Below are 72,089 nucleotides of genomic sequence, written 5' to 3'. Positions count from 1 at the left end.
CTCTTAGGCTACTCTGTTCTGGATTATAAGCCAGTGCATTAGCAGATTAGCTGTGAGACATCCAAAGAAAATATGAAAGCAAATAGTGAGTCTCTGAAACCCAGAAAAACATGGAACCTGGTCATGCCTACTCAGCACTGGAAGTCAGTCAGCAGCACTGGCCCCATGGCAACTTAAAGCACCTGTCACCTGTAATGGAAATTTGGGACAATCTCCCCCTTGCCCTAAGAACAGATCTCAACCTTAAAAAAAAGAGCAAAAAAACAAAAAGGAACTCTGACAATAGATAGCTTTTATGGAGAAAGAAAAGAACAGACCTCAAATCCTGAGCATCCTAAAGGCAAATCATCTCCAGATAAAGCCCAAAGGGTGGTATGAATTGGTCCCCATCTCACAAGGCTCTTTTGGAAGAATTCAAAAAGGATCTTAAAGAGAGTGATAAGAAAAATCAGGAAAGGAAATGAGAATTTTGCAAGAGACTTTGGAAAAGAAAAAGCAGAAATTATCTGAAGAAAACTCCTTAAAAATAGATTTGATGAAATGGGGAAAGCACATAACTCCTTACAAAATTGATATGAAAAAGAAACCAATTTGTTAAAAAACAGAATTTGTGAAATAGAAAACTGCATTGTGGATACAAATCTAAGAAGAATTGTTAGAAGATATAAATAAAAAGCTCAAAAAGAGCCTTAAGTGATTTTAAAAACTAAATAAGAAAGTTGGGGAATGGTAGAAGAGTAATATAAGAAATTTATGAAAAAAAAAGAATCAATAACTTTGTAAAAGAAAGACACTTGCTGAATAAAATAAGTCCTTAAAAACTATAATCGCCCATGGAAACTTAATGACTTTGTGATACATTATGAAATAATAAAGTCAAACATCTGAAAAAATAAAAGAAAATGTGAAACCTCTCATAGGAAAAATAACTTATCTAGATAATAGATAAGAAATGATTTAAGAATAATTGAACTAGACAGGGTGAAGTTGAGATGCAGGAGTAGAGAACAAACTCAGCTGTGTCCTACCAACATCCTTTTCCAAAAAGTTTTAAAACAATGCCTCAAATCAAATTATAGAGTGACAGAGGCAAAAAAAAAAAAAAAATCAGGATCAAGTATTCTTTCTGCCCAAGACAACTTAGGAGTTCAAAAAGATAGATGTGTGATATGGGGGTGGAGGCTGGCCTGGAAATCATGTTGAAAAAATAGCAGTGGTAAGTGTTGGTGGTGTTGATAAAAGCAGCAGCAGCCTTGGAAACTCCCAAGCCAGAGATGGTAAAGGAACCTGGAAATTGGTCTGAAAAAAATTACAGGATAACACTGTGTTAGCACTGGATACAACACCAAATGCTGTTTGGTAACTCCATTGCCTCTATCCCCTTCTGAGGGCAAAAAGGATCACTTTTGATTAAAAGGAAGTGGAAGCTGTGGGGACAAAATAACTTCTGGTACCAAGGAATTAGAGATTCTAAGAAGCAATGTCTATTGCAATCCCAAGGAATCAGCAGCCCTTCTTGTGGTAAAGTTATTGTTATTGTTCAGTCACTTCCCTCATATCTGATTTTTCATGACCCCATTTGGGCTCCATATAAGGACTAGAGTGCAAACTTTTTTTTTTTTTAATTTTTTATTTAATAATTACATTATATTGACACTCGTTTCTGTTCCGATTTTTTTCCCCCTCCCTCCCTCCACCCCCTCCCCTAGATGGCAAGCAGTCCTTTATATATTGGATATGTTGCAGTATATCCTAGATACAATATATGTTTGCAGAACCGAACAGTTCTCTTGTTGCGTAGGGAGAATTGGATTCAGAAGGTATAAATAATCCGGGAAGAAAAACAAAAATGCAGATAGTTTACAGTCGTTTCCCAGTGTTCTTTCTTTGGGTGTAGCTGCTTTTGTCCATCATTTATCAATTGAAACTCAGGTCTCTTTGTCAAAGAAATCCACTTCCATCAAAATATGTCCTCATACAATATCGTTGTCAAAGTGTATAATGATCTCCTGGTTCTGCTCATTTCACTTAGCATCAGTTCATGTAAGTCTCGCCAGTCCTCTCTGTATTCATCCTGCTGGTCATTTCTTACAGAACAATAATATTCCATAACATTCATATACCACAATTTACCCAGCCATTCTCCAATTGATGGGCATCCATTCATTTTCCAGTTTCTAGCCACTACAAACAGGGCTGCTACAAACATTTTGGCACATACAGGTCCCTTTCCCTTCTTTAGTATTTCTTTGGGATATAAGCCCAATAGAAACACTGCTGGATCAAAGGGTATGCACAATTTGATAATTTTTTGGGCATAATTCCAGATTGCTCTCCAGAATGGTTGGATTCGTTCACAACTCCACCAACAATGCATCAGTGTCCCAGTTTTCCCGCATCCCCTCCTACATTCATCATTATTTTTTCCTGTCATCTTAGCCAATCTGACAGGTGTGTAGTGGTATCTCAGAGTTGTCTTAATTTGCATTTCTCTGATCAATAATGATTTGGAACACTCTTTCATATGAGTGGTAATAGTTTCAATCTCATCCTCTGAAAATTGTCTGTTCATATCCTTTGACCATTTATCAATTGGAGAATGGCTTGATGTCTTATAAATTTGAGTCAGTTCTCTATATATTTTGGAAATGAGGCCTTTATCAGAACCTTTAACTGTGAAAATGTTTTCCCAGTTTGTTGCTTCCCTTCTAATCTTGTTTGCATTAGTTTTATTTGTACAAAAGCTTTTTAATTTGATGTAATCGAAATTTTCTATTCTGTGATCAGTAATGGTCTCTAGTTCATCTTTGGTCACAAATTTCTTTCTCCTCCACAAGTCTGAGAGATAAACTATTCTATGTTCCTCTAATTTATTTATAGTCTCGTTCTTTATGCCTAGGTCATAGACCCATTTTGATCTTATCTTGGTATATGGTGGTATGTGTGGGTCCATGCCTAATTTCTGCCATACTAATTTCCAATTATCCCAGCAGTTTTTATCAAATAATGAATTCTTTTCCCAGAAGTTAGGGGCTTTGGGTTTGTCAAACACTAGATTGCTATAATTGACTATTCTGTCTTGTGAGCCTAGCCTTTTCCACTGATCCACTAATCTATTTCTTAGCCAATACCAAATGGTTTTGGTGACTGCTGCTTTATAATATAATTTTAGATCAGGTACAGCTAGGCCACCTTCATTTGATTTTTTTTTCATTAATTCCCTTGAGATTCTCGACTTTTTATTGTTCCATATGAATTTTGTTGTTATTTTTTCTAGATCAATAAAATATTTTCTTGGAAGTCTGATTGGTATAGCACTAAATAAATAGATTAGTTTAGGGAGTATTGTCATCTTTATTATGTTCGCTCGGCCGATCCAAGAGCACTTAATATTTTTCCAATTATTTAAGTCTGACTTTATTTGTGTGGAGACTTTTTTATAATTTTGCTCATATAATTCCTGACTTTCCTTTGGTAGATAGATTCCCAAATATTTTATGGTATCAACAGTTATTCTGAATGGAATTTCTCTTTGTATCTCTTGCTGTTGGGTTTTGTTGGTGATGTATAAAAATGCTGAGGATTTATGGGGATTTATTTTGTAGCCAGCTACTTTGCTAAAATTATGAATTATTTCCAATAGCTTTTTGGTAGAATCTCTGGGGTTCTCTAGGTATACCATCATATCATCTGCAAAGAGTGATAGTTTGGTTTCCTCATTGCCTACTCTAATTCCTTTTATATCTTTCTCGACTCTTATTGCCGAGGCTAGTGTTTCTAATACGATATTAAATAATAATGGTGATAGTGGGCAACCTTGCTTCACTCCAGATCTTACTGGGAAAGGTTCCAGTTTTTCCCCATTGCATATGATGCTTACTGATGGTTTTAAATATATGCTCCTGACTATTTTAAGGAAAAGTCCATTTATTCCTATGCTCTCAAGTGTTTTTATTAGGAATGGATGTTGGATTTTATCAAATGCTTTTTCTGCATCTATTGAGATGATCATGTGGTTTTTGTTTGTTTGGTTATTGATATAGTCAATTATGCTAATAGTTTTCCTAATATTGAACCAGCCCTGCATTCCTGGTATAAATCCTACTTGGTCATAGTGTATTATCCTGGTGACAATTTTCTGTAATCTTTTTGCTAATATTTTATTTAAGATTTTAGCATCAATATTCATTAGGGAGATTGGTCTATAATTTTCTTTCTCTGTTTTCAGCCTACCTGGTTTAGGTATCAGTACCATATCTGTGTCATAAAAGGAGTTTGGTAGGACTCCTTCAATCCCTATTTTTTCAAATAGTTTATATAACATTGGAGTTAATTGTTCTTTAAATGTTTGGTAGAATTCACATGTAAATCCATCTGGTCCTGGGGATTTTTTCTTAGGGAGTTGATTGATAGTTTGTTCTATTTCTTTTTCTGAGATGGGACTGTTTAGGATATTTACTTCTTCCTCTGTTAGTTTGGGCAAGCTGTATTTTTGGAGGTATTTTTCTATTTCATTTAAGTTGTCGAATTTATTGGCATAAAGTTGGGCAAAGTAACTCCTAATTATTGCTCTAATTTCCTCTTCGTTAGTGGTGAGTTCTCCCTTTTCATTTTTAAGACTAACAATTTGATTTTCCTCTTTCCTTTTTTTAATCAGATTTACTAAGGGTTTGTCTATTTTGTTGGTTTTTTCATAGAACCAACTCTTAGTTTTATTAATCAATTCAATAGTTTTTTTACTTTCAATTTTATTGATCTCACCTTTTACTTTTAGAATTTCAAGTTTAGTGTTTGACTGGGGGTTTTTAATTTGTTCCTTTTCTAGCATTTTTAATTGCAAACCCAATTCATTGACCTTCTCTTTCTCTATTTTATACAAATAGGCCTCTAGAGATATGAAATTTCCCCTTATTACCGCTTTGGCTGCATCCCATACATTTTGGTATGATGTCTCATTATTATCGTTTTCTTGGGTGAAGTTATTAATTATGTCTATGATTTGCTGTTTTACCCAATCATTCTTTAGTATGAGATTATTTAGTTTCCAATTATTTTTTGGTCTACTTCCCCCTGCTTTTTTGTTGAATGTAATTTTCATTGCATCGTGGTCTGAAAAGGATGCATTTACTATTTCTGCCTTACTACATTTGAGTTTGAGGTTTTTATGTCCTAATATATGGTCAATTTTTGTATAGGTTCCATGAACTGCTGAAAAGAAAGTGTATTCCTTTCTGTCTCCATTACATTTTCTCCAGAGATCTATCATATCTAACTTTTCTAGTATTCTATTTACCTCTTTGACTTCTTTCTTATTTATTTTGTGGTTTGATTTATCTAACTCTGAGAGTGCAAGGTTAAGATCTCCCACTATTATAGTTTTACTGTCTATTTCTTCTTGCAGCTCTCTTAGTTTCTCTTTTAAGAATTTAGATGCTACCCCACTTGGTGCATATATGTTTAATATAGATAGTGCTTCATTATCCATGCTACCCTTAAGCAAGATATAGTGTCCTTCCTTATCTCTTTTAATTAGGTCAATTTTTGCTTTAGCTTGATCTGAGATCAGGATGGCTACCCCTGCTTTTTTGACTTCACCTGAAGCATAGTAGATTTTGCTCCAACCTTTTACCTTTAACCTGCATGTATCTCCCCGCTTCAGGTGTGTTTCCCGTAAACAACATATTGTAGGATTCTGGCTTTTAATCCATTCTGCTAACCGCTTCCTCTTTATGGGGGAGTTTACCCCGTTCACATTTATGGTTAGAATGACCAATTCTGTATTACTTGCCATCTTGTTAACCCGGTTTATGCTTTCCTCCCTTCTTTCCCCTTTCCCCCCCTTCCAAGTATTAAGCTTGTGAGCACCCTTGCTTCTCACAGCCCTCCCTTTTTAGTGTCCCTCCCCCCGCCTTAGAGTTCCTCCCCCTATCTTACCCCTTTCCCTCCCAGTTCCCGTATTCCCTTCCGCTTAGCTTATTCCTTCCCTTTCCACTTTTCCCTTCTCACTTTTCAATGAGATGGGAGAAGTTTCACCATAGATTGAATATGTCTTAAGATTTTTCACTTAAAGCCAATTCTGAAGGCAGTAAGATACCCACTATATTCATCCCCCTCCATTCTTTCTCTCAGATATAATAGGTTTCCTATGCCTCTTCATGAGATGTACTACCCCCACTTTACCCTTTTTCTGGTACAATGTCCTTTCCACATCAATTTCTAGAACAAGGTATACATGTATTCTTTATACATCTATATAGTCAAAATATAGTTCCCAAGATTAATCTTTACCTTTTTAGATTTCTCTTGAGTTCTATATTTGTAGATCAAACTTTTTGTTAAGTTCTGGCTTTTTCATCAGAAATAGATGAAATTCGCTTACTTCGTTGAATGTCCATCTTCTTCCCTGGAAAAAGATGCTCATTCTCGCTGGGTAAGTTATTTTTGGTTGCATACCAAGTTCCTTAGCCTTTCGGAATATCATATTCCAGGCCCTTCGATCTTTTAATGTGGATGCTGCCAGATCCTGGGTGATCCTTATTGTGGCTCCTTGATACTTGAATTGGGTTTTTCTAGCCGCTTGCAATATTTTTTCCTTCATCTGAGGGTTCTGGCATTTGGCCACTATATTCCTTGGTGTTTTGATTTTAGGATCCCTTTCAGTGGGTGATCGATGAATCCTTTCAATGTTTATTTTTTCCTCTGTTCCTATGACTTCTGGGCAGTTCTCTTTGATAATTTCCTGGAAGACAGTGTCCAGGCTCTTTTTTTCATCATGTTTTTCTGGGAGTCCAATGATTCTCAGATTGTCTCTCCTGGATCTGTTTTCCAGGTCTGTTGTCTTCCCCAGAAGGTATTTCACATTTTTCTCCATTGTTTGATTTTTTTGGATTTGCTTGACTGATTCTTCTTGTCTCCTCGAGTCATTCAATTCCACTTGTTCAATTCTGATTTTCAGTGAAGTATTCTCTTCACTCACTTTTTTAAAATCTTTCTCTAATTGTCCAATTGAGTTCTTTTGTTCTGTGGAATTTTTTTCCATTTCGCCAATTTTGTTTTTTAGAGAGCTGTTTTCTGTTTCCAGTTCACTAATCCTATTTTTCAAGGATTTTACTTCTTTATCCACTCTCTCTTTAACTTTCTCCAGGCTCTTTTGCCAAGCCTCCCTCTCCTTTTCCCAAGCCTCACTCTGCTTTCCCCATTTTTCTTCTAGCTCCCTTGTGAGAGCCTTTTTAATCACTTCTATGAGGTTCATCTGTGCTGAGGAACAGGCAATCTCCTCCTTTGGGGATTCACCTGGGGACTGCCTGTTTTTAGTCTCCTCAGGATTTAGAGTCTGCTCTCTATCTGTGTAGAAGCTGTCAAGGGTTAAAGTCCTCTTCAGCTTCTTGCTCATTCTGTCTATTAATCAGAGACAAACTACCAAAGAAAAACAGAAAAAACTGGAGTCTTTCTTTGGGGGGGGGGGCTGGGTGTGTTATCGAGCTTCCTCTACAGACTGCAGGGGGCAGCAGTGAGGCACTAGCAGGACTGTGCTGCGCCTGCGCTCTGAGATCCCAAAGCGTGCTGAGTCACTGAGGGGGGGAAAGGGGGAGGCGGCCAGGTCCTGAGAGACTCCAGCTGTTTGGGGTTGTATTCTTCAGCCCCGGTGTTTTTAGCTTCTCTGCTGGGCTGTTGACTTGCTGCCGGAGGAAAGTATCCAAACCTGTAGCGAAGCTCTCCCCGCAGAAACGGCTACGATCACTCTCCACCCCCTCTCCAGTCTGCTCCTGTGCCCTCACTGCCGCTGCCCGCCGCCTGCGCCCGATCTAAAACCACCCCAGCCCTCCAGTAAAGACAGACCTTTCTTGGCGGATCTCAAGGATGGCTTCTCTTGGTAACTATTTGTGGGTTTTTTTCAGTCAAGCATTGATTCAGAGGCTTGTAATGAAATGGATAGTGAGAGAAAGCATGGAGCTTATGCAGCTGTGAGCCTCCTCTCCGCCATCTTAACCGGAAGTCCGGAAAATCGAGTGCAAACTTTAAAATCAATAAATACACTAGTCTTCAGATGATACCACCTTGGAAGCACTGAAATAATCCAATTTCCATAAATATCTCTGAAATCAACAGTACACAAAAGTCCAAAACTTGAGATTGTGTCTTTACACTCCCACATTCCCACAATGCTGAGAACAGAGCCCATTATTAACATAAGGTTTCAAAAAAGAAATTGTCTGGAAATATGAGTAAACAATGAAACCATAAAAATCCATTATTGTGACACAAATTCAAAAAAAAGACATTGCAGTAAAAGCATGTACAACCAAAGCACACAAGGGGGAAAATGTAAATTACACACAAGCTCAACAGGAATTTATAGAAGAGATTAAAATGACTATCCAAATCAAATTAAGTGTTTAGCCAAAAAAAAAAAAAATAGGCAAAGAAATAAAATCAAAGGAAGGAAATTGTGAAAACACAACAACTTGGCAAAAGAGTCACAAAAATGAAAAAAAAAAAAACTTTAAAAACAAATGGAAATGGAAAAAGAGGTATAAAAGCTCACTGAACAAAATCATTCCTTAAAAAATAGAATTAGGCAAGTGGAAGATAGTGAGTGACATCATAAGACATCAAGAAATAATAAAAACAGTCGAAGGAATGAAAAGTAGAAGAAAATGTACTTAATGTGGGCAATTACATTTTTCTAAAATATTCTTATTCCTCCACAAAATTAAAAAAAAAACACATTTTATCTATTTATTTTTAAATACAATGGCTTCAAAATATCTATAAAATGCCAGCTTTAGGAATGGATTTGTCAAGAGATTAGTCTGGATGTCTGCTACTCATCAGAACATAAACTGTGATGAAACAACTACTGTCACTAAGAAAAACTAAAGAAATAGGAAGCCAATGGGAGTAGCAGAGTTAAGGGGAAAATAAAAAAAACAATGGCTGCTTTCCAAAAACATCTGGATCCCTGGTGAGGTGAAGGCCTATGGGAAACTCTATTTCTCTTTTTAATAAGGTCCCAGGTCTCTCTATTTTAGCCCCACCCTCAAACCCACTTATTTAATGTTGATGTGCATGTCTGAGGGCACTAGGAAATATTTCTTACCCTAGTGTTGGAGAAGATTCTGTGAACAATGGCATAATTAAAAACTACAAGTTATAGCTTAGAACATCTTCCATGGAATGTCAGAGACTGAGGTTTGTGCACCAGTTCCTTCAGTATTGAATAAAGGCAGATTCCATCCTCAGGATTGTAAGAGCCCAACACATCAAGATTATTTTCCCTCCACACTTCTGATAAGGAAGAACCTATATGACTCAAGACTGGAGAGTGAATGTCTTCCTGGTTTGGACCTCTTTAAAGTCATAGGTAGGAGTAGTTTGCCAAGAGCATAAAGGTATTACATACCAAAGTGGCTTTGATCTCAATTCTCTCCTCATTGAGGGACAGAAATTGTACTGGTATTATAGCTTTATAAATTCAGATGTCTCTCCTCTATGCTCCTTCCTTGTTTCTGAAATGAAGACATAGCAGTATGTCCCAAATGGAAAAGTTCTGCTTTTAGTGGTGGCTAGCATGAGGAACTACTAAAATGCATATAGTGTGCCAGATATATGATTAAAACCTAGAGAAAGAAAGATATGATGAGTATCTAAAGAGAATAGTTGGGAAAAATCATTCCTGTCCTAACTCTTTTTAAACCTTGCCATCTCAGTGCTATCAACACCCAAATCCTCTCTCTCAGCATCCTTATTCCTCAAAAATAAAGAGCCATATTGGCTCTTTCCAAGGGCTAAGGCTTGATGCATAATACTTTAAGGCTGATAGAGCCACTTGTGTGCCCAGGGGAGCTGTTGCAAACTTGTTTCACCATCTTGCTAACCAAGCTGCTTCGGACTGCTATTGTTTTCACCACAGCCACCAGTGCCCTAAGGGCATTGCCATCATTCTGTTCTCTAGTTATTTTAAGGATATATTATTCAACATGTCTTGGGATAATTGGACCAGCACTTATCAAAGTGCCGGCATATAGTAAAGGCTTAATAGAAATATTTATTGATTAATTGATTGGATGATGTGAGAAAAATAAGATTAATACAGCAGGATCATAGGTGCAGTTGCAATTCTCTGAGAATGTGGGAATGTGGAAATTCCACTTTACTCCCTAAATAATAATGGGAAATGTTGTTGGTCATATATATGTATCTACATGTTGTTATTTGTGGAAAGAGGAACTAATGATGCTGTAAATGCAGATTCAGATATGGCAAAGCACAACTTTAGAGTGTGGATATCTTCAAACAGAAACTCTTTTCAGGTATGTTATACAGGGAACTTAGATGAATCCAGAGGTTTTATGTCACCAATAAAAACAAAGGAAAATGTTTCCTAACCCATGACACTGGAACCCATATAAAGTCTTGTCTTCAGCCCTGTCCCCTCAAGAGACTGTATCACAGTTCATCTAGTGACATAAAGAAATTTATCTTGTGCAACTAGGTGGTACAGTGGATGGAGCCTGAAGGCAGGAGGACCTGATTTCAAATCTAGTCTTAGACACTTAACACTTCCCGGCTGTATGGCCCTGGGCAAGTTATTTAACCCCAATTGCCTCAGGAAAAAAAAAATTATCTTTATGTTGATTTTCAAGGATAAATTTTATTTTTTGGCAACTTGGTGGTCCTGTCTCTTGGCAATATTTTAAAATAGGCAATCTACCTTAAACATAAATAAGGTTTTGGCAACTTGGTGGTCCTATCTCTTGGCAATATTTTAAAATAGGCAATCTACCTTAAACATAAATAAGGTTTTATGGATTCTCCTGTGTTCCAAAATGATGGTGTGTTGACAAGAGACTAGTAAGACTAAAAGATTCTATAAAATCCATCTTATTAGGAAAGCAAAAGCATAAAGTTATGAAGAATGAGTTTGAGTAAGAAATATATCAGTTTCTTTATTATTTAATGCCTCTTTGACTATGAACAAGCTAATCTCTTTGAGCCCATTTCTTCAGCCTTAAAAAGGGAAAAAAATAATACTTAATTTACAAGGTAATTTAGTTCTTTGTTTACTTATCTGCTGTGTGATTTTACCAGTCTTAAGAACTCCCAGGGAGGAAATTCCTCCTACTAGGGCAGACATAACTATTCTTCAGTTGCCCAGAAGCACATAAAGGTAATACTTTAACTTGCATCTTGTTCATTGAGGTTGACTTTCTACCTGCTGTTCAATGCTGCTTCTAAAATGTAGCATATGTAAAATTTTATGTAAATGTCACAGATGTCGTTTGCTAAATCTATATAGACAAAGGTTTTTACAATGTTTATTTCTGTATAAAGTGTACTATATAAAGCCAATATATTCAATTATTTTACTTTGTTCCAAGGAATTTGCATACCATCATAGGATCCTGTCTAAGAAGTTAACATTCCAAAAGGTGTGAAAGTAGAATTGGAGTTGAATATGAAATCACTGGGAGATCTCGGACAAAAAAGATATTGTGGTATAATACTTGGCTGTCAAAGGAACAAGAATGACCCGGATAGCTATAAAGGGAATAGTCCACTGTCTACAATTAAGGTATAGTTACAATAAGAAAGATGTGTCATATATGCATAACTGTAAAAATAATAAAATGTGAGGTTTTTATTTTATAGTTTTCTTGAAAGTTGAGAAAATATGTTTATATTTTTCTTTATTTAGCCAGACTTGTAATTCCAATGGCTTAGCACCTTTCAATCATCAAACTTTCCATATTAATTCAGATCAGCACCAAAATTTCATATACTTGATTGTGCCACTTGTAGACTTCCAAGTTTGAGTGCTCTCTCTACCATTCTGGATATGCTCTTAACATTTTATTCTTTTTTATCTAAACAGAGATTTAACTGTTGGAGATAATGGATGCACATAATCATTCCACAGTGACTCACTTCTTCCTTGAGGGTCTAACAAATGAGCCAAGGTTTCAACTCCCCTTGTTCATTCTCTTCTTTCTTATCTATTCAGCCACTGTAGTGGGAAACTTGTGCATGATCCTATTAACTGAAGTGAACACTCACCTTCACACCCCAATGTACTATTTCATTAGAAACTTGTCCTTCATTGATCTCTGTCATTCCACTGTTATTACCCCTAAAATGCTGGTGAGTTTTGTGTCAGAAAAAAATATCATCTCCTACAATGAGTGCATGACTCAGCTCTACTCCTTCCTCATTTTTGCTATTGCTGAGTGTCACTTGTTGGCAGTGATGGCATATGATCGCTATGTTGCCATTTGCAGTCCCCTTCTTTATAATGTTCTGATGAACTATCAGGTTTGCTCCAAGCTCATGGCAGGAGTGTACTTTCTGGCAATTATTAGCTCCACAATTCACATTGGCTTTATGCAGAGAGTGTTGTTTTGCAAAGCTGATGTCATCAACTGTTACTTCTGTGATCTCTTACCACTTCTGAGCCTCTCTTGCTCCAACACATATGTAAATGAACTTTTGGTCTTGTACTTAAGTGCATTTAACATCTTCACGCCAACTCTGACTATCCTTACCTCCTACATCTTCATCATCACCAGCATTCTTCGGATCCGTTCCACTGAGGGTAGGTTCAAGGCCTTCACCACCTGTAGCTCTCACATTGCTGCAGTTGCTCTTGCTTTTGGCTCTGCCATGGTTGTGTACCTGCAGCCATCGTCGGCTCATGCCATGACTCAGGGCAAAGTGTCCTCTGTGTTTTATACTATAATCTTACCTATGTTGAACCCTTTGATCTATAGCCTAAGGAACAAAGATGTCAAATATGCTCTGAAGAAAACATATGAGAGAATAAGGTTCTCATGAAGAAGTAAGAGAGTCAAAAACTAATGCTAGGGGCCTAGTATTTGTCATTTTGCCTTTCTCTTTCTCAGGTCCATGGTCTGTGACATAGGGACAACTGCCTAAATTACCCTGGGGATTAATGTGAGAACCAAATAACATAATTATGTCATCAAAAGCACTGCAATGAACACAATTATGGAAATAAGAGATGGACAAATTGGAATGAAGGGAGATCTAGAATGTAAAATGAGTAAATACATGTGAACAATATACAAATCATTTGTATATCGTGCAATCGTTAATTTTAAGAGGGGGGAAGAATGTGAATAACTGTAGGATGAGAAAAGATTCATATATGAAATGGCACCTGAACCAAACAATGAAGTTAAGGATCTTGTGACATGGAAGTGGAGCTAGAGTATACATTAAACACAAAGGACCATTTATGCAAAATTAGAGAACTGAGAGAGAGAATGTTGTATATGGAGAACAAATAAACTATCAGTTTGAGGGAAACAGAAGTGGCAGTAAGAAGAGTATATTTAAATAGTGTTGGAATGGAAGATTAGGAGTGAAGTATTGAAGCTTTAAATGACAGGTTGGGGTATCTGTATTTTACCCTAGATACAATAAGGAAACTTTAAAGTTGTTGAGTAGGAGCAAAACATGATCGGATAATTTTTCACTTGTGTGCAGTGATGTAAGATAAGTGTGCCAGCACACTTGGTCCACTTTTTTAGCGAAGTTCATATATATATATATCACATTTCCACATTAGAGAGGTTGCAAAAGAAGAATCAGAACAAAAGGGAAAAAAAACACAAGAAACAAAGGACTCAAAAAAGTGAAAATGTACTTTGATCTGCATTTAAATTTCATAGTTCTTTCTCTGGATGTGGATGATATTTTCCATCAAGAGTTTTTTAGAATTCTCTTGATCATTGTATTACTGAGAAGAACTAAGTCTATCATAATTGATCATTACACAATGTTGCTATTACTAAGTACAGTTTTCTTGTTCTGTTCCTTTCACTAAGCATCAGTTCATATAAATTTTTCAGGTTCTTCTGAAAATCTATCCGTTCATCCTTTCTTAACAGTACAAAAGTATTTCATTACATTCATATATCACAACTGACTCAGCCATTTTTCAATTGATGGGCATCCCTTCAATTTCTAATTCTTTTCCACCACAAAAAAAGACAATTTTGGATCTCTTTGAGGAAGGTGTTTCCCATTTGAGGATTAAGAGGCAAGACAAGTACTGTGAAGTAAAAAAATGAGTCAAATGAACTATTTTACAAGCAGAAAGGAGTGTAAGACTGTGTTTGTGTTGTTGTTGAGTTTTTTTTAATTCTTGTCCTACTCTTTCTGTGTGGTGTTCTCTTCTTTAAAATATAATGGTTTTCTGGGGAGGTTTCTGGAGGCAGCCTTAGTTTCAGTTCTGTGTAATAATCACCTCAAATACAGCCAGCTGATAAAATCCAAAAGTTTATTTTCTCCTTCCAAGTCTTGTCTCTTTCCTTGGTTCCAAGAGCTCTTGCAGCTTGTCCTTTGTTGCCTCCAGCTCCCCCTGAATCTTCTCAACTGATGCCTCCACTCACTCCTGGCTCTCAATCTCCCAGAGTGCCATTTGGTCCTGAGAGCTTCTTGCTTATATGCTGTACACTGAGTACACACCAATCATTATATCACTGGGAAACCATTATTTGTTATAGGATTAAATCAATTCTAAACTAGATTTAAACATTGTCTCCTCCATTCCACTTAATACCTTGTTTCAAGTTCTGGCCCATAACATCTCCTTGTAGGATCAGATCAATCATACTGAACCATGCTAAATTAGATAACTATTGTCTCTATCAATTCTAATGACAACACTTTGTAAGGATTCCAACTTTTCTGAGGCTTTGAATAATAAAATTACCTATAAAAAGGCCAGAAAGAAAATGAATTTGCCCCAGAATACAGATTGACTCAAAGTCTTTTCACTCTTTTATATAAAATCCAACAAGAACCTGAGCAACATAATTGACAGGTTATTATAAATTAGGGTGGGGCCTCTCATTTAAGGAACAAAGCTCTGAATCAAGAATTGTTGAATCTGAGAATCTCTCTTTCCTGTCTCCTGCCTGACAGGTGACAAACCTCAGGGATGGGCCCCTAAGGAAGTCAAAAAGGAAAGGCTTCCACAAACCCTGGGCTAAGAGTCTCCTTAATGAAGGAGTTCTTTAATACCTGAGCTCAACAGTGCACTCTAACACCTCAGCAGAATCAACCCCTAGCTGAACTATCTTCTTGGCCCAGCCCAGGGGCAGCTGTATTTGATGACCAAGCAACCTACCTGGCCAATAGTAATGACCAGTCAGAAGACACCACAGCAAACAAGGAACATACTTGGCCTAACTAAGTAGCGGATCAACCAACCCACTAGATGTATCATTCCTTGGGAGGACCTAGTTTAGAGAAACCAATACAGCTGAGAAATGGACCATCACCAATGTCACATCCTTCAGTAAACTTAATAAGAATTTTTTTTGACAGAAAAAGGACATCAAGATCCCATAGTTCCAGATTTGCCTTACATGTGTTCTTTACATGTATGTCTTACTACCATTGCACCTTCAGTTCAACACCATTCATTCCAATGAGTATTCTGAGGTGTTCATGAAGAGGGCACTTTGGGGTTTTGAGGTGATTATTCTGCAATTACTGTTCCTGTTACGCTATTTGAGTAGATTATTTTGCTAAGAATTAATTCTTTTTTATTCCTTTTTATTGTAGTAAATTTATTTTAATATACATCGCTTTATGAATTATGTTGGGAGAGAAAAAACAGAACAAAACAGAAAAACCACGAGAGATTGGGAAAAAAAAAACAGGAAAAAGAAGTGAACAGAGCATGTGTTGATTTACATTCAGTCTCCTTAGTTCCTTTTTTAGATGAAGATAACATTTTCTGTCCAAAGTCTATTGGGATTGCTTTCACTGAACTACTGAGAAGAACCAAGCCTTTCACAGTTGATCATCACACATTCTTGCTGTTATTGTGTCTAATGTATTTCTGGTTCTGCTTGTTTAGCTCAGAATCAGTTCATGTAAATCTTTCCAGGCCTTTCTATAATCAGCTTGTAAGCTATAATCAGTTTGTTCATCATTTTTTATAGAACAGTAATATTCTATTACCTTTATGTACCACAACTTGTTCAGCCATTCCCCGACTGTTGGACATCTATTCCTTTTCCACTTCTTTGCTATCACAAAGAGTTGCTACAAACATTTTTTGCACATGTGAATCCACTAAGAATTAATTCTACTGGGAAACTATTAATTGTTAGAAGTTTATGATCTATAGTGTTAAGGAGATAGACAACCACAGGATCTATTGTTACTAGAAATTGGAGTAGTATCAAAATTGGGTTAGTAAATATTTAACAACATGCTCTCCCAAAAAGGCACACAAATTTAAGTTTAATCTCTGTAATCTTCATTTGCTTTTACATTTTATCCATCACTTTCTTAAGTCTAAATAATCAATAAATAAAGAAGCAGTAAATTGATTTGCTGTTTTCTGAGGTGTAAATATGCATACTAAAAAATTAACAATGGGCTCAGAGCTCTATAAATTGGCTTCTGCATATCAGTGGTTGGCAGTCAACTGCTGATGATTTTACCTTTAGTGCAAATTGGTCAATTTCTTGGAAATTCTGGAACTCAACCTTGTTCTGAATAGCAATTTTTAAACGTCCCCTCTTTCTAGAATAAATTCTTGAGAATCTCTGCTGAGACTAGCAATTTCTAATCACCCCCATTCTTGGACAGAAATAGTTCCAATGATACTTCTACAACTCCTTCCTTTCTGCCTTTCATTTATTCAACTGACCCTACAAGTAACCCCAGATTGGGGCCCAATCAGAAGCTAGAAGCAACCTAGCCAATCCTGTAGTTTTTCCAGTAAGCTATCAGTAAATAACTTATGACCCAATTCCTGTTCTATTTATCTACTTAGCTGCCCCTTCTAAATATACATAATCTCTATAATTCCCTTCTCTGAACTTCTCTGAGGAAGATAATATATTGTGCTGGATTGCAATTCCTTGACCCTGAATAAAATGCTTTACTTTATTGATTGACCACCTTGTTAATCTGAATTTTTATATAGGCTCGATAAATGCATGTTGAGAGAGAAACCAGAGGCATCACTACAGAAGTACAGAAACCCTAACATTTCTTACCTTCATCACTGGGTATAAAACAAGAGGCATGCTAAATATTCTAGAAATGTATCCCTCCAAAAGCATAATGGCCCCAATAGAGTGAATTTGGAGGACATTGTCATTCCCTAGTACCTGCTTCTCATTTGCATAACTATAGACATCACTGTGTCTGCCTTCCCACACATCTTCAAGGAAGAAAAACAGCAGCATCCAATACATTCTCCTTTCATCATAACTGGAAATTGAAAAGGGTGAGTGAAACAACAACAAAAATGTCAGAGAAGAGATTGTCAGAGATAGAACATTAATTGCTATTACTTTAGATTTTTTTGACATCTCTCCCAGACTTGTCCAAAGATTATTTGTTGTTGTTTATTCATTTTTCAGTCATGTCTGATGACCCTATTTGGGGAAAAGAGACTGGAGTGATTTGCCATTTCCTACTGCATATGAGGGGGATGAGGAAACTGAGGCCAAAAGAGTTAAGTGACTTGTCCAGTGTCATAGAACTAATAAGTGAATTAGGTTATTTTTAAACTAAGAAAGCTATCACTTCCTGACTCAGGGCCCTATGCTCTATCCGTTGAGACACTTAGCTGCTCTCCAATCATAAAAGATCAATTAACCCTAGTATTATGGATTTTTAAAAAATGTTCATGCTCTCTATTCAACAGAAGATGGATTAGTTTTTATCTTGAGAGACAGACCTAACATGATTACAATAACTGTTTTTAACATCAGGAGACCTTTGAGTATGTGAATTATTATAGTGATGCAAAACATTATTGTACCATTAGAGCTTTTGTTCCTTATCCATTTTTTCTGATAATTTTTGAGATTTCAGTTTTTCTTATTCCCTATAGTCCTTTCTTACAACCTCTTTTCCAGGAGAAAAACAGTGTTAAAAAATATTTACATTTTTACAGACAGGAAAACTAGGACTAAGAGAAATTAACTCACATAAAATCATATAGTTGTTAAATGATAGAAGTGGAAATTAATGCCCTTTAAATCGAATATATTCTCCATCCTATCATTCTGTATCAGTAAGCCTTGTAATTAATTCAGAAAAATGCTTACCCAGTTTTCATATGAGTTTATTACATAATACAAAAATGGTAAATATATTTTTAAATTTCTAAGAACAAAACTTTTTTTCATTGAGGTATGATAATGTTGATTGAAAATTTTGTCTCCACAAATATTTATGTATTTAAGTGTAGAAAAAAGATATTTTCAGATAATATGATAATTGAGAAGTCCCTGTGATTTTTAATTAATTCCATGACCATGGTTTTAGAAAAATCAGTCTTCAGTTTTAATAGAAAGATGAGAAAGTAAAATGTGGGGACATGTTGCTTTCATTATCCATTCCCAGAAAATTCAATTGTCTTTAGAAATCTGATGATGTTTATGTTTTAAGGTAATAAGCGATGAGATTGTAAAAGGAGAAATATCAAGAACTCCATTCTCTATCACAAATTATCCATATTATCCTTACCATATCATTTCCCTATTTCATACTTGTTTTTTATAGACTTAGATAGTATTATGTGAAGTAATCTAAGGCTAAATAGTATAGTAAACAAGCTTTCATAAACACAAAGAGATAATTTTCCCATAATTATTTTAAACTGAGAATATTCAAAACTGAATTTATGATCTTTCTCCCCAAACTCTCCCTAATCCCTAGTACCATCCACAATACCACCATCCTTCCAAACTATCTAATTTGTTTCCAAGGCCTGTCAAATTTATCTGGTAATATTTTAGACAGGAAAAGTGAAATTTCTGAAGTCTGACAGTGACCACCTTCATTTTCTGAGGGTTCCATGGAGCTGAATTAGTTTCCTGATCTATAATGTAGAATCTTGAAATACTATAATTATGTGGGGGCAATAGAAGAAGAAAGGAAAGGAAGGGCAGAATCTGATTTGTTCTATAATTGACTTTGTAACTGCTCTTACAAAAATAAGGAGTCTTTGCATGTCTTTGGCATAACTTCTAAAACTCTTCTTTATTCAGAGAGTCTTGAGCTAACCTAAGCAAATAAGACATCAAAATTTGTCATCTGAACTTATCTTTTATCCCAATTTTTCTTTAAAGCCTGGACTCTACCTCAGCCCATTTATTAATTTCCCAATCTTATATATTTCAACTCCATAACAGCTCTCAAATCTGTCCAGATTCCAGATTGTAAAGCAATCAAAAATAGGCATAATAAACAAGATAATTTTCAAGGTCTTGTGTTAAATATTACACTTCTTCAATCTATGAGATGGGACAGCAGGTTGTTGCTTAGGGTAAGAGTTCTTAACATTTTTCATGTCATGGACCCTTCTAGAGTCTGCTGAAGTCTATGGAACTCTTCTCAGAATAATGTTTTAAAATAATTGAATGAAACACTAAATTTCAATTAGAGTAGTGAAAAAAGTTTTCCATTCAAATTTACAAATTTTCCTCTAATCTATACACAAACTCCCTACAAAGATCAAGGGCTTCAGGTTAAAAATATTTTCCCCAGGGAAAAAATAGACATTAAAACAGGAGGAAAGAATTAAACTGAAAGTACAGAAGATATAAGTAGTATTTTTTTTGACACTTACCAACTATGTCACTTTAGGCAAGAAATAATTCAGGGCTTCAGTTACCATTTATCTATAAGATTTGGAAATGTCACTACATCATTTATTTATAAAATACCTTCCAGTTCCAATTCATAGAATGCAGTGCTATTTTTCCTCAAGAAAGATTTGCATGAAATTTTATACTATGGTTAGCTTAATCAGGAGCAAAAATGGTAGGAATTTAGAAACAGACAAAAAGAAAACTCAAAAAGAAGAAAGCAGAGAGAGATTTTCAGATGTCTCAGCCAAATTAATTATACTATTCTTTAGAATTATTCTTCAACATTTCTTCAAGTTTGTATATATTTTCTATTTCTCTAACTTGACACATGCACACACACATATATTGATGGTTACATCTTAATAGTTCTTTTTTTCTTTTTGAAGGATACAGACTATATTAATTATATTCAGAACATTGATTTTTAAATTAAAAAGTTGATCCCTGGGATTGTAGAATTTCTTTTAACAAGATGAGGAGGTTAAGAATTTTTTTGTCATAATTCTGCTTTGTAGATGAACTTATGCTTGAGAACTCAACCATCAATGCCTGACTACCAGTTCTCATTTTTCTTCTAAACACATCACTAGTCTCAAAATGTAGAGTAGCAAGTGGAAAGAAAAAAGAGATTATGTTTACTATTATGTACTGCTATAAATTCAGCAGATAATAATAGCCTGAAATTCTGGAAATTATATTCACACTTGTGAGCATTAAGTCATGAAATGTCCTTTCCAGTGGGCAATTAAATAAGTCGTCTTCTATTGGAGGAAAAAAGGCAGGAATAGAAAAACAGTTTCCATAGGATAGAATGAAGCTTTTACTTCCTTTAGAGAGCAGGCATATTCCATGGTAGACCGAAATAGGAAGGAAAAAGTAAAGAAAGAAGACAACAGTAAAATACAAAATATACAAAAACAAACAAAAAGACATTCAGAAGTGGACATAAACATACAAGGTAAGTTTGTTACTTCTTCATTTAATAAGAATTTTTTTAGAAAATGGTTCATAAAGAATAGTTTGTAATTTCACATACAATCAATCCTCTTTTTTACTTTTCTCTGTATTCTGGAATAGTTACATTTGTTGGCAATTAAGTAAATAAGAAAAAGAATATTTTTTTAAAGGAAAAGAATAAATTATCCCAACAATTAAAAGATTGGATATGGCAGAAAAAAATTAGCAACCTTGAAATCATTAATAGGCATATATAACTGTAAAAAAGCACTTAATGAAGTAGATTTATAGGTAATCACATGGAATTAGATAAAGTGCTAAATCTTTCACTCACTAATACCCAAATATGTGTGCCCTCATGTCCAATTAACCTTTAAATCTCTCTGACATTGAAGAAGGAAAAGACATCAGTCATCCGCAGCTGGCCCGGTAAACTCCCATGGTGCTAAGACCCACTGTATTGTTTACCTGTATTCCAACCTGTCTCTCTCTCTCTCTCTCTCTCTCTCTCTCTCTCTCTCTCTCTCTCTCTCTCTCTCTTTCTCTCTTTCTCTCTCTCTCTTTCTCTTTCTCTCTCTCTTTCTCTCTCTCTCTCTTTCTTTCTCTCTCTCTCTCTTTCTCACACACACTCTCTCTCTCTCTTTGCTAAGGCAATTGGGATTAAGTGACTTACCCAGGGCCACACAGCCAGGAAGTATTAAGTGTCTGAGAGTAGGTTTGAACTCAGGTCCTCCTGACTCCAGGGCTGGTGCTCTATCCACTATACCAACTAGCTGCCCCAACATCCTTAGTTCTTAGCTGTAAATAGGAGGAGGGGGTGTTCAACATTGGCAATATATTAGTATAAAACACAGAGGATATTTTTCTTCGATTCATGGAGTTGACTGCAGATGGCTACAGATATACAAACATGGCAGATCCATAACCGAGAATAACAGCAACAATGTGTAGTATGCAAATGGTGAAAGCTTTGTACCTATCCTCAGTGGAATGGATGCAGAGGATGCTCTTGATGATAAAGATATAAGAATTTAGGCTGCTTGGGGTTGGGACAAGTATGTTAAATGCACTGAAACATAAAATCAGCATTTCGTTGCTATAAATACTGGAGCAAGAGAGGCTTAGGAGTGGAAAAAGATCACCAAAGTAATGATTGACCACATTAGCCTTATAAAACAATAATCTCTGCATGAAGCTGTGTGGATAGTGGAACTAATAATCCCAAGAAAATATGCTCCCATTACAAGAAAAGAGCAACCTTGATAAGACTGCAATTGGCAATACATTTATCATATGCCATTGCTGCTAACATGTGACATTCAGCAATAGCAAAAATGTGAAAAAAACAAAGCTGAATCATGCACTCAGGATAAGAGAAGCTGTTTGTCTCTGACAAGAAGCCCATCAGTATTCTGGGTATAATGACAGAAGAATGACAAAGATCAGTAAAGGACAAGTTGCCAATTAAATAGTACATGGGAGTATGAAGGTGTGAATTCAGTACAATTAATAGGATCAAACCTAAATTCCCCACTATCCTGGCCATATAAATCACTGAGAATGAAGAGGGGGAGTTTGAGATCCTGCTGGTGAGTTAACCAAGCAAGGATAAATTCAGTCACTGTGGAATGATTTTTTTGCAATTATGATCTTCAGAGGTGAGATCTGTCTATAGATAGAAATAGGGGGTTAAGTATATACCATACACAACATAAATCTCCTCACTCCCTCAGAATCAATCAGGATAGAAAAATGGTTTTATTGAAAGGCAGATGGGATTTTGAATTCTGATTTTCCTCAAACACAAAGGAACAAGAATTGACTACTCATATTTTGTCCAAGAAATACTAACCATGTTTCAGTAATGACTCAACAGTATGACACAGATGATTTAACTCTTGACCTATTAGTAAGACTCACTCTAATACTCACTTTGCAGAAATCTGATTATTTGTAGTTGCTAATCCTCATTCTCTCAAAGTCAGGTCCTTTAGAGAGAACCTTCACACAGGTCTGTAGATTTCTCATTCATCCTTTGCAAGATTAAATGCTGTATACTTTCTGCTGGAAACACCTTCCACATTCTTTTTACTTCTAGTCTGAAGATTGTATCAGGTCTCCTGTCCATAGTTTTGAAAGTGAGCAAAGGAGAAATTCATTCTATATTTTCAAGGCCAACTGAATGGGGACTTCACTTGACCCTATATCATTTCCTTACTATCATCAATAAAATTCCCATTGAATCAGGTCATTTTTTTTCAGAAGGCTCTCATTTTTTTAAATTACTTATTTGTTATTGTTAACTTTAAAGGCATATCAAATTGACATATTACTAAAGAAAAGTAGGACTCAAAGGGATAAAGATATAGAATGGTAAATTTTAGTACCAAATAAGGTCAGAAAAAGTTTGCTATAGTGCTATACTGCTCAGAAAGGAAAGTTCAAAGTGTGTACTCATGAAAAGTTGGGGAGACAGGATTTGAAAGCCAGGGTGAAAGCCTGTGGCTCCTGACACAGAAAATAAGATACTATTAAAACACAGAAGGAGAAGTCTAATTGCATCTCCTTCACAATTTTGCATTTACTGGTCATGTCTAGCCTCAAATTTGGGGTGCTCTTAAAATGTAGGGGGAAAGTCATCTTAAAGAAAGAGTTCTTAACCTTTTTATCAGTCTAGTGAACCCTATGAACCCCTTCACTCAATAACATAAATAAATAAAACACAGGGGTATAAAGAGAACCAATTATATTGAAATTCAATTATCAAAACATTTTTAAATTATGTACATGGACCCCAGGTCATGGAATCCTGGCTTTAACAGAGTGTGATCTGACACAGTCGTGGTTGGTACAAGTAAACTTTACTATTTAATCTAACAAAACTTCAGACTTCTTGAATAGTTGAATAAGTTATGTTAAAAATAATAGAATTATTTCTTGGGGTTCCATATTTTGCCCTGAATATGAATATGTTAATAAGCTCAGCCTGTTAAATTTTAACACCTTATCTGGAATCTTTTTAATATATTTTATATTTGCTTGTATGCAGATGTGTTGTTTCCTCTGATAAAATATAAGCTCTGTGAGAGCAGGAATTGTTTTGTTTTGGCATTTGTATCTCTAATATCATTCACAGTGCTTGGCAGATAGTAAAAATTTACTAAATATTTATGAATTGACTAATACAGCTATTCACACTTGTGTTGTTGGTGATCTCAATTATGACTGATCTATGGTTCTTGATCCTCAGTGAAAGATATCTCTCCTAAATTTGGATTAAAATTTCACTGCTCATTTACTTGTCTTAGAAGTTGGTTGCTAAGCAAATAAATTTGATATTGAATGATTTCCTTAAGGTCCTTGCACTTGGAATTAGGAGTTTAATCCACCTTCAGGCCCTTACTGACTATGGACAAATAACTTAAATTCTCAGAACCTCAGTTTTCTTATCTGAAAAATTGATATAATACTATTTCTACTGCCTTGTAGTACCTAAAAGCATTGTTGTGAGAAGAATATTTTGCAGTACTCAAAGTGCTATTTAAATGTACAATTGTATTTCCAGCTAAGTCACAGGCTCCAGATCTTCAAGTTCCTGAAGAATGGATATGGTAATCTAGAGCATGAAATAAAATATGTTCATGCTCAGCTCTGTATTTCTGATTATAATTAAAATCTTCCCCTGTGGCTTTGCCAAAAGAAACTTGGAAAAACTTAGAAGAATAGGAGGAAAAGAAAAATTGCAGAGGTAATAAAGGAAGTAGTAATGAAACTAACAGCACTACCCAAGAAGGCTGGATAGAATACCCCTACCTTAACAACTTCTTAAGTTGTCATGGACAGTTGTGAAATTCTTACAACCCAATTATTTCATAGGGAATTCTTGTTTAGAAATATCCTCTACCAGTGGAGATTAGCATCTGCTCTGTAACTTAGTCTCATTGAGTTGCCTGGGGAATCAAGAACTTGATTTATATAGGGTCACACCTCTAGAATACAGCACAAGAGGGATTTGAACCCAAGTTTTCTGATTTAGAAATAGTTCTCTGTCCACTAAGATATTCATGCAACCACATACAATGTCATTTTGAGAGTTATGTTTAAGTGATGTTTTTAATTTTTAGTTTATGAAGAATGGAAAGTAGGGCATTAGATTAGGTTCTAAGATGAAAAATAAAAGTCATTGGATGTTTTAACTTTAGAAATTGATTATCTGAAACAACTATGAAACGGTGCTCCTTTCTCTCTGCACAGCATTAATTCTATAACCACTGGATGAAGAGGGAAGAAAAACCAGAACCATAGGTGATAGAATTCAGAATTAACTTGAATTGACTTCTACAAGACAGGGACTAGATTCCTGACAACCATTCCATTCTCCTGGAATGGAATAGAAGTAGCTGAGCAGTAGTTCATGCATTGAGTCCCAGCATCTCTCAGCCACATATGTAGTATCAATATAGGAAGGATATAGAAATCCTACCTTTGAAAAGAGCTGTTTCTGACATCTTATGAGTTGTAAAAGTGTTCACTGTGCTACTGGGAGATGAGTACAGCTACTGGAATACAGAGGAATAGAAAAGAAGGGATGACTCTTCAATTATTCTCTTTATTCACTTATCTTTGTCCTTTTTTCAGAACCTGGTCAAGCATGCTTTCATGCTTGTGAAAATTCATTCACTGAGCAGCACCTCACATATGCAGTCTGTTACTAGAGAATGAATGGTAGGCACACATGGGGATTCAGGAGCTTTTTAAAATCATAGATCCAGAGATCTAATCTTCTGCCCTATGAAGGCTGAAGCCCATGCTATTGCCAATTTGGTCTTTGCCCCATAATCTATAATTGGGGCCCAAAACAATATAATAATGACATACAATATCTGCAGGGACACTTCCCAGAACCTTTGACTCCCATGGTTATGGTTTTGGAAGGAAATACTTGGATAAACAGAATGGAAGCTCACCCTCTAATTTGGGGCTTCACAAGCTTCTTCCCCACAAACCCCAGGCAGAAAAAGGCTGTAAGAGGCTGATGATAACAGGAACATTAGGAATCAAAGCATCAAAATCAATCTCTGAGCAGCTTTGGGAGTAAATTCTGAGTTATTGTTTACTATTTATGATAATGGCTTTGTTTTAAGATGTACTTCCAGCCTTCACAGAAATATAGCTGCATCACCAGGTATTTGGTTCAAATTTTTTCCTCCTCCCAAAGACCTTTCTTCATTTTACATTAAATCCTTCTGGGAAGAAATCTTTTCTCAGGAGCCTATGAACTATAATAATGTCTTTAAGAGTTTTCCTTAGGGGATGGAAGTGAGGGTGAAGAGGAGCTGAGAATTTAGAATCTGTTCCATGCACTGAAATGAGAGTTTGAAATAAGGGTTCTCTTATCAATAATTAAAAGTCAGAATAGTTTCATAACAAGTCTTTTATCCATGTTTGTCTCAATATGTACCCCTAAGTAGTTTGTTGATCTGATCATCTCTCAATTTTTTCTCCAATTAGAACCAACCTTTCATGTCTGCAAATAGTCTTTGCTTAGAGTTATAAATTGAAATTAATCAATTCCACATTTTGAGATTCTAGAAGAAACTGACAACAAATACTACTATTTTAATAGTTCACAGAATCCATTTAATTATCAATTTTAAATGATAATTTTTATTTCATGTCCTAAGGCAACTTTTGTTTTAAGCATTTTGAGTCCCCTTCTGGTACAAGGATTGTAAGAGCAGATGTGACTTAATAATAGAAAATAAGATCCTAAAGGAAAGGATTATAATCAATCTTAAAAAATGAGATGTAAAGATATGTTGAAACACTTGTTTCTGAAGAGTTTTTGATGTTAAATAAAAGTGACCTCAAATTGATGTGCTTTTGTCTTTTCCATCTTCAATACTCACCACATCATGACCTCATCATGCACCTCAAACATTTTAATAAAAAGCTACCATGAAGTTTTATGTCCAAGGTACTCACAATTAAAGTGGAGGTAGAAAGATGAATAAGAAACAGTATTCATATTCAAACTGCTTAAAATGTAATAGGAGAAAAAAGTCAGATGCACAAATTTTATTTTATTTTTTTTAATTTTTTCATAGCTTTTTATTTACAAGTTATATGTATGGGTAATTTTACAGCATTGACAATTGACAAATCTTTTGTTCCAATTTTTCTCCTCCTTCTCCCCACCTCCTCTCCTAGATGGCAGGATGACCAGTAGATGTTAAATATATTAAAGCATAAATTAGATGCACAATAAGTATACATGACCAAACCATTATTTTGCTGTACAAAAACAATCGGACTCTGAAATATTGTACAATTAGCCTGTGAAGGAAATCCAAAATGCAGGCAGGCAAAAATATAGGGATTGGGAAGTCAATGTAATGGTTCTTACTCATCTCCCAGAGTTCTTTCGCTGGGCATAGCTGGTTCAGTTCATTACTGCTCAATTGGAACTGATTTGGTTCATCTCATTGCTGAGGATGGTCAGGTCCATCAGAATTGGTCATCATATAGTATTGTTGTTGAAGTATATAATGATCTCCTGGCCTTGCTCTTTTCACTCAGCATCAGTTCATGTAAATCTCTCCAGGTCTCTCTGAAATCATCCTGTTGTTCATTTCTGATGCACAAATGAATATGATAGAGGCTATAAGTGAGGTATGGAAGTCAAGGGGAACATTGATTTCAAGAGGATACTGGAGTCAGACCAGTTTCTAAGAGCCCACTGGTAAACCTTCAGTTCAAGCATTTACACCGTGGAAAACTGGTGTGGCTCTGTATATATGTGGGGAGAGGGATTAAAATAGTATTTGATTTGATAGAATGCAATGTTTCCTGGGATCTCCTCCACTAAGGAGTCACCTATAATTATACAAGACTCCTTGGAGTACCTACAATACATATAACTTTGATCTAGGGCAGCTAGGTTGCACAATGCATAGGATAGCAGGCCTGAAGTCAGAAGAATCTGAGTTCAAATCTGCTCTCAAAAATTAGCTATGTGACCTTGAGGAAGCCACTTATCCCTGTTTGCCTCAGTTTCCTTATCTATAAAATTAGCTGAAAAAGGAAATGACAAACCACTCCAGTATCTTTGCTAAGAAAATCCCAAATAGGGTCAGAAAGAATCAAGCACAACTGAACAACTAAACAATAATGATAACCTTGTTCACCCCATGATTGGAACACGTATGCTTGTCAAAGGTAAAAGACAATGACTACTGCCATAGAAGTTATCCAAATCAGAATCTAATTAAAAAGGCAAAAAGCCTCCAAATACTTCTATTTGGAAATGACATTGTACTGATTTTATCAAGCCTTGAATCATTCAAAGATTTTGACTTTAACTCTTCACACAAGAAAAAACAGGTAGAGGAGGAACACTAAAGTAAATGGGCAATGAATTGAGTCCATAATTTAGAATTCCATCCTCTTTTAAAATGTTAATATTTTGACACTCATATAATATTTTAGACACTCATATCTTCCTGGTGAAGTTCTATGGTTATGGTCAAGGATATTACAGTGTATAAAAAATGAAGTTGAAAATCACTCAAATAGCAATGTATATATACATATAACTGTAAAAATGTGGTGACATGTTACAATCAACAAACACTTATTAAGTGCCTACTATATTCTAAGCACCTCACTAGATACTGATACAAATATAAAGAATGAGACAACTATTCTCAAGAACCTTATATTCTAATGAAAAAAATTTATAATTTAGTGGGATATTAGACAAAAAATATCTTAATCAACAACAGAGAAATCTAAAATTATGGGGAAATGGTGTAAAGCAGAGTTATCAATCTCTAGGATGCCAAATTGCAAAGCCATCAGAGTTCTAGCCAGAACTTGATCAAAATGTAATTGAGAAATGTTTAACAAGATAAATAAAAATAAAATATAACATAGATAATGTTACTTTGTGTTCTCTTTGTTAATATATGGCCTAGGGTGATCCATTTCTATTTGAGTTTGATATCACTTGTATAAAGGAAAAAGGTGAGTCAGTCACATCATAACATAGAGAAACCATGGGATACATGCTATCCATAAAACATCAAGAGATCCACAGCAAGGTTTCCAAGAAAACATCAGGTGGATGCCTGGTGGTGAATTAATCAGAAGGCATGGAGAAGATTCATTCAGGATGGCAAAATTTGAATGAATTACCTCTTAGTAGTGATAACTATGCACATGAAATCGTAGTTGTAATGGAGTATTAAAGAATTTTGGAAGGGGGAAAGGAAAGAGAAAAGTATAACTTGGCATAATTAAAATAGAAATACAGAATTAGTTCTTTTAACTGTGAATGTAAATGGGATGAACTCTCCCATAAAACAGAAGTGGATTGCATACTGGAATAAAAGCCAGAAACCTACAATATATTCTTTATAAGAAATACATTTAAAGCAGAGTGATATGTACAAAATAAAGGTAAAGACTGGAGCAGAATCTATTGCCTCAGGTAAAATAAAAAAAGCAGGAGTAGTGATTCTGATCTCAGATTAAGCAAAAGCAGAAATAGATCTAATTAAAAGAGATAGGAAAGACACTATCACTTGCTAAAGGATACCATAGATAATGAATCAATATCAACACTAACCATGTATGCACCAAGTAGTTTAGTATCCAGATTCTTAGAAGAGAAGTTAAGAGAGCTGCAAGAAGAAATAGACAGCAAAACTATACTAGTGGGAATCTCAAACTTGCTCTCTTAGAATTAGATAAATCAAACCAAAAATAAATAAGAAAGAAGTTAAGAAGTTAAAGAGAATATTAGAAAAGTTAGGCATGATAGATCTTTGGAGAAATTTGAATGAAGACAGAAAGGAGTATAATTTTTTCTTGGAAGTTCATGGAATCTATACAAAAACTGACTATTTACTAGGCATAAAACCTCAAAATCAAATGCAGAAAAGCAGAAATAGTGAATGCATTTTTTTCGTCCTCAGAAATAGCACTTCAAGAAATCCAATTAAATGCATGGGAAAGACCTGGGAAGGGAAAAGACCTGGGAGATTCATTTAAAAGCTGCATTTTCTGTGGATTCATGAGAGGTCTCTAATTGAGTCAAGAAATAAGGGTAATTCCTCTGAGTTTATGCTAATCAAAAAAAGATTGTTCCTTTAAAGGACAGAAAGTTTGTTCAATGATGCCAAACTTTCCTTAGAATTAATCATGTGGGATTCTCAGAAAACTACCTCTTACAGCATGTTGATTTGGCATGCCAATAAGTTGCACAAAATCTTGGGGTTGGCTTCATTCTGGATATGCTTGATGGTGTGTCCTTTCCCCTTCTCATCTCAATTTAGAACAGGCCTGACAGGTATTGTTGAATCGGGCATAAAAGGGTTAATATTGTGTAATGATTAAGTCTTTTAATTGACTACTGAACTAGAACTCCATGTATATATTTAAGGGACAATTCACAGCCTATTCAGAACTCTTCTTCCTGCCAGTCATGAAACATAAAAAGCCTGTACTGAGTTAGTTATATGGTAAGAGTCAAATCTTAATGGACCCTGAAACTCTCTAAAACTCCTTGAAGGAGAGATTCTCCTTGAACCCTGTGTCTTTGGGGCCCCGAAGAGGGAAACAAGATAAACAGCTTCATTCTGTTATCTAGGTGAGGCTGGCTGAGTTAGAGATTCTAACCCCACTGAATCGGAGAAACACTCATTCAATTTCAGCTCAAACTCCACTCACCAGCTCGCATCTGGAGGAGCCTTGGCTTGTAGCTAAGGTTTCCGTTATAAAAAAGGCCAATTTTAAATCATCTCCTAGCAAAAGATCTGACATGCCATGCCATGCCATGCTATGCCAAGGAAACCTCTGCCTGCTGAAATAATATTTTCTTTCAGTGTTATCATCTCCTTATCTTCACCTATTTCCCTAACAAGACTTTTTATCTCTCTGTCAGGATTTCTCTACTAGAAACTTTCCTTCTCTAACGGGACTTTGTCACTAAGAAATTCAGCCTTTCTATTTATCTTAGCAAAGGTTGACTTCCCAATGCCGATAATAAACCTCTTTTTATCAGTCTAGCTTTTGGGGTTCATAAATTCCTTTATGAAGGACCTCTGTGCCACCAGAACAGGGTTCCTACAACTCCCTACCTCGCGCCAATCTTAAGGGGATTTAGGGGAGCCAAACCTCTTCATTTGGTTCCCTGAATCTCAAACCTGCCACTAACCTCATCATTTAACTCCCTGACCACCAGGAACCCTAATCTCATCATTTTACTTCTCTGAATCTAATCTCATCAATCTGTTCTTGGCCTCCAAGACAAGAGAGTGCCTGGAATGGGTCTCCCTCCATTTGTGTCTTCTTTTCTTTGGTACAAGGTCTTATGAGATTTCAAAAGACATTTATTACCTCTATCTAAACTAAATAGACATATCTTGGTTACCAGGACAGTTGCATCAGCAGTAATAGTGGTAGACTGGTTAAAAAGACATTGATCCTACTAAACATTATTGGGAAAATGACAAATGACTAATTAGCAGCCATGGCAAATTACCTTTTTATAGAAGTCCTAATGAGACTTCATTATTAGCCTCTCAACTAAGCATAGTCATTTTTTTTTTTGATTCTTAGTTGTGTAGCATGACTTTTTCTAAATGTAAACAAACTTTCTCTGTGCTTGATTTATCTGATTCATGTATGAAATCAGGGTGCCTTTTTCCTTCATCTCCTCCTCCTTCTCCCCTTTTATTGGGGAGAACCTTAGATTAGAACTAAAATGGAATTGTTCCTTTACACTCTGTAGACAAGGTGAAATTGAAACACTGGAAATTCTATATCCCTCACTGAAAAGATAGGTAACAACAAAGCAAAGATTTTGAGGCAAATAAAGGATAAGGAATGGAGAAAGTCATAAGTCACTGTGGTCACAGCCACAAAGTACCTTTATAGCCCTGGTGCATGAGTCATTATATTATTCATTATACAGTGGGCTCCCTTTCTTGATATAGTTAAGCTATTATTAAGTAATCTCATTTAAAGTAGCTTTGGACAGAGTGAATTTTAAGGAGTTATACAATAATATGTTCCTGTCATTTAACATAAATATCACCAACAAAGAAAATCCAAATGAGCTTTTGTCTGAGGTGTGCTAATTTCTTTACTAGGAAATGCTTGAATTCTGAACACAGCTGGAGATAATTCTTATTCATAGTTATTCATAATTATAACTTCAATCCAGTCTCTATGTAATTATAAAGAAATCAAATTTGACTCTTACAGAAATCCTCTGAAACCACATGGAAGTCCCTTTCTTTAACTTTCACTGTGAGCACTTATACCTCAAAAATCAGTAAATGTAGATCAGATCTCAATTTGTTACCTTGTTGATTGTCTAGACTTTAAAAAGGAATGGACAAAATGTTCATAAAGCAGATTAAACTTCAAAATATTTGTGTGTGTGCAATACATTTTCTCCATTTGAGTTTGTCAAATATTTCCCAGAATTCTTCTGTTCTTTCCCCATCCATAGGCAGCTCAATTGAGTTCAGTAATTATTTTTACTATAGGTGGTCAGAGTAAGAGTATGTTTTAGGGAAATTTGGGGTCACTGCTGTACTCTCCAGCATATCTAAATGGTTAGACCTTTTGTTCATATATCCTATAGGCCTGGAAATTTCTACATGAAATTTGAAATAAAATCTGATAATAAGACATATTTGTATAAATTTATACTTTTAAAAAAGTACATTCATATATTACACCTCACAAAAGTCTTATAAGAACCCATGGAAAAATTAGAACAAGGAATTTTATCCTCTACTTAAAGATTAATGTATTGCTGCTTAGATTGGTTAAATGATTTATCCCAAGTCATATAATTAAATGAAGAAAAACTGATATACTGAATTGGTGAGTTCAGAAGCTTAGGCCTTTATTTTTAACAGAAAGTAAAGATTCTAAAGCAAATGAAATTAAACAATTCATCATTATTGTCTCTTATTCAAAGAGGCTAATAATAATATTAGCTTCTTCCTTTAAAGATGCTTTCTCTCTTCTGGTCATTAGCAACATTTAATTTTTAACAAGTATTGGTTTCAAAAGAGATGAAGCAACTTCTTTTCTTGAATTCTTTCCCTATGGACACACACACACACACACACACACACACACACACACACACACACACGACATCAAGAGACTGAAGGCATAGAATTTGTGTTTAAAAATTCCATCATAACTACTAAAAATGGAGGTGGGAGAGATGACACAGGCCCTCATGATGATATTCCAGAGACTTTAAAAAGTTTAAAATGCTTTATAAACAATAGCTAGGAGAAGTGATGATAGTTTTATGACCCAAATTCAGGAGACAGGGAGTCAGAGCAAATGTCATTGTTCCTTTTAGAATAAGTCAACACCTACTTATTCCTATCTATTGTAGTAGGACCAAGAGTGACCCAGGGTTTACCACATCATCTAAAATACCAAGTTATTAAAGTTTCAAGTGAATGTGTTCCCAAAAATAAACAGTAATTTCTGCTTTCCCTGGGAATTGCCCCAGCCAAAACAAATAATGTATCCTGAAGTTGGCAGGGCCCAAATGTTTCATTGTGCCTACCCTATGATATTACCATATTACAATAGAAACAACAAGATTTAGCAACTGGTTGGATGTTGGAGTTGAAAGTCAAAGGTAAATCCATAGTCAATCAACTTCACTAGAAGGATAGATGAATAGAAATAGGAAAATTGAGAAGAGTTATAATCTTTTATCTGTGTGTTTATGAGGTATTAACACAGATTACTTTTTTGAATATTTTATTTTTCTCAAATGCATCTAAAACACCTCTTAACATTAATTATTTTTAGATTTTTGCTTCAAATTCACTCCAGCCTTCCTTCCCACTTTATTCCCTGAAATAGAAAGCAATTTGTTATAGATTATACATGTTCAATCCTGCAAAATGTATTTCCATATTAGTCAGGTTGGGAAAGAAAATATGGACAGCCCCCGCCCCCCAAACTAATTCATGAAAAAAATGCATTGAGGCTCCATCAATTCTTTTTTGGGAAGTGAATAGCATTTTTTCCTCATGCATTTTTTGGAATTGTCTTGGATCATCGTATTGCTGAGAATAGCTAATACAGTTGATAACTGTTACAATATTGTTGTGTAAAGTTCTAATTCTGTTCTCACTTTATAACAGTTCATATAAGTCCTTCCATGTATTTCTGAAATCATTCTGTTCATCATTTCTTATAATGTAGTAGTATTACATTATAGTATTCCATTACAATTATACTTCCCAATGTTTTCAATCATTCTCCAATTGATGGATGTCCCCTTATTTTCCCATTCTTTGCCACCACAAAAAAAAAAAAAAGTTGCTTTAAAAATTGTTGCCCCAAAAGATCCTTTTTTCTTTTTTATGTTTTTTGGGGATACAGATCCAGTTAGTGGTATTGCCGGATCATATAGTATACAGAACTCTATAACCCTTTGGGAATAGTTCTAAATTGCTCTCCAGAAAGGTTGGACCAGTTCATAACTCCATTAACAAAGCACTTTGTCTCAATTTCCCTTATTACTTCCAACATTTATCATTTTTCTTTTGTTGTATCTTAGAATTATTTTCATTTTTATTTTTCAATTGATATTGATTTAGAACATTTTTCATATGAGTGGATAGTTTTCCTTTCTTTGTCTGAAAATTATTCATATCTTTTGGCCATTTATCAATTGGCAAATGACTTGTATTTTTATAATTTTGACTCAATTCTCTATATACTTCAGAAATGAGTTCTTTATCAGAGACATGCTATGAAAAAAATTTCTTCCAACATTCTGCTTTCCTTTTAATTTTTGATGTACTGCTTTGGTTTGTACAAAACTTTTGAATTTGATATAATCTCTCTCTCTCTCTCTCTCTCTCTCTCTCTCTCTCCCTCCCTCCCTCCTTCCCTCCTTTTCTTCCTTTTCCTCCTCCTCCTCCTCCTCTTCCTCTTCCTCTTCCTCCTTCTCCTTCTCCTCCTCTTTCTCCTTCTCCTTCTCCTTCTTCTTCTTTCTTCTCTCTCTCTCTCTCTCTCTTCCTCCCTTTCTCTCTCTCCCTCTCTCCCCGCCTCTCTCTTTCTCTGTCTTTTTGTCTGGACAGGATCTAATAAAGCCAATAACTTATTATGAGAATTAGGTCTAGAATTTTAATCTTTCTATCACTTTCTTCAAAGCAATTTTGACATCCTTATTTCTCAAACTGTAAATGAGAGGGTTAAGCATGGGAACAAGTATTGTGTAAAAGACTGAGGATACTTTCCCTTGATCCATGTACTTGACTGAAAATGGCTTTAAGTACATAAATGCAAGGGAGCCAAAGAAGACACCAACTGCTGCAATATGGGAGCTGCAGGTACTGAAGGTTTTTGATCTGCCTTCAGTGGACTGAATTTTTAAAATGCAAGCAATAATCAAAACATAGGAGCAGATAATTGTTAGGGTTGGGAAAAAAATATTAAATGCATTGGAGGCCAGAGTCACTACTTCATTAACATAGGTGCTAGAACAAGAGAGCTTCAAGAGTGGAAGAAGGTCACAGAAATAATGATTGATGACATTTTCATTACAGAAGAATGCTCTAATCAAACAACTTGTATGAGCTGTGGCCCCAAGGAAGCCCAACATATACACCCCACACACCAGCCATGAGCACACCTGATAGGACATGATAAGATTATAACGAAGAGGATGACATACAGCAACATAGCGATCATATGCCATTACAGCCAACATTTGACATTCAGAAATGGCAAAAAACCCAAAAAAATAGAACTGTGTCATACATTCAGAGTAGGAGATAGTATTCTTCTCAGACACAAAGTTCAACAACATTTTAGGAATGATGACAGTTGATTGGCAAAGATCAATGAAGGACAAACTAGAGAGGAAACAATACATGGGGTTGTGGAGATGAGAACTCAATCCAATAAGTATAATCATGCTCAGGTTTCCCACCACAGTGATTACATAAATTCCTAGGAACAGGAAGAAGAGTGGCATCTGGAGCTCAGGCTGGTCTGTCAGTCCTCTGAGAATGAATTCAGTCACTAGTGAATAATTTTCTTTCTCCATTCTTTTTGATGTAAAGTAAGACACAAGAATCTGCTGACAAGAAGGGGAAAATGAGAGTTCTCATTGTTAAAAGTCTTGAGTGAGACCTCACTGTGGCCCCATTTAAGCCCAACATATACACCCCACAGTAAAGATATAATATAAATTCTTCTGATTCTTTGATCTCTGCCTATTTTCCTATAATAAACTGAATACGTCTTCCTGGTATATGACATGTAAACCAGACTATTTGAAAGTACCATGCTTGGACTTTTCTCCTATATGCGGTAGTAATTTTGATCCATACAACTATTTAATTTCAAGAGTGTTTACTAACAAAATAAAGTATATGCAAAATATTAGGCATGTATTGCATATATAAAAATTTTAAAGAACATTGTGGCTTAAGTTCACACAACATATTTATATAAAGTAAAAGACAAAATACTAAATCAACTTGCCTCAGCAATTCATTAAAACTTTTGGGTCTTTGTGAAACTATTGTAGAATAGTGGCTTTGGAGGTGCCAACCAATTACTTTTGGAGTTTATCAAGTTGGGAATTATTGCATCCATTTTCTTCTTGAAGGTAAGGCAAAGATGTCACAAAGAACTCAGTCATTGCCAAGGGCACATAATTAGAATGCTGTTAGCTGTTAACAAATCTGGCTCTCCTCCTGGAGAGAGTTCTTGAGGTTTCAAAACATTTTTAATAAAATATTAGATTGATGTATTGGTCAATAAAAAAATTATTTACACTTATTGCACTTAAATTTTGGCACAATATTTGATAAACCATATTGTGAAAAACACAAACAGGACAAAAGTACAGTTTTGTGGAATTACACTGGTGGAACACCTCACAAAGAGTAGTTGATAAAGATTTAAATTCAACTTGAAAAGTGGAACTCAGTAAAGTTCTTTATGGATTTAGGAGCGTTTTGTGCTATTGATCACACATTGATCAATGATTTAGATGATAGCATTGATGATTTTCATTAGACACAAATGTTGGAGAGATAAGTAACTAATAATTTGACCAATATACAATTCAAAAATATGCATAATACTTTAGGACAATAGGCTTAATCTAGTGTGACAAAATGTAATAGAAATAATGTAAATCCTGCATTGTAGTTATAGGAATCAGTTCCAAAAAATTATATGGAAATGTTTAAAGCGTGTTTGATAAAGCTCAGGGGATTCAGTAGGCCACAAATTTAATATAACTAAGCATCCATAATGCCAGCCAAAAAAAAAAAAAAAAAACAACACTAAAGTAATCTTTGTTTCATTGGAGAGAGGCTTACTGTCAAAAAATAAGTAAGTAATAGTCCTATTACACTCTACCTTGGTCAAACCACTACTGGACCAGTTCTGTTTATCATAGTTGAGGAAAGACACTGATAAAGTAGATAATATTCAGAAAAGGACAATGAAGGTTATAAATGATCTTGCAAACATGCCATATGAAGATAAGTTGAATGACTTGTGAAAACTTAGCATGGAGAAGGAAAGAAACAGTTGGGCATAATAATTATTTCCAAATACTTTAAAGACTGTTACTTCTAAATCACATTAAACGTGTTCAGAAGCAAATTTAGCCTTGATATGAGGATAAAATCCCTTACAAGTATTTTTCTTCCAAAAAAAAATGGTTTTATTTGGTAGATAGTGAGTTTTTTTTTCTTCAAGTAGACTGGATAAACTATTACTTTACTGAATATTTGGATAGAGTTGTCGAGTAGGATTTGAACTACATGAAAATTCCCTTCCAACTCTCAAATTCTATATATTTTTTAGTTCTGAGAGGGAATTACTCATATCTCCAGATTCTCTTTATATTTTTTAAACCAGGTGAACCCAGTCTTTTGCTCTGTGCAATTGAGTTATGGGTAAAACATAATGTGGACATATTCTTTCTCTTGCAAGTTCCTGAATTTCTATGCATCTTTTTTACTAGAATGAAGAATACAATCAAATTAATCAAATACCTTCTATGATCTTAAATCTTAAATCCTCTTCATTCACCAGCTCATAGCAGACTAATGTTTTCTATGAAAATTACAATGGTTATAGCACAGAGACTTTGAATCCTTTTTAGTGATGATGAAAATGAGAATATAGAATTCTAAAATGTTCTAGATGTTGATTTGATCTGAAGATGATCATGTCTAATTGTGACATTATATAGAATTTCCTCTTCAGTTATAGGTAAGGAAATAGCATTTACTCATGTCTACAAAGCTCTTGATGATGTACCTTAAGGGTTTTATAGTTGTTAAAGAACGGGGACCTTATTAATTATACACAGAGGCTTCCACAGGAACTCATCTCACAAGGGATTCCCCTTTTCTGGAAAGAAGTCATTATTGTTTTCTGTTAGTTCCTAATTTTTGCCTTTTATATATGCCCTTTATTTTCTCAGAATTTGATGCCAGTACTTTCCTGAGAAATCTGTTATGTGGGGCCAATTTATTTGAATTGACTATTTGAAGGTTTGGTGCAGTTGTTAAAAGAATAATCATTCCTCATGGTTGAAGTAGTCTGAATTCAAGTCTTATAGTAATTGAGAAAGTTGAGGATCTGACAGGTCTGATGGCTCACAGAAGGGGTAAAAAAGAAGTATTAGAATTAGTAACTAAACTTATTGGAAAAGAGATAAAGTGAATTAGAGTTCCATAGCTGATAATAAGGATTGATATTGTTTAGGTTGGTAATTGGGAGGGATTAAGTAAAAGTCTGAAGACAGCAAGGTTAAGCAAAGATAGGCAACTTTTCTTCTTGGTTCTATGGTTAAAAAGGTATGTAAAAAAGCACATATAGCCTTGAAAAAAGGTGCCCATAAAAATGTGTTTAGTAGAATATCAGATTTCAATGAATACCAAAAAATAAAAATAATATAACAAAAAGGATTTAGGATCAAAAGGATTTATTTATAATGAAAGAGAATTGTAGAATGCACTGTGTAGAATGCATAAGCAATATAGCTTAGGCTAGGTTAAAAATATTTAGAATGCACTTTCTTAATTGTTGATTTCTCTTGTATTTATTTTTGCTGATCCTCAATGTCTAATTTATGGATTTTCTGTCCAAGCATTATATTTGAAGAACTTTATGCCTTTAAGTGAGCCCTACTAGAGAGCTGTGGTAACTGAGATACCCTTTGGTTTCATTAACTTTTTATCTATGCAAAGAAGGCTTTGCTACAAAAAGATAAGCCTCCTGAACGTCAACACCTCATACAAAACTCTAATGTCCTTATGCTAGTATACATCTGAATTTTCTTTCCTGTTCCTGGATAAGTTCATGTGTGTTAGTCTAAATGCTTAGGGAAATTTTCTATTAAGACTTTACTGGAGATAAGATTTTTTTTTTTAATGATGAACTAATTGTTTTAATAACAACCCTCAGGAGCAGCTACATTGTGCAATGAATAGAATACAAACCTTGGAGTTAAGAGAACCTGAGTTTAAATCTGGCCTCAGACATTTAATACTTATTAGCTGTGTGACCCTGGACAAGTCACTTAACCTCAAATGCCTTGCAAACAAACAAACAAGCAAAAACAAGCCCCAAATAAAATAGCTTAGTTTTGTTTAGTAATAAGACATTTACAAATTTATCTGTGGAAATTATTAAAATATTCTATCTTGCTTAGAATAGTTGCTTGCCAAATGCTTGCTGGATTATGTCAGACTAGATTATATCTTTTACCATCCCTTGTAACAATCTAAAGTTGATGTTGCAAGCATTATTGTCTTCATTTTAGGGACAAGGAAAATGAATTTTTAGGAGACCATGATTATACCACTACTGAATATCAGTTTTATATTTCATTATTTTATTTTATATTATATTTCATTATTTAGGGATGAATATTTACACTAAATCTTACTGCCTCCAAAACATGTCAAAACCTTTTACCAAAAAAAGAAGAAATGTTGGTGACAATGGAAATGTAAAGAATATTTACTTTAGTATCTTTACAGCTAGAAATAATCTTTGACATTTTATTCAACGGACCTGGATTGTTTTAAGGGTTTTTTTTTTTCAGATTTGCCATATTATATTCAAATATGCAGTTGCTTAATTAATCCAATAATTATTTAGTTAGTATTTTATATGTGCATTATAGTTAGCTTCCTGCTGGGATGATATAAAGAAGAAATAAACCTCCATCTCTGTCCTCAAGCCATCATATCATCTAGTAGGATAAACCTATGCATCATAAACTCTAGATATCATTGACATAAGACTTCTGTACAGCAGTATTGAAGACTCCGAATTTCTTTAACTTTCAGTCTCAGAGGGGCAATTGTTTATTGTCTAAAGTGATTTTTACACAATCCCCCTTTACCTTACATCTATGAGAGATGATATTGTGACTGTTGTTGTTGCTGTTATTCAGTCATTCAGTCATAGCTCAGTTTTAGTAATTCCATAGACCAAGGAAATCAAGCCTTTCTACCCTCCACTATCTCTTGAAATTAGTCTCAGTTCATGTTCATTGCTTCCAAGATACTATCTAGCTATATCATCCTCTACTATCCCCTTTTCCTTGTACATTCAATCTTTCACAACATCAGGGTCTTTTCCAGTGAGTCCCATCTTCTCATTTTGTAACCAAAGTATTTAAGCTTCAGCTTCAGTGTTTGACTTTCCAGTGAATAGCCTGAATTAATTCATTCCAGTACTGACTCATTTGATAGCCTTGCTCTCCAAAATACTCTCAGAATTCATTTCCATCAGCACGATCAAAAATGCTAATTCTCTGGCACTCAGCTTTCTGTATATTCCAACTCTTATAGCTTTAGATTCCTAATGGAAAAACACAGCTTTGACTGTATGGCTCTTTGTGAGTATATTGCAAAAAATTTCCTTTTTAATATGTTATCCAGATTTGTCATTGCTGTCTTTCCAAGGAGCAAACATCTTTTAATTTCATGGTTATAGTTGCTATCTTTAATTACTTTGAGCTCAAGAATATGAAGCCTATTGGTCTATCTTCTATGTTGTTTCCTTCCAAAATCTGTGATAATAACTTTTTTTTTTTTGAAAAATAACTTGAGCATGCATTTATATGTTGAGGAACAAAAAAAACAGAGTTGTAACCAAATATATAATACCCAACAAAATTAAGCATAATCCTGAATGAAAAAAAAAAAAAGATATTCAATGAATTGGGAGACTTTCAGGGTTTTGTTGCAAAAAGATCAGAACTTAACCGAAAATTTGACATACAAGATCCAAGAGAAATAAAAGGTAAACATCAAGTAATAATTACAAGAAAGTCAATAAGGGTAAACTATATTGTAAACTATATTTCTAATATTGCCATTAATAACTGGTTAATTTGAAAAAAAGATTGAAATAGAGCTGATATGTTGTGGTTCTAAAAAGTAAAATTAGGTAGGTAATAGCAAAAAGAATAATTATTTTATATAAATCAAGTGCAAGAAAAAGAAATGACACAGAAGAATTAGATAGGGAAGAATTGGTAGTTCTGGAACCCTACTATTATGATGATGGATTCAAGAGGGAACAATACATATATATCTGGGAGTATATAAAAATCTTCCAAATTCAGAAAGATATAAGAGGGTAAAAGGGTAGAAAGGGAAAGAGAATAAGTAAGGGATTTTTAGAGGGAACTCTTCATATCAGATTGAAGTTAAAGAAAGAACAAAAATTTAGAAAGGAATAAAAGTCTTCTAAATTTATAAAGAAATGAGAGTGATGAAATAGGATAAGGGGGAAATATGTAGATTAATGGGAAATGAATAAAGAGAGAAGTACATATATATATATATATATATATATATATATATATATATGTGTATATATATATATATATATATATGCGTGTGTCTGCATATATATATATGCGTGTGTCTGCATATATATGTATGTATGTGTGTATATATATATGTATATATATATATATATATATATATACACATATATATGTAAATTCAGATAGAAGAAAGAGGGCAAGAGGAAAAGAGGAAGAGCATAAAGATAATTGGAAAAGGGAATAGGTTAAGTCATAGTAGGAAAAGGTAGTATGTGGAAATAATCTAAAGAAGCCAGGAGAGAGACGAAAAAGAGCCCAGAAACACAAAATAAAGATCAAGAATATAATTTATTATATTTTTTAAAAACAGGAATAATAATTATAATCTCAAAGTTAAAGTTAAAATAAATGTAATGAAAAAAGAAAAGTGGGGAAACTATATATCAGCCATATTATTCAGCAGTTTTTAAAATACCTTAAAATATTAAATAGTATAGGCTTGGAATATTGCTATGATATAGGAAATGATAAGTTCATGAAGGTAGAAAAATATGGAAAGACTATGACTTATGAAGGTAGGTGTCATCCATCTTCAAAGAAATAGGGATAAACAAGTATAATACAGTCTTACATAGATGTGGGTATAATCAGAGACATCCACATGTATGTAAAATATATCTACTTGTAGCCTTCTGGTGGGGGGGGGGGAGGGGAGAAAGAAAAACAATAAGGTAAAAAGCATAGTATAGAATAAAAGGGATAAAAAGCTACTTGAAGAAAATTACATATTAAAAATTAGAATGGTGCAAATTAAAGCTAATGACTCAGAAACATCAAAAATCAGTCAAATAGACGAAAAAGAATGAAAAAAATGGAAGAAAATATAAAATACCTGTTTGGAAAAATAGCCAACTGGAAAAGAGATCCAGGAGACACAATTTAAAAATTATTATCATTTTCTTTAAAGAAACTTCCATGCAGGATACAAAATAAATCCCCATAAATCTTTAGCATTTTTATACATCACCAACAAAATCCAACAGCAAGAGATACAAAGAGAAATTCCGTTCAAAATAACTGTTGACAGCATAAAATATTTGGGAATCTATTTACCAAAGGAAAGTCAGGAATTATATGAGCAAAATTACAAAAAACTTTCCATACAAATAAAGTCAGACTTAAATAATTGGAAAAATATTAAGTGCTCTTGGATAGGCCGAGCGAATACAATAAAGATAACAATACTCTTTACACTGATTTATTTATTTAGTGCTATACCAATTAGACTTCCAAGAAAATATTTTAATGATCTAGAAAAAATAACAATAAAATTCAAATGGAACAATAAAAGGTCGAGAATCTCAAGGGAATTAATGAAAAAAAAAATCAAATGAAGGTGGCCAAGCTGTACCTGATCTAAACCTATATTATTAAGCAGCAGTCACCAAAACCATTTATTGGCTAAGGAATAGATTACTGATCAGTGGAATAGGTTAGGTTCACAAGACGAAATAGTCAAACTGTAGCAATCTAGTGTTGGACAAACCCAAAGATCTCAACTTTTGTGATAGGAATTCATTATTTGACAAAAACTGCTGGGAAAACTGGAAATTAGTATGGCAGAAATTAGGCATGGACCTACACTTAACACTGTATACCAAGATAAGATCAAAATGGGTCCATGATTTAGACATAAAGAACAGGATGAAAATAAATTAGAGGAACATAGGATAGTTTACCTCTCAGACTTGTGAAGGAGAAAGAAATTTGTAACCAAAGATGAACTAGAGATCATTATTATCACAAAACAGAAAATTTTGATTATATCAAATTAAAAAGCCTTTGTACCAAAAAAAAAAAAAAAAAAAAAAAAAAAAAAAAAAAAAAAAAAAAAAAAAAACTAATGCAAACAAGATTAGAAGGGAAGCAACAAACTGGGAAAACATTTTCACAGTTAAAGGTTCTGATAAAGGCCCCATTTCCAAAATATAGAGAGAATTGACTCTAATTTATAAGAAATCAAGCCATTCTCCAGTTGATAAATGGTCAAAGGATGTGAACAGACAATTTTCAGATGATGAAATTGAAACTATTTCCAAACATATGAAAGAGTGTTCCAAATCACTATTGATCAGAGAAATGCAAATTAAGACAACTCTGAGATACCACTACACACCTGTCAGATTAGCTAAGATGACAGGAAAAATAATGATGAATGTTGGAGAGGATGCAGGAAAACTGGGACACTGATGCATTGTTGGTGGAGTTGTGAACAAATCCAACCATTCTGGAGAGCAATCTGGAATTATGCCCAAAAAATTATCAAACTGTGCTTACCCTTTGATCCAGCAGTGTTACTATTGGGCTTATATCCCAAAGAGATACTAAAGAAGGGAAAGGGACCTGTATGTGCCAAAATGTTTGTGGCAGACCTGTTTTTATTGGCCAGAAACTGGAAACTGAGTGGATGCCCATCAATTGGAGAATGGCTGGGTAAATTGTGTATATGAATGTTATGGAATATTATTGTTCTGTAAGAAATGACCAGCAGGATGAATACAGAGAGGCTTAGAAAAACTTACATGAACTGATGTTAAGCGAAATGAGCAGAACCAGGAGATCATTATACACTTCAACAACTATATTGTATGAGGATGTATTCTGATGGAAGTGGATTTCTTCAACAAAAAGAAGATTGAATTCAGTTTCAATTGATCAATGTTGGACAGAAGCAGCTACATCCAAAGAAAGAACACTGGGAAATGAATGTAAACTGTTTGCATTTTTGTTTTTCTTCCTGGGTTATTTTTACCTTTTGAATCCAACTCTTCTTGTGCAACAAGAGAACTGTTTGGTTCTGCATACATATATTGTATCTAGGATATACTGTGACATATTCAACATGTATAGGACTGCCTGCCATCTAGGGCAGGGGGTGGAAGGAGGGAGGGGAAAAATCAGAACAGAAATGAATGCAAGGGATAATGTTGTAAAACAATCCAGGCATGGGTTCTGTCAATAAAAATTATAATTATTAAAAATATAAAAAATAAAAATAAATAAAAATTTAAAAAAGAGTGAATGCTGAAAAGGATCTTTGTATGTATGTTGAAAATAAAAAAAGCTATTATTTAAGAACAAACAAAAACAAAGAGAACTCAATGACTCAGCCCAATACTCTATCCACTTCACCATTTAGCTGTCCCTTGCATAAGTATGTGTTATAAAAAGGAATCATATTTAAATCACTCATTACTCCAAGACTCATAGTGCTTCCAAAAAAATGACACCTGTTTTTTTTTTTTTTAACTAACTGAATCTAAAAAAAAATTCTCTTATCTTAAGAGTTTTCATTTCTATAAGAAGAGAAAAGAAAAAGCTTTGCCTTCTCTTCCAAAATCATGGTAATTTTAAAATTTCACAAAATAGTATATATCTAAGAAATAGCATGTGAAATACTTTTTCTACACTATTAATACATGCTATTTCCTGTTTCCCTCGGAAACATAAGGTAGAGATTTAATATAATGAACCCAATTTAAAAATCAAAATAAACCTATTTATAGGAGGAAAAGAAGGGTGAAAAATAAAACACCTGACATTAGAATTATTTTATCCCTAGTGAGATAGAAGTGAAACTTTAGTAGTACCTATTTGTACTTCTAATCAAATCCCAGGGTTCTCCAGTCCTAAGAGAAAACCGTCATCATACCAAATAAGCCAGCAGCTCCAGTTATATTGATAAGTGCTGCTTGCCCCTTTACATCTGAAGAGAAACTCTATCCCAAAACCTGCAAACAGAAACTTGGATCTCTATTTCAGAATTTTGAAAGAAGTTCAATGTGTGAGATTCATACTATTAATTAGGCTGAGAACAAAAATAAGGACGGTTTTCCAAACTGTCGACATGAACCTAATCAATACCATTCACCATCTAGAACAATGAGAAAGATAACCTTAAGTTCCAAGACTGCCAGGTGAGTAATAGTCTCCTTCTAAGCCTAAAGTCATAGGAGCTAAGATTTTGTGAAACACATCTTGAAAAGCCTTCCTGGTCATTAGGAGATATCAACATGTTTGATCAAGAAATAGTTCACTATGAAGGAAAGTGCAGAATTAGTAATTGTCAAGGTTGTTCCAACCTCTGTTTTTCAGTAGTGTTTTATTAAAGAGAGGGCTACAGTTTCATTGCATTTTCAAGTTTTGACCTCAGATTAAAAATGAACATCTCAAAAATATTTTCTTATCTCTGAAATGGGATAGAATCATTGTTTCTTGTCATCTGAAATTTTATTAAGACTTCAGATACAGATATCAAGGATAAGTCACTGGCCACAAAGAAACACTGGTAGTCCTTTTTTTGTGACTGATTCTTCACTATCTCTCTCTTTCTTTTTTTCTTGATTGCATTTGGGGTCACACATCTAGAATTGTTAAGTTTTTGAGGTGGGGTTTGAATCAGGTCTTCCTGACTCCAGAATCAGTGCTCTGTCCATTGCAACACCTAACTGCCCCCCAGTCTCCCATTGTTTATGATTCTCTGAAAAAACATGAAGATCTCCTCTAATGTGCTGCTTTTTTCCCATTCCAACAGAGTGTACTTTTCAAATGGACAGAGGAAATAACTCTGCAGTGACAGATTTCATACTTGAAGGACTAACACACAGGCCAGAGTTCCAGATTCCCCTTTTATTACTATTTTTGAGCATCTATGTGGTCACTGTTGTGGGGAACTTGGGCATGATAACATTAATTGGAATCACCTCTCACCTCCACACTCCCATGTATTATTTACTCAGCAGTTTATCTTTCATTGATTTCTGTCATTCTACTGTAATTACTCCCAAAATGTTGGTAAATTTTGTGTCAGAGAAGAACACTATCTCCTACAATGAATGTATGACTCAGCTCTATTTCTTTATCATTTTTATAATTGCTGAGTGTCATATGTTAGCAGCTATGGCATATGATCGTTATGTTGCCATATGTAGTCCCCTGCTATATAATGTCATTATGTCCCCTCAGCTGTGTATTTGGCTGGGAAGTGGTGCATTCTTTTTCGCCTTAGTTGGTGCTACAGTTCACACAGGATGCATGCTTAGACTGTTCTTCTGTAAGGACAATGTCGTCAACCATTACTTCTGTGATCTCAATGCCCTCCTGAAGCTTTCTTGCTCTAATACCTATATTAATGAAATGTTGGTTGTTTGCTTCAGTGCATTTAATCTCCTCACCCCAACTCTGGCCATTCTTAGCTCTTACATCTTCATTATTGCTAGCATTCTCCGCATCCGTTCCACTGAAGGGAGATCCAAGGCTTTCAGCACCTGCAGCTCCCACATGGCAGCTGTTTCTCTCTTCTTTGGCTCAGCTGCCTTCATGTATCTGCAGCCTTCTTCAGTCAGCTCCATGGAACAAGGGAAAATGTCCTCTGTGTTTTACACAATCCTTGTCCCCATGTTGAACCCCCTGATCTACAGCCTGAGGAACAAGGATGTGAAAGTTGCCATGAAGAAATTCATGGAGAGGAGAATGTTCTGGTGAAGAAAAGAAGTGCAAGGGTAATGAATATATTATACTTTGTTCTTGAAGCTGCATTCCTTTTGGAAAAATCACTTTTTCCCCAGATGTCAAGATACATTGCTATATACTATATGAGATAAGGAGATAACTCACAATGTCTTTTCTGAAATTTCTCCATGATTCTCTGTTTTCAAATATATCACGGTACTTCTTTTGGAGCATTCATAATAATCAAATATACTAATAAATAATATCAGAATATCATGTTTTTGTTTTGATGGGTCACTGCTATTTTAAGAATTGCAAAGTAGTGTAGTTACTATTATATTCTAAAAATTTCACTTTCAAAGACTCTCATGTTATCCACTGTTGCAACAAGCAACTTATATGTACCTTAACTGCTCAGTTTTTCCTGTAGCTTTGCCTTTCATTGTTATATTATTCCATTCAATCTTGACCCATTTCCTTTTACTTTGTATTTGTTTTATCTAACCAATTAATTGATCATATTTATGGATTAATTTCTTTCTTTCTTATATTGTTTATGTGATAATTTCCTTTTCTTGGTATGTTCCTCATCATTAAGGATTGCAGAGCACTTAAATTCTGTGGATGTCTTTGTGTCCTTCAACAAGCTGTGTAATCATCAACCACTAATACTACTAGCTTCTACTAGCCTTGTCAAATCCTCAAGGTTTATAGAAACTTAGAATTGGTGAGTAAAATTTTGTGTTCTAAAAACCTTTCAGGGTGAAGAAACAAATAATCAATTATTTGCTTAAGAGTTTTAATAATCAAATTGTAAGATTACTAGCAGGCAATAGGTTCATTTGAGGCAATGAGTTTAATTAGCAGATGCAAGATAATTGGGTTTTTTTGTGTGTTTTCTTTTGTGTGTGTGTGTTTTTACCAAAAGTGTAAGAAGACATTCTCAGTTCACAATTCTCATAAAGACACTCTCAGATCAGCTTTAATCTGGGACTCTGCATGCATCAATTATTCTAACAGGAGTAGCATCTAGATAGAGAGACTTCAGAGATTCTGTTACAGATTTGTACAGTTTATGTGGAGCCCATTATGGATCCCTAAACTTTAAAAGCTGGATCACTTAATATACAAAATCTGAGAAGAAAAGAGTTAGGGTTTTTTTTATGTCCTGGTTGCCAGCAAGAAAGGATGAAGCTGTTGAACCTGTGCAATGGCCAAGTGTTTGATTCTCAATAGCTAAGTATCAACTGAGCTATCTTGTAAAATCATAAAGGCTTTGGGATTCTATTCACCCTTCTACTAAAGAAGATGGAAGTGTTACCTGGCATAAGAAGGAGAATCAGGGTTGTAGTGGATGAGTGTTATACTATGCATGTAAAATGGAAAGAGACATAGGAAAGAGAAGTTTCTTTCTTTTTTGGTGTCTTTTGGTATTCTGGGACAATAACATTAAATAAATTCATTGTTAAATTATGGAAATGATTTGCCAACTAAATCTACATTGGTCCAGAGAGACAGTGTGGATGGAATTATTTTTGAGGGACTATATGAGAAATTGGAGGAGTTCTTATACATGTATCCTGTAGCTGGAGATTTAATTATCTTCACTGACATGAATATACATGTTAATGACTGCCTGGAGCAGGGGTCTCCTCCACATTTTTTGATCTTGCATTTGTAAGAATTTGTAAGAAAATTTTTGAGCCTGCATCCTAAATATAACCCTATTCATTTATAAATTAAATAACTGATCTCCCTTGCTAACATTATTCAAATTACTGACAAGTCAGTCAATAAGCATTTATTAAGAACCCATTGTATTAGGGACTGTGATATGTGCTGGAAAAACAAAGAAAGGCAAAAAACAATATCTGCTGTCAAGGAGCTCACTATTTAGTGGGCAAAGACAATCTCTAAACTGCTATGTATTTTGTTATTTAGGTCAACTACCTTCAGCTATCTGCAGCCTTCTTCAGTCAGCTTCGTAGAACAAGGGAAATTGTTAAAAGAAAATGCCAATGTAATGAATTTATACTTTGTCTGGAAGTTGTATTCCTTTTGGCAAAATCTTTTCTTTTCAGATGCCAAGATACAGAAATGTACACTTTCTATTCAGAATCTTTTTAATGAAATCTCTCCATGACTCTATATATTTTCAAATGTATTATAGTCATTCTCTTGGAGCAATCATAGGAATTAAATATAATAACAAATAATATCAAAATACTAGTCTTTGTTTTGATAAGCCACTGCAATTTTAAGAATTGCAAAGTGGTATAGCTACCATTGAAGATGTCATTTCTCAAGACCCACATCTCTGCATATTTTGTTCACAGTTGCTACAAAAAGTTTATGTACCTTAACTGCTATGCTTTTTCTCTAGCTTTGCCTTCTTTTTTGTTATATTATTTCATTAAATCTTGAACCATTTCCTTTTACTCTGTATTTGGTCTACTCCATCACTTAATTGACTGGGCTTGTAGCTTAAATCCTTTCTTTCTTATGCTTCTCAAAGCTTATAGAAATTTATGACTGATTTGTAAAATTTTGTTTCCTAAAGACCTTTCAAGGTGAAGAAATAAATAATCAAATATTTGTTGAAGAGTTATTTTTTTTAAGTAGGAATGGGTGTTGTATTTTATCAAAAGTGTTTTCTGCATTAATTGAAATTATCATAGGTTATTTATTGGCTTTATTATTGATATGGTTGATTATGATAATAGCTTTCCTGACATTGAACAAGTCCTCCATTCCTCATATAAATCCCATTTGATCATAGTGTATTATGCTGTTGATAAGTTATTATAATCTCCTTGCTAATATTTTATTAAAATTTTTGCATCAATATCCGTTAAATAGATTTGTCTGTAATTTTCTTTGTCTGTTTTGGCCCTTCCTGATTTGGGTATCAGTATCATATTTGTGTCATAGAAGGAATTTGATAGGACTCCTTCTTTACCTGTTTTTCCAAATATTTTCCATTGTATTCAAATTAATTTTTCTTTAACTGATTGATAGAATTAATTTGTCAATTCATCTGGCCCTGGAGATTTTTTCTTAGGGAGCTTATTAATGCTTGTTCAATTTCATTTTCTAAAATAGGACTAGTTAAATAATTTATTTCTACTTTTGTAAATCTAGGCAATTTACGTTTTTATAAATATTCATCTATTTTGGTTAGAATATTGGATTTGCTGCCATACATTTGGGCAAAATATGTCCTAATTATTTCATTAATTTCTTTTTCCTTAGTGGTAAGTTCACTTTTGATGTTCATGATTCCTTTCTTTTTTTTCTAATCAAACTAACCAAAGATTTATATAATTTCTTGGTTCCCCCCCCAAAAAAACCCAATTCTTAATTTTATTTATTAGTTCATCAATTTTCTTAGTTTCAATTTTATTAATCTCTACTTTGAGTTTCACATTTTCTAATTTGGTATTTAATTGAAAATTTTAATTTATTCTTTTTCTAGCTTTTTTAGTTGCATACCTAATTCATTAATCTCTCCTGTTCTATTTTGTTAAGTCGCTATCTAGAGATATAAAATACCCTTTAAGAATTGCTTTGGTTGCATCACATAGGTTTTGGTATGTTGCCTCATTATTGTCATTTTCTTAGATTGCTTCTGTGATTTGTTGTATCCACCCATTTTTTTTTACAATTAGATTATTTAATTTCCAGTTGGTCTTTAGTGTATTTTTCCTTGATTTTTCATTGCTTTTTTTGTATTGTTACCTGGAAAGGAAGCAGTTATTATTCCTTCCTTTCTGCATTCGATTGTGAGATTTTTATGTCATAATACTCAATCAATTTTTGTGTAGGTACCATGTACCGCTGAGGAAAAGGTATACTACTTTTTGTCCTTATTCACCTTTCTCCTGAGGTCTATTATATTTAGGTTTTCTAGGACTCTATTAACTTCCTTAGTTTATTTATTATTTATTTTGTGATTAAATTTGTCTGATTCTGAGAAGATAAGGTTAAGATCTCCCACTAATATAGTTTTGCATCTATTTCTTCCTATGACTGACTCAAAAGCTTCTCTAGGAATTTGGCTTCTCTACCACTTGGTGCATATAAATTTAGAATCATTGCTACTTCATTGTTTACTGTACCCTTTATCAAAATGTACTTTCCTTCCTTATCACTTTTGAGATTAAATATTAAAAATATCATTTATTAATATTTTATTCTTTGGTATCACATCAGTGTCCCTTCACAACCACATTCTCTGATCATGTGATGCTTCCCTCTCTCTGCTCCAGTAACAGATACAGTTCTTAAGAGTTACAGATATAGTTTTTTCATCCAGGGATCTGAACCGCTTAACCTTTAAAAATATATTTTCCCCATTTATTTTTCTATGCTTCTCTTGAGTTTTGTGTTCATATTCTTGTGCAACATAATAAATCTTTAAATATGTATAGAATAATTGTACATGTTTGACATATATTGGAGTACTTGCTTTCTAGGGAAGGGGGTGGGATAAGGGCAGGAAAAATTTGAAACACAAGATTTTTCAAGAGTGAATGTTGAATCCATTCCTAATAAAAACACTTGAGAGGATAGTAATAAATGGACTTTTCCTTAAAAAAGTCAGGAGCATATATTTAAAACTGTCAGTAAGCATCATATGCAATGGGGAAAAACTGGAACCTCTCCCAGTAAGATCAGGGGTGAAACAAGGTTGCCCATCATCACCATTATTATTTAATATTGTATTAGAAACACTAGCCTCGGCAATAAGAGTCAATAAAAAGATTAAAGGAATTAGAGTAAGTAATGAGGAAACCAAACTATTACTCTTTGGAGATGATATGATGGTATACTTAGAGAACCCCAGAGATTCTACTAAAAAGCTATTAAAAATAATTCATAATTTTAGCAAAGTTGCAGGATACAAAATAAATCCACATAAATCCTCCGCATTTTTATACATCACCAACAAAATCCAACAGCAAGAGATACAAAGAGAAATTCCATTCAGAATAACTGTTGACAGCATAAAATATTTGGGAATCTATCTACCAAAGGAAAGTCAGGAATTATGTGAGCAAAATTACAAAAAACTTTCCACACAAATAAAGTCAGATTTAAATAATTGGAAAAATATTAAGTGCACTTGGATAGGCCAAGCGAATATAATAAAGATGACAATAATCCCCAAACTAGTCTATTTATTTAGTGCTATACCAATCAGACTTCCAAGAAAATATTTTAATGATCTAGAAAAAATAACAGCAAAATTCACATGGAAAAACAAAAGGTTAAGAATCTCAAGGGAATTAATGAAAAAAAAATCAAATGAAGGTGGCCTAGCTGTACCTGACCTAAAACCATATTTTAAAGCAGCAGTCACCAAAACCATTTGGTATTGGCTAAGAAATAGATTAGTTGATCAGTGGAATAGGTTAGATTCACAAGACAGAATAGTCAACTATAGCAATCTAGTGTTTGACAAACCCAAAGATCTCAACTTTTGGGATAGGAATTCATTATTTGACAAAAACTGCTGGGAAAACTGGAAATTAGTATGGCAGAAATTAGGAATGGACCCACACTTAACACCGTATATCAAGATAAGATCAAAATGGGTCCATGATTTAGATATAAAGAAGAGATTATAAATAAATTAGAGGAACATAGGATAATTTACCTCTCAGACTTGTGGAGGAGAAAGAAATTTGTGACTGAAGATGAACTAGAGACCATTACTGATCACAAAACAGAAAATTTTGATTATATCAAATTAAAAAGCCTTTGTACAAACAAAACAAGATTAGAAGGGAACAAACAAGATTAGAAGGGAAGCAACAAACTGGGAAAACATCTTCACAGTTAAAGGTTCTGATAAAGGCCTCATTTCCAAAATATATAGAGAATTGACTCTAATTTAAAAGAAATCAAGCCATTCTCCAATTGACAAATGGTCAAAGGATATATTGTCATTCATATGAAAGTGTGTTCCAAATCACTATTGATCAGAGAAATGCAAAATAAGACAACCTTGAGATACCATTACACACCTGTCAGATTGACTAAGATGACAGGAAAAAATAATGATGAATGTTGGAGGGGATGCGGGAAATTTGGGACACTGATGCATTGTTGGTGGAGTTGTAAACGAATCCAACCATTCTGGAGAGCAATCTGGAATTATGCCCCAAAAGTTATCAAACTATGATCCAGCAGTTTTTCTACTGGGCTTATATCCAAAAGAAATACTAAAGAAGGGAAAGGGACCTGTATGTGCCAAAATGTTTGTGGCAGCCCTGTTTGTAGGTCTAGAAACTGGAAAATGAATGGATGCCCATCGATTGGAGAATGGTTGGGTAAATTTTGGTATATGAATGTTATGGAGTATTATTGTTCTGTAAGAAATGACTAGCAGGATGAATATAGAGAGGATTGGCGAGACTTACATGAACTGATGCTAAATGAAATGAGCAGAACCAGGAGATCATTATATACTTCAACAATGATACTGTTTGAGGATGTATTCTGATGGAAGTGGATTTCTTTGACAAAGAGACCTAACTCAGTTTCAATTGATCAATGATGGACAGAAGCAGCTACACCCAAAGAAAGAACACTGGAAAATGAATGTAAACTTTTTGCATTTTTGTTTTTCTTCCCAAGTTATTTTTACCTTCTGAATCCAATTCTCCCTGTGCAACAAGAGAACTGTTTGGTTCTGCACACATATATTGTATCTATGATATACTGCGACATATTTAACATATATAGGACTACTTGCCATCTAGGGGAGAGGGTGGAGGGAGAGAGGGGAAAATTTGGAACAGAAGTGAGTGCAAGGGATAATGTTGTAAAAAATTACCCTGGCATGGGTTCTGTCAATAAAAAGTTATTATAATAAAAAAAAATTTTTAAGGAACAAAAAAGAAAAAGAAGAAACATTCATTCTTTATTGTCTAAGAAGCCTGTATACTCTTTGTCATCATCATATTTACATACATATTCTCACAACCTTAAACTTTTGTTTCCCACTCAGTCAAGTCTTCAGCAGAAAGAAACATTTCTGTCCAACTGATTTTTATTCCCAGAGTATTAAATGAGTAACTCATACTGGTCTGGACCACAAAGGACCTTAGAGTAGGACTCAGAAAGTGTACACATAGTCTTTTCAAAATATTAGCAGCAGCCTTAATGCAAACTGGACTTAATTCTTAGATAAGTCCACTGGAGGTGGAATGAAGGATACTAATTGTGGACAGGAATACAATAGAACGATCCAGCTTTCCATTATAGGAAAGGGACTAATGGAATAAAAGAGAATTGGATACCATTAGGAAAGACCTCAAAGGATAAGTAGGTATTCTGAGGATATAGAATACCTTTCCACCATAACCTCAAGACAGAAAGCTAAATAACTCAAGCAAAGAAGTAAAGCTGATCACTGTCTGGAATACCAAGTGGACAGCAGGGAACAGAAGCCGCCAGGCAGTCTGTGAGTCAAAAAGTCTTCTCAGGCAGTGATGTGGGTGTGGTCCCTTTAAGATTCCTTTCTTTCTGATTCCCAACCCCTCCTAGTTAATGCAATTACCTTTTGATTCACAAATCCTGGTCCCTTTGAATTCCAATAGAAGATCCAGACCTAAGCCAACTTGGGGCTACACCCACAGGTCCCTCTAGCTAAATCTCCCATTATAAAAGGGGCCAAGCTGGACCCCCCTCTTTGAAGAGGTCCCAAATATGCCAGCCTCACGCTTGGCATGCCAGGACCCTCTGTCCACTGGATCCTCTGTCCGGTGTCCTTCTTATCTCTACCTTTACCTAGTTCCCTAACTATACTTTATCCTTACTTCCAAACCCCATAATAAACCTCTTTTAACAATCTAGCTTTTCGGGCCAATAAATGCTTTTATTGGGGACTTGCACCACCACTAGACTTCATTTAACTCAATATCCTTGTGCCGAATCCAATGGGGTGAAAAGGGAACTCTATTTGACTCCCTGTACCCCTAACCTGCCCCTAGACCTCAATTAAACCCTAATTTCATTTAGGTACCCCATATCTATGCCTCATCAACAGGGCCTGTATACTTTCCACAGGTGCACAGATAAATTGCTCCAACTTCTTAGCAGCCAGGCATGCAGCCACCAGTACTTCCTCATTACCAACTGTGTCCCAGTTTTCATAGTCCAATACTGATTTGTTTGTGATGAGGGAGAATACAAAGACTCAAAGTCACAGTGTCTGGCCACTGTCATCTCTGGCAGCCCCTACTTTCTGCAGAAAGCGACACTCTGCAATGGTTTCAAAGTTGGGTCCTCCTACCACAACATAGGCTCCTTCCTTCAATGATCATTTTTATTCCATTCCTTCCCAAATGCAATGGGCCTGTTGTCTCAGAACCCAGTCACAGGACATCAGAAGAAATCTTTTTCCAAGCCTCTCATCATTGGGAACTTTGAGTGGATTTTGACCACTGAGGCCTACCAAGTTGATATGATCTTGAATCAACAAAACATCCCCAACTTGATATTCAGGGTTCAGCCCACAAGTAGCATGGGTGACAAAGTGTGAATATTCATAAGTTGGAAAACTCTCAGGAAATGCTACCTTCCAGAGTAGGTAGCCTCCATATACATGGAAATTGCCAAAAAATTATTTTTAGAGCTAGAAAAAATAATAAAATTCATCTTGGAAAACAAAAGGTCAAGCATATCAAGGAAACTGGTGTGGTTATTGGCAGGGCAGAAAGTTGTGGGAACTGGGGTGGAGAATCCCCTCTGGTTGGTGCAGGTCCAATGTGAAACAATTCACAAACCCAAAATCTGAATGTGGCAAGAAAAGGAATTTTTATTGGCACTGAGAAGCCGCTTTGCTAGGAAGACAGACTTCTTAGTGGCAAGAGGTCCTAGTAGGGAAATAAAGGTTTGCACTGAGAAGAGGATGTTTTCACAATGGGCAGGAATCCTGGCAGCCAGCTTTGCTTCTTTAGCAAAGCATAATCCTATTTCGGACCTCTGCAGAGATTTGGAGTTCAAAATTGACTTTTTGTAAGAAGTCTGAGGCTGGAACTTCTATTGAATGAGTTTTGATGCCCTCAGGCCTAGATTTCCAGTTGAAAAGAAAGTACTTATCTTGGAGTTTCAAGTCATTCAACAGGAATATCAGGGCCAGATCTCCAACTAAACAAGACCACTTAAGTTGGAACTATTGGGAGTGGTCTGGGCTAATCTTCAACTCAATGGAGAATGCAGCTAGTTAATAGAGGGTGCAGTTAGTCCCTGCCAAGATTTCCAACAAAATGAAACCACTTAAGAGCAAGGGTGGGTCTCTATCAGAGGAAAGTTTCAGAGTTCACCCCCCAAAGTCAAGGGGGATACAATTTGTGAACACAATAGAATGAAAGAAAAAAAATGCAAAGGAAAGGGACTAAGCTGTACCAGACCTAAAACTATTTTAAAACAGCAGTCATCAAAACCATTTGGTACTGACTAAGAAATAGAAAGGTAGATTGGTGAAATAGTCTAGGTAAGCAAGACAAAATAGACAATCGCTACAGAAATCTACTTTTTGATAAATCCAAAGACTGCAATGTCTGAAATAAGAACCCATTATTTGAGAAAAATTGCTGGGAAAACTGGAAAAGAGTGTGGCGGAAGTAAGGAATAGACCAACATCTCATATCCTATACCAAGATAAGATTGAAATGGGTTCATGATTTAGACTTAAAGGGTGATATTATAAGCAAATTAGAAAAACAGGGGATAATATATCTCTCAGATCTTTGGAGAAAAGAGGAATTCATGACTAAAGAAGAATTAGAAAACATTATGAAATCTAAAATGAAAAATTTTTATTACTTGCAATTAAAAAGATTTTGCACAAACAAAACTAAATGCAGTCAAGATTAGAAGGAAAGCATAAAGCTTGGAAACATCTTTTCAGCCAGTGTTTCTGATAAAGGTGTCATTTCTAAAATATATAGAGAACTAAGTCAAATTTATAAGAATACAAACCATTCTTCAATTGATAAATGGTCAAAAGATAGGAATAGATAATTTTAGATGAAAAATCTGTAGTCATATGAAAAAATGTTCTAAGTCACTATTGATTGGAGAAATGCACTTTTAAAAATTCACAAGTATCCTTTCATACCTATCAAATTTGTCTAAGATGACAGGAAAAAAAAGATAATAAATATTGGAAGGGATCTGGGAAAATTGGGATATTCATTCATTGTTGGTGGAGTTGTAAATGATACAACTCTTCAGGAACTATTCCCAAAGGGCTATCAAACTGTACTTTCCCTTTCATCCAGCAGTACCACTGTGGAGTCTATATCCCAAAGAGATCAGAAAAGAGGGGAAAGGACCCATATGTACAAAAATATTTGTAGCAGCTCTTTTTGTCTTGGCATGGAATTGAAAATTGAGTGAATGCCCCTCAATTGGGGAATGTCTGAATAAGTTATGGTATATGAATGTAATGAAATATTATTATTCTACAAGAAATGATGAGCAGTGTTATTTAAGGAAAGCCTGGAAAGATCTATATTAACTAATGCTGAGGGAAGTAAATAGAACCAGAAGAAAAATGTACATAGTAACAGAAAGATTATATCATGATCAACTATGATAGACTTAGCTCTTCTTATCAATGCAGTGATCCAAGACAATCCCAGCAGACTTGGGATAGAAAATATCATCTTCATCTAGAGAACTATGGAAACTAGTCTGAAAATACTATGTTTTTTTTCTTTTTCTTTCTCGTGGTTTTTCCCTTTTGTTCTGATTTTTCTTTCACAACATGACTAATATGGAAATGTGTTTTAAATGATAGTATATGTATACCTTATGTGAGGTTTCTTGCTGTTTTGGAAAGAAAGAAAATAAAAGAGGGAGACAGAAAAAATGTGGAACTCACAATCTTAGAACAATGAAAGTTGAAAACTATCGTTAATTGGAAAGATAAAATACTACTCAAAAAAAGAGATACCAATTGCTCCTGGGTACACAGAGTAAACATAATAAAAATGACTTTTACATAAATTAATCTATTAATTCAATGCTATCAAACTACCAAAAATGATATTACAAAAATAGAAAAATAGTAACAAAATTTGTCTGGAAGAACAAAACTTGAAGAATAACAAGGAAATTAATGAAAAAAAAAAAAAAGTGAAGGAAGATGGCCTATTCACACCAGATCTCAATATGTATTGTAAAATATAGTCATCAAACAATCTGGTACTGACTAAGAAATACTGTGGTGGATTAATGGAATAGATTCAATACATAATATATACTAGTAAAAGATCAGAGTAACTTAGTGTTTGATAAATCCAAAGATTCTGTAGAGGGCCACAGACAGGGGGGAACTCTGGGTGAGGGATAAACTCTTCCACCCCAGAGGGAACCTGCTGACAGTGTCTGGTTAGGCTCCCCATCTCCCCTAATGTCTCTCAACCTTCCTGAGAAGTCAGGAGGTGGTGACAACCTGTGTTGTAATTAAAGCAGAGTTTACTAAGTGGCAAAGAGTCATCTACATACAATAATAGCAAGTTGTTTATGTGGCCCCACATTATTGCATGTGCAGTATGCTATGGTTATATAAAGGTATTAGGGTATACAAGGCTGAGAGAATTTGGAATAAACAAATTCCATATTTGAACATGCATGTGGGTTCCCACCTCATCACTCCTCTTCTAAGACCAAGAACTCAGGCCAGTACCAAGATCCTCTAGAGAGCTTGTCCAATCTGTACAAGATTCAAGCTTAGGGGACAACTACTAGGCAAAATGGAAAACAATATTGCAAAAATTAAATATGGACTAACATCTTACAACAAATGCCAAGACAAAATCCAAATAGATACATGAGTTAGACATAGTGTGGAATATAATGGGCAATTTGGGGAATCATGGAATAGTACAAGTGTCAGATCTATGTATTAAGAAAGAATTTATTATCAAACAAGAGACAGACAATATGGTGGGAAATAAAATGGATAAATTGGATTACATGAAACTTAAAAGTTTTGCACAATGAAACAAATATTAGAAGGAAAGCATAAATATGGGTAGATATTTTACAATAACTATCTGTGACAGAGTTTATTTCTCAAAATATGTGGAACCAAGTCAAATTAGAAGAATATAGGTCATTTTTTCAATTGATCAATGGTCCAAGAATATGAACAACCAGTTTACAGACAAAAAAAGTTAAAGATATCTATAGTCATGAAAAAATTTTATAAATCAATACTGATTAGACAAATGAAAATTAAAACACATCTAAGTACCATCTCACAAAAGGTTGCCTAATATGATAGAAAAGGAAAATAATAAATGTTAGAGGGATTGTGAGGAAATTGGAAAATCAATGCACTGTTGGAGGACTTATGAAGAAATCCAACCATTCTGGAGTGAAATTTGTAAATATGTCCAAAGGCCTATAAAATTGCATGTCCTTTCATCCAGCAGTAGCACTGCTAGATCTGAATATCAAAGAAATTTTTTTAAAAAGTGGAAAGGGGAGAAAGTATTTGTACAAAAATGATTACGGTGACTGTTTTTGTGGTGGAAAAAAAATGGAAATTGAAGAGATGCCTATCAATTCTGGAATGGTTGAGAAAGTTTTAGTATATTATTGAAATGAAATATTATTGTGTCATAAGAAATGATGAGCAGCTACTGTTTCTGTATTCCAAAGGGATCATAAAAGAGAGGAAAGGCCCCATATGTGCAAAAATGTTTCCAGCAACACTTTTTGTAGTGGCAAGGATTTGGAAATTGAGGGGATGCCCCTCAGTTGGATAATAACTGAATAAATTATGGTATATGAATGTAATAGAACATTATTTTTCTATACAAAATGATGAGCAGGCTGATTTCAGAAAAGCCTGGGAAGACTTACATTAACTGAGGCTAAATAAAGTGAGCAAAACAGCAAAACAGGAACAAGAAGATTAGTAATTATCAGCTGTGATTGACTTGGTTCTTCAATTCCAATTAACTTGTGATGAAAAGAGCTATCCACATCCAGAGAGAGAATTATGAAGACTGAATATTTTCTATTTTTGCATGTATTTGGAAAAATAAAATAGCATTAAAAAAGAACTGAGAAGGAGCAGGATTTCAGAAAAATCTAGAAAGTGTTACATGAACTGATATGGAGTAGAGTAAGCAGAACCAGAAGAACAATGTACACAGGAACAATAATATTAGTGATGAATAACTGTAAATGACTTACAATGCTCAATAATACAATGATTCAAGAGAATTCTAAAAGACCCCACCAAAAATGGTATATAAGTCCACAGAAGAAATTGATGAGCTCTAAAATGAAGACGAAAACAAATTATTTTAACTTTGTTTTTATTAGAGTTTTCTTCCACAAAATTACTAATATAGAAATAAATGGTTTATATAACTTCACATATAGAACCCATATCATGTTGCTTAATATTTTAGGGAGGGGATAGGTGAGGATGGGAGAGGGATTAAAAAGTTTTTGAAAATGAATATTTAAAATTGTTTTAACATGTAATTAGGGAATAAAAATAAATAATGTGTAATTCATTCATCATTCATTTCTATCCTCAGTACAGCACGTTGTACAGCATATGTACTTAATATTTGCTCAGATAAATTGACATGTAAATTTCTGAGAAGGTTGGTGGGATTATATCACTAGGGACTCAAGACCACTCATTTGTGAGATTAGCCATTCAGAACTCCATTAGCAAGGAATGTGAGAAAGGGAGGCCATGGCAGAATTGGTAAAAGTTTGGGAGAGAACATTTTATGCTTATTTCCTTAGGGAAAAAAAATCTGATATACATACATATATATATATATGTATATATATGTATATATATATATACATATATATATATGTATATCAGATTATAACAGGATACTTAGATCACCACTGTTCTCTATCAGAGCTCATCTGAAGTCTGATTCTTGTCTAATTTTAGGGGACCTCACACTGAAGAGAACCTGAAACAATACATTTTCTCTCTTGAAAATGGAAAAGAGAAGGCTAAGATCTCTCACAAAGTCTTCATAATATATTTCATAGACAGAAGACACATACACTAGGAACTAAAGAAAGGTAAATAGAAGCAGGAAAGATTAGCAATTAAGAAAGTACTTCTGGACACTGTTTACCTGCTCCTAAGCAATAATAACTCATCCTTTTTCACATTGCATTCTACAACTTTTTTCCTATTATTAAGAAACTCCTTTTCATTCTAATTGTTTCTTATCATATTATTTCTATTTGGTGGTGATCATTGAAACTTGGTATTACCTAGAAGACAAATCTGACAGCTTTTTGAAGGATATATGTGCTTTCTAAAATACCCTTTTATCTATTAGATCTGGAAGAGAACATGTTCTTGGCTTGGTTTTGAAATCTTCAGTCCTTCACTCTATTGCTATCACTCAGCAACTAACCTAATGGGTTTCTTGTTGCTATCAATTATGGATGTCCTGTTACTTTATTTCTTCTCAAACAAATTTAGTTCCTGACTCACATACTTCTTTTCTGTCCCTTCTCATTAATTTTGTTAATATGCAGACCTGTTAGGTGTCCAAATTTTTCAATTACCATTATATTTGAATTGAGGTTGCTTCAACCATGACAGGGAGTGATCAAAGTTTTAAGAACTGCCCTCAACTTTCTGAACGCTAACTCAAATAAATTGGTCCCACATGACAAAATTCCTCAGCAAAACACTGGCATCAAAGTCTGAGATATTTATGTACACAAAGGGCAAGAATTAGGAGGTAAGAGAAAACAGTAAAAAATTCTTTCCTGAAAAGTGCTAATCCCTTGTGAGATGAATCTCTATGTAGGAGCCTCTCTCTCTGTGTATTATTAATGAGGTCCCAGGAATGTTCTCAATAACCATATAGCTCTCAAGCTACATCATTAAAAGCTTTGTTGATATGAGTAAATGCTATTTCTTTGCCTATATTGAAGAGGAAACTCTATATAATGTCAAAATTCAAAATGATCATCTTCAGATCAAATCAATTTCTAGAGCATATTAGAGATGGAGTTAATCATCAATAAAAGGATTTAAAAGTTTCTGTGCCATGAAGTTTCATAGAAGACACTGACCGGCCAAGAGCATGTAAATGAAGAGGATTTAATATTCAGTGATAGAGGGTGAGTGTTTGATTAATTTGATGGTATTCTTCATTTTAATTTAAAAAGATGCATGGAAATTCAGGGACTTGCAAAAGAAAGGATATGTCCACATTCTATTCTACCCATCACTCAATTGCCCAGAGCAAAAAACTGGGTTCAGCTGGTTTGAAAAAAAGAAAGAGAATCTGGACTATGGGGAACTTCCTTTCAGAACTAAAGAAATGCAGAATTTGAGACTTGAAAGGGAATTTCCATATAGTTCAAGTCCTACCCCACAAATCCACCCAAATACCCACTAAACTAATGAAGCTTATAAAATCTTTGCTTGAAAAAGAACACATTATCTACCAACAGAGAACTTTTCCTTTTGGAATAAAAAATACTTGTTGGGTATTTTATCCTTACATCAATGTTTCTTTGCAACATTCACACTTTGCCTTTGGTGCTACACTTTGGGGAGAAACTCAACAAGTCTAATCTCATTTTAATGATCTAGCAATCATTAAAATATTTGGAAACAATTACCATGATCCTCCCCTTTTCCATGCTAATTTTCACAAGTCATTCAATTTATACTCATGTGGCATGTAGTCAAGATTATTCATGACCTTCATTGTCCTTTTCTGAATATTGTCCTTTGTAAGTGTTCCTCAACTATGACTAACAGTATAGGAAACAGTACTCGAACTATGGGTTGACCAATGTCCATATTTTTTTAAAACTGATTCCTATATTACAATGCAGGATTTTTCATTTGTTCCTATTTAATTTGATCATTCTAGATTAAGCCTATTGTCCTAAACTATCATGAATATTTTTGAATCATGAATTGGTCAAACTATGAGTACTTCTCTCTCCAAAATTTGTGTCCAGTGGAAACCATTAATGTTGTCATCCAAATCACTGATCAAGGAATGATCAATAACACAAAACAGAGTACTAATCCCTAAAGTACTCTTCCAAGGACCCTTTTCAAGTTGATATTAAATCATTAATGACTATTCTTTGTAAGGAGTTACGCCAAGTGTAAATCCATGAAATTACTTTTGTTCAGTTCATGTCACTTCACTTCACATTTTTTATATAGCTTTATCAATTATTTTGACAAAATTTAAGTACAATAAGTCTATACCATTTCTTTTATCGACCATCAAATCAATCAACCATTCTGTTCAAAAATGTCTTGAGACCTCAAGAACTCTCCTCACAAATGTTAGATTTCTTACCAGTTCACAGCAGTCCAATCATGTGCCCTTGGCAATGACTGAGCCCTTTTGCTTACAAAGTAAGGAGGCTATAGTTTTGACTCCAAAATATGATAAGCTCCAAATATAATTGGTTGGGAGCTCAAAAGCCACTGTTTTGTGAATAGAGTTCCACAAAGAGTCAAGAGTTTAGATGATTTCCTCTGAGGAGAAAGTAATTTGGGATTTTATCCTTATGTACACTTGCTATGTGCACACAAGTTTCAATGTTTTTTTTTTAATTATCTAAAGTTTTGGTTCCAAATTTCATTCTTCTTTCTTTCTCTACTCTCCCCCTCTCCCTGTGATGGTAAACAATCAGATAAAAATTTCACATGTGCCCTTATGTAAAATATTTCCATATCAGCCATTTTTACAAGACTTGAATAAAAAAAAAAGAAAGAAACTAAAAATAGCATACTTCAGTCTGATTTCAAATATCAGTTCTTTCTCTTAAAGTTGACAATATGCTTCATCATGAATTCTTTAGGAATTTTTTGGATTATTATATTGCTAATATAATAGCTAGTAGCTATTATATAGAATAATTAAAACATTTACACTTCTTTATGATACAATATTGCTGTTACTGTGTACAAAATTCTCCTGGTTCTGTTAACTTCACTATGCATCAGTTCATATAAGTCTTTACAGATTTTTTCTAAAATCATCCTCTTTGACACTTCTTATAGCACATTAATATTTCATCACAAGAATATACCACTCTTGTTTAACCATTCCCAAATTGTTGAGCATCCCTTTGCTTTCCAATTTTTAACTAGCATAAAAGGAGATGTTATAAATATTTTTGTACAAATAGATTTTTCCTCCTTTTGTGAATGTCTTTGGGATATATGACTAACAGTGCTATTGCAATGTTATATATTGGCTTTTGGGCATAGTTCCAAATTGGTCTGTAGAACTGTTGGATCAGTTTACAACTCCACAAACAATATATTAATGTCCTGGTTTTCCCACATATCTCCAAAATTTATCTTTTTTTCTGTCATATTAGCCAATCTGATACATGTAATATGTTACCTCAGAGTTATTTTAATTTGCTTTTTTCTAACCGATAATGACTTAATGTATTTGCTTTGGTTTCTTTGTCAGAAAATTTTTTGTTCATAATCTTTGCCCATTTATCACTAGGGAATAACTTGTATGTTTGTAAATTTGATTCAGTTCTCTACATATTTGATAAATGAGATCTTTATTAGAGATATTTGTTGCAAAATCTCTTACCTCCAATTACCTGCTCTTCTTATAATTTTGTTTGCATTTGTTTTATTTGTGCAAAAGCTTCCTAAGTTTATATAATCAAAATTATATATTTTATATTTAAATCTTCTCTATCTCTCATTGGGTCCTCAATTCTTCCCTTATCCATAATTATTACAGAAAAATTATTCCATGTTCTGTTAATTTGTTTATGATATTGCCCTTTCTGTATAAATCATGTAACTATTTTGACCTTATCTTGATATTCAGCATGACATATTGGTCTATACCTAGTTTCTGCCATAATGTTTTTCAGTTTTCCAAGCAACTTCTGTCAAATAATGAGTTTTTGTTCCAAAACTTTTGACCTTTGAGTTTATTATAGACAGGATTACTATGGTCATTTAATAAAATAATCCTCAATGTTCTACAAGTATTTTATGTATTGTAATATTTTGTATATATTTTATTTTGTGAACAAATACCTTTAGAAATAATTAGCTATTATTATTGTATGTGAGAGAGAAAGTTAAGCAAGTCTACTTTACATACCATATATACCTATAAGGTTGATAGTCTTTAGTTTATGAAGGAAAACTGACAGAGCCAAAAGAATCATAAGAATTTATATAATAATTTTATTGTTCTTTCTGAGGTTTCACTCAAGACTGAAAATAATGAGGACTCTTTTTTTCTCTTCTTGTGAACAGATTCTTGTCTTTTCTTCTTACCCTACACTCAAAAAGAATGGAGAGAGGAAATTATTCACTGGTGACCGAGTTCATTCTCATAGGATTGACAGACCATCCTAAGCTCCAGCTGCCACTCTTCTTCCTATTCCTAGGGATTTATGTAGTCACTGTGCTGGGGAACCTGGGCATGATTATACTTATTGGGCTGAGTTCACATCTACATAACCCCATGTATTATTTCCTCTGTAATTTGTCCTTCATTGATTTCTGTCAATCAACTGTCATTACACCCAAGATGCTAGTGAATTTTGTATCAGAGAAGAACACAATCTCTTATTCTGACTGCATGACTCAGTTCTATTTTTTTGGGTTTTTTGCCATTTCTGAATGTCAAATGTTGGCTGTCATGGCATATGACCGCTATGTTGCTATATGCCATCCCCTCCGTTATAGTCTTATCATGACCTATCAGGTATGCTCATGGTTGGTGAGTGGAGTGTATGCATTGGGCCTAATTGGGGCAACAGCTCACACTGGCTGCATGCTTAGAGTGTTTTTCTGTAAGGAATATGCAATTAATCATTATTTCTGTGATCTCCTTCCACTCTTGAAGCTTGCTTGTTCTAGCACCTATGTCAATGATGTAGTGACTCTGGTCTCCAGCACATTTAATATCTTTTTCCCAACACTGACCATTATTTGCTCTTATGTTTTTATCATTGCTAGCATTTTAAAAATTCAGTCCACTGAAGGCAGATCAAAAGCCTTCAGTACCTGCAGCTCCCATATTGTAGCAGTTGGTGTATTCTTTGGCTCTCTTGCATTCATGTACTTGCAGCCATCTTCAGTCAGCTCCATGGATCAGGGGAAAGTGTCCTCTGTCTTTTACACTATTATTGTGCCCATGCTAAATCCCCTCATCTATAGTCTGAGGAATAAAGATGTCAAAATTTCATTGAGGGAAGTGATAAAAAGAACATTCTAGTAAAAGGAGAATTGCATTGATGGATTTAGTTGAGACTGAAAAAAGAGGAAGACAGAGGGATATAAAGAAGAAATGGAGTGATGGATTTAGTGGAGACTGAAAAAGGAGGGAGAAAGAGGGAGAAAGATTGAGAAACAGAGACAGAGAGATTTGGAGAAAGACAGACACAGAAAGAGACAGACAGATAGACAGAAGAGGCAGAGAGAGAAATTTGTAGAAAGCAAATACTTTGCCCTTTATTTATATTTTATTAGAAGACCAACTTACATGTACTTTGGGAACTTCTCAAACCAGTAAGCTACATCTCCTTCCCCACATTTATGCTACTGTCATCTCCCTGACTTGCATTCCAAGTGGTTTTCAAAATTCAACCATGGACAGACTCCTGATATTTTATAGAGTTGGATTAGCTATTTTAAATATCTGCATTGCCGATAAACTGTATGCAGTTTTTCCAAATGCCCTTCTGTGAACTATCTGTAATTTTTGCAACTGGAAGTTAAGTTTTCAAGATGAATGTTACTTAGAATGCTAAAGCTAGAAGAGTATTTAATGGTTTACAGGTCCAAACCATTTTTTTTTCAACTAAAGAAACTATATCTAAAAGAGGATTACTTATTTGCTCTTAGCCCTAGACAAAGAACAAAACCAAGTGTTGAATCCAATTCTCTTGATTCTTGACTTTTTTTTTCTTTTCCAATACAACACATAATCATCTGGACAAAAGAACTGAATGGAGGGAAAAACAATTACAACCTTAAATGTGAATGGATGTGTAAGAAATGTTAAGGCTCCATCCTTGTAACACTATAGTAGATGGACTCATGGTAAGGAGAGAAGTGGTTCTGGGAGACAGAGAGGCACTCTTCTTGTCTTGGGAAAATAACAAGATTTTCTAAAGTTCAACACCATAAGCAGGTACAGAAATCTGAATTTTGAGACAGAATTTTGCTATACTAAATGTTTTAAATCTGACCATGCTACAGCTGAGGTAATAGCAGGTATTTTCAAAAATTTTATCAACATATTTATTGGGCTTACTGCTTTTTATCCTTCCCCTTTTTTTTCTTTCTTTTCTTTATAAAGTATTCTTACAAAGGAAGACTCTGTGAGAAACAGAGCTAGCCCTGAAAATAAAGAGTTTGACTATAGAAAGGATTTCCAGGCCCTGGAATTTAAAAGTGGTAAATTATCTTTAATATATGTCTTTTTTAAAAATACACCTATCATTGTATTCTGAGCTATCTTCTTCATGAATGCTGTCTATATTTGAATGCAACATTTTGCTTAAGGTTTAAATGTGAGGAAACCAATATTTCATTCTTATTATGGCATCTTAAATAATAATCATAGCTATATCTTTGTAGTAGAAGAGATTAAGATTGTTGAATCAAGCACTGCCTCAGGAGTGTGAGCTCTGGGATAAATGAATGACAAATGTGGGAATGGTTGGAGCAAGAACAGAACTTATTGAATGTGTATGATGGTGTGTGTTCCATGCAAGAAAGAGATAAAGTGGCAGCTGGTGTGGGAGAGTTGATAAAGGGAACTGAGTGTGAAAACTCATCAGCCTCTGGGGCAATTTCTTACAAACCCTTGCCCCTGCCATTATCACTACTCTCAAGAGGCAAAATGAGAGGGTAGTGGCTGGTTTTCCACTTGAGAGAATAGCAGACAATGCTGAAGTAATTAATGATTTCTCTCTTCATCCTCTCTTATCCGAGATTAAATCTAAAACTTGATCCATTTGAACTATATTCCTAATTTGGCCATAAATAATTTTAATTCTTGGTTTATCTAGATAAATCTAATCACAATATCTTCTCTTGAGTTAGGGATTGTCTTATTTTTCAATATAATGAGCAATTCAATAAATTATGATCCACAATTGTCAGGTAATATTATAACATCCTACGAAAAGATTAGTATGGGGACATTAGGGAGATATGATAGAGAAACAAAACTTTTTTATAGTGTTAGTTGAAATTAAATAGAATAAAACACCTAGGAAACTAGGTCACAAACAATATATTAAACTTTATTGTATATATGTTTACTGAAAGATAAGTAACAAGGTCCTGAGAATATAGGAGTTATTTTATGTTTATTTTAATGATCATTCTGGAGTCCTTAAAATCCTATGTTCTGTCCTGTAATATTTTACACTAAAAATGCATTTACTAATTGCTTCATAATTTCTTTGAAGAACAAAGGCATTCTGATTAGCAACTTTGCATGTTAACCAGATGTTCATCCAGAAATTATTATCTAAGTTGGTTCTGAAATATATAAAAAATTTCCTTTACTTCAGTTCCTTTCAGCCTTCCCTTAATTTATATTGTAATCCTGTTGTTTCTTTCTCCTTGAAATTACCTAGTATAGAAATTACTATGCACACAAATGTATAAATTTAAAATATACATATATTTGAGTATTGAAAAGAAAATAATAACATTAATATTGATTTTATATGTAATATACATAAATAATAAAGTTTGATAAATTACAGATAAAATAAATTTTTAATTCTTACAAGCCTTTCTTTAAAGATAAAAAAGAAAAATTTTCCTCTTCAACAATTCTAGTGCTTTGCTTTGGATCAGTGACTCTCAGCATGTGGTAGAGAAATCCCTGGGAAATCTCCAAAACCTTTTCATGGAGTCTATGAGGCCAAAAGTTTTTTTCATAATAAAACAAAATATTTCTATTCCTAATGTAGTAAATCTATACATATCCCACTGTTTGTTGATGTAAAGGAGTCTTGAGAATAAGTAGTTGAGAACTAGTGCTATAGATCTACCTTTCTCAGTACAAGTTTTTAAAGAGAACAATATATTGCCAGACTATGATAGCCATTCTTAACAAAATTTGAATGGATCCTTTGCAAGAAAATGACTTCCTATGGCTAGAATTTATAGTTGGTAATAAAAATAATAATAATAATAATAATATTGTAATAAAGGATATTGATGATTGTAATAAATCCATTTTTATTCATTTAGTGATTCACTTTTGTCCTCAGCACAGTGGTGAAAAGTCCTGGTCCCTGTAATCAGTTCAATCCAATCCTTCAAATATTTAATTTACAATTTACAAATATAACATACTATTTTAATCATGGAGAATAAAAAGACAAATTAAAAACGTCCATTCCCTCCCTCTTGGGTTTAAGGTCAAAGGTATTTTCATAGTAATACTAAGATGTTTCAATTTCTAATATAATAAACACAGATATAGTTCAATAAATAAAAAAGTTTTTAGCAATATTCAACATTTAACAGCATAAAAGAGTCCTAAGCCCAAAAAGTTTGATATTCACAGTCACAGATATCTGCTTCCTATCTTTCAAAGGGAACAGCCTACCATATAATACAAGAAGTGATTGCTACAAAATCTGAAACGATTGTCTTTCAATGAAATGAGTTTCCATTGGTTAAAATTATATTGTTATTATGTTGCCATACTGTGTTATCATGGATTGTGACATTTCTTTAGGGAAAAATGATTTTTATCTCTAGCAAAAAATCTATTTTTCCACCCATTTTCCTGTCATGGTGATTTGATCCACTTTCTACTTCTCAATCAGATGCACCCCTGTATTTCTGCTCAGGAGTCCTGAACTCTTGAGAAAAGAGAGCTTGCTATATACAGCTCTTCAAAAAGCCATATTAATGGAATATCATAATCTTCCTGCTATGCAGCAATTCTGTACACACACACACACACACACACACACACACACACACACTTTTCACCTCTACTTTTGAAAATAATAATCAAAATGGTAATTATTCCTAGAAAAAATTTTCAATAAATTGCCCTATAATTCCATTCACAATCCCTATAATTTTTGGATCAACTGTGTCCTCCCTAGCCACTCCTACCATTTTATGTTGTCTTCTCTCTTTAGAGAACAGTGAAAAAAAGTGAAAGAACTAAGAAGTAGAGAAAGTATTAATGATTTCTTCCCAGGAAAGGAGAATACCTTAGGAGATGAGTCCCAGTGGAAGTCTTTGTATGTGTATTACTAATAAGGTCCCAGATGTTTTATAAAAAGCCTAAAGTTGCATCATCAGGAGCTCTGTTGCCATCAATGAACACTATGTCTTTACCCATGATTAAGGAGGTTATGTCAGATATAAGAATAGGTTAAATTTTCAGTTAAGAGCAATTAGCTAAAAGTAACAATTAGAAATAATTTGCAAATCAAATCAATTTCAAGACCATTTTAGAGACTGAATTCTATCAATTCTAATTCCCATCAACATTAACAAAGATTAGAAGGCTCCAATGATGACTTGACTATAAGAAGTTTAATAGAAATCATGTACTTTATGTCAAGAATCTTTAAAATCCAAAGCTAAAGGGTAAGTAGTTGATTAATTTGGCATTATTTTTCCTTCTAAATAAAGCTACATGGAGCATCAAGACTTTATAAAAGAAAGAACATCTCCACATTGACTGTATCCATTACTGACTGGGTGTGAAACTGGGTACTAGTAGTTTTTAAATAAAGAGGTTTTTTGGAGATATGAAGAACACCTCAAAATTACAGAACATGCCATCTAATTCAAACCCTACCTTATAATGTCCCCTTAATGAACCTATAGCAGTGTTAATAATATAGTTTAAAGAGCTTAATTTAAATGGAACCAATGACTATCATGGCAATCCATTTCCCTTTGGGCTATATACAATTGTTTCAGATTTTATCTTTATATGAAGCCTAAATTTGCTTCTTTTCAAATTTATGCATTCTATTAGATCTATGTCTGTTGGGACAAACTTTTACATATAATTTCTTTTCACATCATAGCTTTTAAAATACTTGGAAACAATTATCATTTCTCTCTGTTTCTTCCCTTCTCCATGCTAAACTTTCACAAGTTATTCAACTTATACTTATATGGCCTGTATTTGAGTAGATGAGATCATTAATGGCCCTCATTGCCCTTTTCCGGATGTTCCCTATTTTATCAATATCCTTTGTTCACTATGAAAAAGAAAATCAGACCAAGTCAGCATATATGGTTTTAAAAGGGTATAATGTGGTCAGTTCCTTATTTCTGGAAACCATAAGCCTTTTCAGGGAACATAAGGTAACAAATTTTTTTGGACTACCATCTTAAATTGCTCAGTTATATAGAGTTTGTAGTCTAATAAAATCCTGGATCTCTGACAAATAAACTGACTTCTAAACTTGCCTCCATATTTTTGCATTTTTAGAACTTATTCTTTTAACTGCTATTCCAAGTTTTACAGTTATATTTATTAAATTTTATTTGTTTGTTTCTTTATTAGATTATGCCCATTGCCCTAACTTATCATGATATTTTTTTAATCATTTGTTTGTCAAATTGTGAGTTAGTTCTGTCTCCAAGCTTGGTGTCAAACACACATCTTTTTGTTTTTATAGTGTATGGCATTAGTTCTGACATGCTTGTGAATTGGATATAAGTGAAGCAAAGCTGCCAAAGTCCCAAAACTTACTCTTCCCTCTGGAACTATCACAATCCAATGGTTAAGACAACAAAATTACTCTCTCCTCTGGAATAATCAAAATCCAATGATTAAGACATCCGGTGGATGATCTTGGCTTTTCAAAATTAAGGTCATTTCCCATGACCGTGATTATCTAAAAGGTCCTTTCCATGGGCAAATTCTAGATAACAATTAAGACAAAAATTGGTTTAATTTATCTTCACAAAAATATGAATGAAGAAGGGAAAGACCCTCAAAATTTCCTGACAGAATAGAAAAGTTACTATTTACACTCATTCTAAACCATTAAAACAT

The 72,089-nt window shown here is 34.2% G+C and overlaps 4 protein-coding genes and 2 pseudogenes across 4 annotated transcripts; 3 read left to right on the top strand and 3 right to left on the bottom strand.

Moving 5' to 3' along the window:
* The first annotated feature begins 11,892 nt into the window (after positions 1 to 11,892).
* Positions 11,893 to 12,831, top strand: LOC127558052 (putative olfactory receptor 8G2). Its single transcript, XM_051991285.1, has one exon. The coding sequence runs from the start codon at positions 11,896 to 11,898 to the stop codon at positions 12,829 to 12,831; it is 936 nt and encodes a 311-aa protein (XP_051847245.1). The 5' UTR covers positions 11,893 to 11,895.
* A 2,418-nt stretch (positions 12,832 to 15,249) lies between these two features.
* LOC127557332 (putative olfactory receptor 8G3) lies at positions 15,250 to 22,089 on the bottom strand (annotated as a pseudogene).
* Positions 22,090 to 34,794: 12,705 nt separating this feature from the next.
* Positions 34,795 to 35,733, bottom strand: LOC127558051 (olfactory receptor 150-like). The gene has a single exon (XM_051991284.1). The coding sequence runs from the start codon at positions 35,725 to 35,727 to the stop codon at positions 34,795 to 34,797; it is 933 nt and encodes a 310-aa protein (XP_051847244.1). The 5' UTR covers positions 35,728 to 35,733.
* A 10,377-nt stretch (positions 35,734 to 46,110) lies between these two features.
* On the top strand, positions 46,111 to 47,046 carry LOC127558050 (olfactory receptor 8G1-like). Its single transcript, XM_051991283.1, has one exon. It carries the CDS (start codon positions 46,111 to 46,113, stop codon positions 47,044 to 47,046), a length of 936 nt encoding a protein of 311 aa, XP_051847243.1.
* A 7,987-nt stretch (positions 47,047 to 55,033) lies between these two features.
* On the bottom strand, positions 55,034 to 55,642 carry LOC127557331 (purine nucleoside phosphorylase-like; annotated as a pseudogene).
* Positions 55,643 to 65,336: 9,694 nt separating this feature from the next.
* On the top strand, positions 65,337 to 66,293 carry LOC127558049 (olfactory receptor 150-like). The gene has a single exon (XM_051991282.1). The coding sequence runs from the start codon at positions 65,364 to 65,366 to the stop codon at positions 66,291 to 66,293; it is 930 nt and encodes a 309-aa protein (XP_051847242.1). The 5' UTR covers positions 65,337 to 65,363.
* The last annotated feature ends 5,796 nt before the right edge of the window (positions 66,294 to 72,089 follow it).

Source organism: Antechinus flavipes, chromosome 3 (genome assembly GCF_016432865.1).
Source record: "Antechinus flavipes isolate AdamAnt ecotype Samford, QLD, Australia chromosome 3, AdamAnt_v2, whole genome shotgun sequence".
Taxonomy (NCBI): Eukaryota; Metazoa; Chordata; class Mammalia; order Dasyuromorphia; family Dasyuridae; genus Antechinus; species Antechinus flavipes.
This window is presented reverse-complemented; position numbering and strand designations above follow the sequence as displayed.

What these genes read in the sequence shown, in the direction of transcription:
- LOC127558052 (XM_051991285.1), top strand. Translation starts at nt 11,896, where the DNA reads ATGGATGCACATAATCATTCCACAGTGACTCACTTCTTCCTTGAGGGT.
- LOC127558051 (XM_051991284.1), bottom strand. Translation starts at nt 35,727, where the DNA reads ATGGAGAAAGAAAATTATTCACTAGTGACTGAATTCATTCTCAGAGGA.
- LOC127558050 (XM_051991283.1), top strand. Translation starts at nt 46,111, where the DNA reads ATGGACAGAGGAAATAACTCTGCAGTGACAGATTTCATACTTGAAGGA.
- LOC127558049 (XM_051991282.1), top strand. Translation starts at nt 65,364, where the DNA reads ATGGAGAGAGGAAATTATTCACTGGTGACCGAGTTCATTCTCATAGGA.